This window comes from Ammospiza nelsoni, chromosome 2, assembly GCF_027579445.1.
Source record: "Ammospiza nelsoni isolate bAmmNel1 chromosome 2, bAmmNel1.pri, whole genome shotgun sequence".
Classification (NCBI taxonomy): domain Eukaryota; kingdom Metazoa; phylum Chordata; class Aves; order Passeriformes; family Passerellidae; genus Ammospiza; species Ammospiza nelsoni.
Window position 1 is genome coordinate 119,479,503 of NC_080634.1, and position 71,149 is coordinate 119,550,651.

At 48.6% G+C, this 71,149-nt stretch overlaps 2 protein-coding genes across 3 annotated transcripts; both read right to left on the minus strand.

Annotated features, from left to right (window-relative positions):
- Window positions 1-7,964: 7,964 nt before the first annotated feature.
- Window positions 7,965-50,937, minus strand: MRPS6 (mitochondrial ribosomal protein S6). The gene is made up of 3 exons (XM_059466609.1): window positions 50,707-50,937; window positions 20,356-20,495; window positions 7,965-8,598 (listed from the first exon to the last, which is right to left on the minus strand). The coding sequence occupies exons 1-3, from the start codon at window positions 50,749-50,751 to the stop codon at window positions 8,415-8,417; spliced, it is 369 nt and encodes a 122-aa protein (XP_059322592.1). The 5' UTR covers window positions 50,752-50,937; the 3' UTR covers window positions 7,965-8,414.
- Window positions 29,462-50,905, minus strand: SLC5A3 (solute carrier family 5 member 3). 2 transcript variants are annotated; one of them, XM_059466607.1, is made up of 2 exons: window positions 50,707-50,905; window positions 29,462-37,762 (listed from the first exon to the last, which is right to left on the minus strand). In XM_059466607.1, exon 2 carries the CDS (start codon window positions 37,466-37,468, stop codon window positions 35,321-35,323), a length of 2,148 nt encoding a protein of 715 aa, XP_059322590.1. In that variant the 5' UTR covers window positions 37,469-37,762; window positions 50,707-50,905; the 3' UTR covers window positions 29,462-35,320. The 2 variants fall into 2 exon arrangements, with proteins under 2 accessions (XP_059322590.1, XP_059322591.1); XM_059466608.1 differs by lacking the exon at window positions 50,707-50,905 and adding an exon at window positions 43,940-44,068.
- Window positions 50,938-71,149: the final 20,212 nt, after the last annotated feature.

Here is a 71,149-nt window from a genome sequence, read left to right on the forward strand (position 1 = left end):
GAGCTGGATGGAATCAAGTGAGGTGTGCAGTTGGAGTGAAATCAGCTCAGGGAAAATCAGGGAAAGAGAGGCACCTTGGTGAACCCCTGGGCTGGGTTTCATCCTCCCAAAAGTCCCTCAGCAAATATTTCTGGTCACCCCCCCCTGGCACAGGACTCCAGCTGCGGTTTGGCCACAGCTCTCCCTGAAGGAACCCAGCACATTTCTGCGGATTCTCACATGAGGAACAGCACTATTGTCCTTCCCCACATGCCAGCATTATTGACTGTGCAATTCCCACCAGAATAACCCTGGGAGGGGGCTCGTGCTCCTCACAGTGCAATTAAGGAGGGGTTTTGGACCACAGCTGTTTTTAGAGCTCCCTGAGGTTGGCAGGAATGTCCTGGGCAGTGGGATTGGGATGCTGGGATTTGCTCAGAGTCAGCAGAGGCTGAGGAGCAGAAAATCCTACACAGGGAGAAACACTGGAATTCTCAGCACTGATTCACCCTCCAGCACAGGGAGATCAGGGAAATCAGCACCTGCAGGGGCTCCAGCAGAGCTGCAGAGGGACTGGGGACAAGGCCTGCAGGGACAGCACCCAGGGAATGGCTGCCAGTGCCAGAGGGCAGGGCTGGGTGGGATCCTGGCAATGAGGAATTGTTCCCTGGCAGGGTGGGCAGGGCTGGCATGGAATTCCATCCCTGCATCCCTGGCAGTGCCCAAGGCCAGGCTGGACACTGGGGACATTGGAGCAGCCTGGGACAGTGGGAGGTGTCAGGGATGAGATGATCCCCAAAATCCCTCCCAACCCAAACCGATCTGGGGTTCTGGGATTCTGGGATCCCTCCCAGCACCCAGAGATCAGGGCAGAGCTCTGCGTTGTTCCCACCACCAGGAATTTTCTCAGCTCACAGTCCCGTGTTCCACAGCCCAGAGAAGGGAGAACCTGCCCCAGCCCTCAGAGGGGACAAACTGGGGACAGCCACAGCCAGGGAGGTGTCACCTGCACCTGGAGCAGGTCTGCAACACCACAGCTCTGAGAGCAAATGAATCAAACAAACAACAACCAATAAACACCACAGCTCTGAGCAAATAAATCACCGTTGTGGCCACAGACTACAAAACTGATGCAAAAAATGCTCTTAATAAATCTGTTTTAACACATTCCAGTCAGAATTTTGTTGTCTTTCCAGTGGTGCCAGTGACAGGGCAAGGAGCAGTGGCCATGAAAAACACAACAAATTCCACCCCAAACAGAGGAGGAACCTCTTTCCATGGAGCCCTGGAAGAGCTGCCCAGGGAGGTGATGGATTCTCCCTCTCTGGAGCCATCCCAAACCCACCTGGATGTGTCCCTGTGTCCCTGCTCATGGTGGGTGATCTCCAGAGGGCCCTTCCAAACCTGATCATTCTGGGATTCTGGGATCTCAACCCCTGGAGCACCAAAAAGGACCTGGTGCTTTAACCCGGCAGCCAAAGCCCAGCCAGGCACAGGGACACCGCCTGGGGATGGGGAGAGAATTGGGAAAAAGGGAAAACTTGTGGGTTGAGATGGGGACAGATGATAGCACACAAAAAGAAGGGAAAGTCATGGAATCATGGAAAGGGTTGGGGTGGGAGGAACCTCACAGCCCACCCAGTGCCACCCCTGCCATGGCAGGGACACCTCCCACTGTCCCCAGTGTCCAACCTGGCCTTGGCACTGCCAGGGATGGGGAGCTGAGCACGACCCAGTGCCCCCAGCCCTGCCCTTGGCCTGCACACAAACAAAGCCTTTGGCTCTGGAGTTTCTTGGAAAACTTCTTGGAAAACCTCTTGGAAAACTCCTTTTCCAGCCCAAGATCCTGCAGTTTGCCTTCCTGATGCTCGTCCTGCTTCCCCTGGCAGCGATCCCAAACCGATCTGAGCAGCACCAGGTGCCCCAGGTCACTTTTGGGTTTGTTTCTCGTGCAGCTCTTCTGGAATTGTTTTCTCTCAGTAGAGGGCAGGGAATTATTTATAGGGGATTCCAGGGATGATCAAAGCAGACTCTCTGCTCTTTCCAGTGGCTGGGACAGCTGGGAATATCCTCCCCTCAGAGTGAGCAGCTTGGAGGATCCTTCACACCCATGCCAGGAGCACTCCTGAAATCCCCTCATCCTTCATATTTAGGGAATGGGCGTATTGCATTCCTGGCATTTCCTGAGCAGAAGAGTGGGAATGCTGCCTGTGCATCTTTATTTATCCTAAATAAAGAGCATCCTGCTCCTGGCTCCCTCCTGTCGCTGTGCCCACAGCTGGAACAGACCCTGTGACATTGTCACCCTGCTTGTCCCCCAAAACCGGGGAACAGCCACGATGCCTCAGGTTTTGGCTTTTCTATTTTTCACACTCTGTGCTGCTTTAGTGTGTGGCTCTGGGTTCACATTCAGGGATGGTGAGCTCTGTGCACAGAGCAGGGAGACAAAACAATTCCTGCTCCAGCTGGGCACCAAGGACAAATGACCCAAATCTCAGCCCAGGAGCACAAACCCCGTGGGCTGGAGAGAGAAAAACAAGCAGGGTGGGACTGCAGGGCTAAAGCTGCAATGGGACAATGAACTGCAAGGTGCAAATGGAGCAGAACTGATCCAAGGGAGAGATATTATTATATTATATTATATTATATTATATTATATTATATTATATTATATTATATTATATTATATTATATTATATTATATTATATTATATTATATTATATTATATTATATTATATTATATTATATTATATTATATTATATTTATTACATTACGTTGTACACTAAAACTATACTAAAAGAAAAGGATATATCAGAAGGCTTAACAAGAATGAATAATAAAAACCTGTGACTCCTCAGAGTCTGACACAGCTGGCTGAGAACTGGTCATTAATTCAACACAAATCACATGGAACCAATGAAAGAATCGCCTATCACACTCCAAAGCAGCAAAACACAAGGAGAAGCAACCAAATAATCATTATTTACATTTTTCTCTGAGGCTTCTCGACTTCCCAGGAGAAGAAATCCTGGCTAAGGGATTTTATCAGAAAATATCACAGTGGCATTCACCAGCAGAATTCCCGACTCTGAATCCCTGCTGAGGGATTCCTCCTGGGATAAAGCATCAGGATCCATGGAGTTATGGAATGGTTTGGGTAGGAGGGAATTTAAATCATCCCATCCCATCCCTGACACCTTGCACCATCCCAGGCTGCTCCAGGCCCCGTCCAGCCCAACCTTGGACACTTCCAGGGAGCATCCCCAGCTTCCCTGAGCATCCCCAGCTTCCCTGAGCATCCCCAGCTCCTCTGTTCCTACAAAGCTCAGCCAGGGCCCCCTTACAGATCCAGTGGAATCTCACCATCCCACCAAACTCCCCTCAGGATTTTCCTGAGCCAGCAGCCCCCTCCACACACAGCCAGCTTGGCAGCCCCAGCACAGCCCAGCCCCAGCAGGACCAAAGCCCTCCCATGACAACACCCTCCAGCCTGGGATGCTGCAGGAGTGGGGTCTGGCAGAGCCAAGCTCCCCCTCTTCCAGCGCTGCTGCCTCCTTACCAAGCATCTCCTTTGCTGCAGTTTGTGTTTTTCCAAGGGCTCCTCAGTGGGATGTTCCAGGAAAATCCTGCCAGCACCCAAGCTGGAGAGAAGTGAATCACAAAATCTCACATTAAAACCTCTCATCTTTTAAACAATGCTGATGAGTTTTAGGCTTGTGCTTCCAGGTTGGAAGTTGAAAATAGCTGGGGGGGTTTGCTTAAAATTGCAGCTTCCCAGAGCCTGGAAGGAGCCTGGAAGGAGCCTGGAAAGTGGGATGGATTCAAAGTGACAGGGAGGAGATTTAGATGGGATATTGGGAATGAGGAATTCTTTATCCTGAGGGTGCCCCTGGATCCCTGGCAGTGCCCAAGGCCAGGCTGGACACTGGCGCTGGAGCACCTGGGACAGTGGGAGGTGTCAGGGATGGGATGATCCCTAAAATCCCTCCCAAAGCAAACCAGTTTGTGATTCCATGAGAGAATGGAGATCCTGGACCCATCCTGGGTGCCTCTTTGGGCAGAAATAACCTGGGCACGCCCTAGGAGAAATTCCTGACTCCAACAGGCCTGGTTTATATCCCAAAGTCCCTGCCTCTCCATTTCCCTTCCCTTCCTTTCCCTTCCCTTCCCTTCCCTTCCCTTCCCTTCCCTTCCCTTCCCTTCCCTTCCCTTCCCTTCCCTTCCCTTCCCTTCCCTTCCCTTCCCTTCCCTTCCCTTCCCTTCCCTTCCCTTCCCTTCCCTTCCCTTCCCTTCCCTTCCCTTCCCTTCCCTTCCCTTCCCTTTTTTCCAGCATTTTTCAGGGATCAGACCCCATCTCCATGATCCAGGCTGATTTTTGCCATCCCACTCCTTCCCTGCATGATTTCCCACCCCTGGCTGCTGATTCCCAGCTCCTCCTGCAGCTCCCAGGCTGGAGAGGATTCCCAGAGGGACCCTGAAACACAAGATCCTGGAATTCCTTCTGCTCACACTCCCAACAAAGGGGATTTTGGTGCACTCTGGATTCAGGGAGAAAATCCCAATGTGCTCAAACTTCCTGGGATCAGGGCAGTGAATTCTTTGATGGTGCAGGGCCCTCAGTGTGTTGGAGAAACCTCCAGGGTTCGACATTCCTCCATGGGAGAGAAAAGATCAGGAAAAGGGAGGGATGGAGACATCCCCAGGGTCTCCCCCATTTGCTGGCTTGTCAGCAAACCTTTCCAAGCCAGAGCTGCCAGCTGTTATTTGAATCCCTTTCCCAAGGCTGTCCATCCCCAAAATCCACAAACAAGACACCCAGAGCAGAAATTTGGGGAGGGTTTGGGAGCAGGATTTCCTCATTTCCTCCCCTCAGCAAACCCGAGGAAGGGCTGAGGAGCTTCACTGTGGGGTTCTTTGGGAAACAAAATCCAAGTCCTGGCATTCCAACTGCTCTGGGCCTGGCTATGGCCATGGAATGGGACATTTCAGGCCATGCTGTGGCTGCACAGCTCCTCTGGCTCTCCACTGTCCCAAAATTTTACTCTTGGACATCCAGAACCTCTCAGAGCCCATGGGACACATTGGGCTAAGGACAACCAAAAAGGCTGGAACACATCCCAAGGTTTCCCTTCCTCCACAGGGATTTATGGTCCCTCAGGGCACAAATATCCCTTTTTTTTCCTCTGGCACAACTGTTTGCTCCGTCCCAGCACTGCTCCAGTTCGATCCCCTCACCTCCATTCTGGTGTTTGCTGTCATTCAGTTCCCAAAATATCCAACTCCTGGTCTGGGAGCTGACTGGGCTCAACAAAATGCAACCCCCACTCCACCTCCTATGAAAACAACAACAAAAAATTTAGAAGTCTCTATTAGAAACTATCAGTTATGAGGAAAATTGTACCTGCAGTTGAGAGGTTTATAAATAAATCTGGGTGCTGCTGGGACAACCCCACTGCAGTCCCACTCCTGCCACCCCAAAAAATGGGACAACAATTTTTGTCCCAAAAATGGGACAAAAATCCTGGAGAGAGTAATTTATAGAAAATGTATGTAATATGATCAGTAATGTCAGGACTCTTGTCTACAAATTGAGCATTACATGTGTGAAGTCTGGCTGGCTGCTGTGCATATTTCAATTTTAAGAGCATGCAGATACACACCATTGAATTGAGGAGTCTGAACCACCAATGCTCCCATACAGAGAAATCATTTCAGACAGGCAGATCACCATAAAATATCATTGGAATGTAGCAACTTTTAAGCCTTATCACATTGAAGGGTACTGTGGACTTGGTGAGACTTTTACTTGCATAATCATTGAGAATCTTGTTGCATTTCAGAGTTGAATTTTAAAAAAAATATTCAAAATGTGCAGTCCTCCACTGAAAACTAGCCCCATGTTAATGTAGAATGTGACAGAATCTTTTCTTGGGAGGAAATTGAGTACTTATTAATTCTGCCTTGGTGTCCAAGAGCTCAAACAAGAAGTTATTGGGGTAAATTTAAAAAGAAAAACCCAGACAATGTGGCAGAAGAGTTCCTGCTGTGGAAACTCAGGGCACCAGGAATATTTCTGTGTCTGCTCGGGGGTGCCCTGACCCCCAGGGCAGCACTGACTCTCACCCTCATCCATGGAGAAAGTTTCCCAGACTTCAACATAAACTGGAATCCACAAAAGTGTGCAATAGATTATAGAGAGCAGTGTAGGTGCATCACTTGGTGAGAAATTGAGGGTTTGGGGTTTTTAGTCTGTTGTGGATGGCAGCAAGATGGGGGGCACAGGGTGTTGTCCTGGGTTTGTTCTTCATGCTTCTTCTTCCTCCTTCTCCACAGGTTTGGGTGGCATTTTGTAATTGGGCAGAAAAGTCCCCATTGCAACACTTTGGGATCAGTTATTGCATTAAAAGGGAAAATAATTCAGGTGTCAGTTCTTCATTGGATAGTTCAGTCCTAAAAGACCTTGGAACAAGAGATTGTTTGGCCATTTTGTGCCTTCTAATGAAAAGCTGCAGAACTCACAGCAGTGAGACTGTTTTACTGATAACAGATAATAAACACCTGAGTGTGAACGTGAATTACTGTCCCAAGTGCCTTCAATCCAGAAACGGAGAAACCAACAACTGGCACTGCCACACCAGGCCTTGGCAGGGGCTGCCCAGGGAGCTTTGCAGTGCCCATCCCTGCAGGTGTGCCCTGGAGGTGGCACTGAGTGCTCTGGGCTGGGCACAAGGTGCCCATGGGGCACAGCTGGCACTGCATGGGCTGGCAGGGCTGTGCCAGCCCCAGGGATTGGGGATCAACCTTGAAATTGGGACAAATTACTTGGAAAATTTAAAACTACAGCAAAGAAAGGACAAATGAGCAGCATTTTGACGTTTGCAGCCTCTGCTGAGTTTCATGGAGTGGAGTTGAGATCTTAAATTATTCCCCTTCCTGCTCAATCCAAATCCAGGGCCCAAATTCCAGGTCTGAGGCAAAATCCCTTTAAATCCCAAACTTTCTGTCCACTTTGTGATTAAGAAAACCTTTGAGAAACCCCTGGGTAAGCCACAGTCTTGCAGCTGGCACTTTCTACCCCCAAAATGTGAATTTTTAGAGGGAGGGCAGCCCAGGGAGCCAAACCTGGGGCTCAGATTCCCAAATCCAGGGCTCCTCCTGGCTGAGCTCATCCCTGGCTGGGAGCCAGGCCTGTCCCACAAGGAAAAATCCTGGAAAAGGAAAGCTCTGCCTGGAGCAGGCAGCAATTAAAGCACCTCTCACACAGATTCAGCTTCAGGCAGTGTGCAGTGTATTCCCTCTGTTCTTCCAATGATTTTTCCAGAAAAAAAAAAAATAAAAGAAAGAAAAAAAAATCAAAAATGAAAAAAAAAAAAAGAGAATTAAAAGAAAAAAGAAAATAAAATTTAAATTAAAAAAAAAAAAAAAAAGAAAATACCCCCAAACAAAACCCACAAATCCAGACATTCATAACTCTTAAAGGAAGATGTAGGGAAAAAGAAAATGTTATTCTTTTTCTGATGCATTTTTAAAAAAATTAAGATATTCAGAAGAACTGGTTTCTTTTCCTTTCCAAAATTCCATATCTAAGGAAAAAAAAAGAGCACAAAAGCCCCCTAGAAATGATCCAACCACTGGATTTACATCAGAGAGCACGAGGTCTTTATATATATAAAAATAATAACACAGATTTTCCTCCTGTTTTCAACAAAAGAAAGGCAGAAAAGACACATGAACACTTTATTCTGATGTTTTTTCCCAGTTTGAAATGTGCACTTGATGGCAAAATGAAGCATCTTTGATTCTCCTGCTCCTACAAAAGCTTGGGGAGTCTCTAATTCCCACCTGGAATTTTCTGGCCTTACCTAAAAAGGAATTTTTACCCGTGCTCTGAACATTGTTTACCTTGAGGACCATGAGGTGGCTTTTGGCAGTGAAAGTTTTGGGATTTTTTTTATATTTATTTAAAAAAAAAAAAAAGTCAGGTTTTACTTTTAACCACACTTTTATTGCCTTTTATTTCCTCCGAAATAAACCCCCACCAAATCACATCCTAGATTTCTATATTTCCACTGCAGACTTCTTAATCTCTCATGTAAATCTCCATATTCTGGAGTAATCTCTGGAAAAAATGCTATTTATAGCATCCTGCTGCTGCAGAAATCTCCATTATCAATGTAATGCTCCGAGAGAAAAGCAAATCAATTTGCAGAGTTGTCAAACAGCAAGATAAGCACCCAGATTAAAACTATTCCAATTATTCTAAACAAAAAGAAACCTCAATTGTTACAGCAATGAAGATCCTGTGACAGACCACACACATCCCATGGCCAAAAGTGATTGTTTTTTTTTTTTTTTGTGATGGAGTTATCACAAATCTTTTCCACAGCAGCAATAAAAAATGGGTTTAAAAAAGGTTTCAAACAGCTGGGATTTTCAGTTTTTCTTGGCAGAGAGGAGTTTGTGCTCAGGGCTGACTGGGAGGACGCCACTGCACTCCTCTGCCTTGGCCAGGGGGCGTTTGATGAAAGCTCTTCTGATGACATCGATGTCCCGCCCCAGGTGATCCATCATGGGGGACACCAGGGAAGGGGGAGCCTCCAGGTCGATCAGGAAATACCTGCAAGGAGAAGCACAGCAAATCAGTCAGCCAAAATACCGGGATGGGACAAAATTAACCAAAATACCGGGATGGGACAAACCCCACCAACATACCTGGGCTGGGCCAAATCCACCAAAATACCTGGGCTGGAACAAAATCAGCCAAAATACCTGGGCTGGGACAAACCCACCAAAATTCCTGGGCTGGGACAAAATCAGCCAAAATACCTGGGCTGGGATAAACCCCACCAAAATCCCTGGGCCAAATCCACTAAAATACCTGGGCTGGGACAAATCCACCAAAATTCCTGGGCTGGAACAAAATCTACCAAAATACCTGGGCTGGGACAAACCCACCAAAATACCTGGGCTGGGACAAAATTAACCAAAATTCCTGGGCTGGGACAAACCCACCAAAATTCCTGGGCTGGGACAAAATCTACCAAAATCCCTGGGCCAAATCCACTAAAATACCTGGGCTGGGACAAAATTAACCAAAATACCTGGGCTGGAATAAAATTAACCAAAATACCTGGGCCAAATCCACCTAAATACTGTGCTGGAATAAAATTAACCAAAATACCTGGGCCAAATCCACCAAAACACCTGAGCTAGAACCAAATCAACCAAAATACCTGGGCTAGGACAAAATCCACCAAAATACCTGTGTCAAATCCACCAAAATTCCTGGGCTGGACAAAATCTACCAAATTACCTGGGCTGGAACAAAATCAGCCAAAATACCTGGGCCAAATCCAACAAAATACTGCGCTGGAATAAAATCTACCAAAATCCCTGGGCCAAATCCACCAAAATACCTGGGCTGGACAAAATTAACCAAAATACCTGGACTGGGACCAAATTAACCAAAATACCTGGGCTGGGACAAAATCCAGCAAAATACCTGGGCTGCAATTCAAGGAATTCTTCTGGGGGGTTTCTTAAATGAGAATTCCTAATTTTTTCCTGCTCCTGTGGAGTTTTTTGGTGTTTAGGTTTTTTTTTTTTTTTTTTTTTTTTTTTTTTTTTTTTTTTTTTTTTTTCTGTTCCTGTGGGGTTTTTTTAAATGGGATTTCCCAAGTTTTTTCTCACATTTTGGTACCTGGGGTGCTTGAAATAAAAGCTCAGGGCTAGCTTGATTTCAATGATGAGAAGTTCAATTGAACTCTGGTGGAATCATGTAATATCCTGAGCTGGAAGATGTCCCACAGGATCATCCAGACCCCCCAAATTCCCAGTTGTTCCCTGGGAATGTTGTCCCAACACTCCTGGAGCTCTGTCCAGCCCTGCTGACCCAAGGAGATTTATGGGGATTTTTGAAGGACTTTTGAATAAGTTAGAGACAGAACATGGATGGGTTTTGAGGTCCATTCCAACCCAAACCATTCCATGGATGGGATTTGAGGTCCATTTCAACCCAAACCATTCCATGGATGGGTTTTGAGGTCCATTCCAACCCAAACCATTCCATGGATGGGTTTTGAGGCCCCTTCCAACCCAAACCATTCCATGGGTGGGTTTTGAGGTCCATTCCAACCCAAACCATTCCAGAATCCCCCAATTCTCCCAGCCCACGCCCCCATGAAGCACCTCACAACCCAAAAGTGACACCTCTAAATGAAGACACGTTGTCCAAGCAGGACCAGACACCCCAATTTCATCCCAAAACTGCCCCTGACACAGAGGACTTTGCTCTGCAGGAATTTTGGGTTTTTCCTAAGTCAGCTCCAGCAGGAGCATCCCATGTTCCCAAAGGTGATCCTGGAGGGGAAATCCCCAGGACCAGAAGGAAATTGGGAATCTGAAGGAGGTGGGGCTGTGAACAAGCCCTGCTCGTGCCCTTCAGGCTGCACTGGGGTCAGTTTTTTGCATCACATCCCAAATATTGCACCCCAAGAGCCCCATGGGGCCAGGAGTGGCTCAGGATTGCAGAATCCACCCCTGGAAAACATGGGGAGAACACTTTCCCTCAGCCACCACCCTGATCTCACAGAGCAGCCACGTCACAGCCCCAGCTCATCCCCAAACCCTGCCCAGAAAGTCCAGAATTCTCCGTGGGAGGAGTAGGATGGTGAAAACCCACTGAAACCCCAAATCCTGAGGTGGGAGAGGAGCCCAGCACTGGCTGGGTGTCCCTGGAGCCAGGGCAGCAGTGCCAGCCCACCCAGCCCAGCATTGCAGGCGCCTGAGCTGCAGGAATTGCCCCAGGATGGTCACAGGGATTTGGGGGAATTCTGCTGGGCTCCCTCCTCCTCCTCCTCCTCACAAAGCCCCACAGCAACAACATTTGGCTTTTGGGAGCTCGGCTGCCCACTGCTCTGGGGGCTCCAGAGGGCAGAGATGGAGTTCAGGGACAGGAACCATTTCCCAGCCTGGCCAATGGTGTGGACGTGCAGCCCAGCAGGACCCGAGGATGCACCCCCTGAAATCTGGGAATGTGGGACTGATCCTCTGGTAAAACCACCGGTGAATCCAGCAGATGCCACCTGAGCTCTGCAGCCTCCCAGATCCTCTCACCTCCAGAATTCCAGCTGGAGATTCCTGCCCCTCTCCCTGATCCCACTGCCATCCCCGCCCTGCTTCCTGAATTCATTCCATTTCTGCCCAGCTCTCATCTGCTGCTTTTCATTGTGCTCCTAAAACGGCGAGAGGGTTGTTTTTTGGTTTGTTTTGTTGGGTTTTTTGGTTTTTTTTTTCCCCTTCCAAAGGCTGCTTTGCAACTTTGTGCTTTCTCTGCCATTAGCAAAGGGTGGAAATTTCCACTGACGCACTGTTGATAAGCCAAGGAAAGCAGGGGGGGAAGGGAGGATGAGCTGTTCCAGCAGATCTTTCTGACTCCTCTCAGGAAAAGGTATTTTATCAGAATTGCAGGCGCTGGGAAAAACGTGGGGTTTCAAAAACAACCACCTCTCTCCAACGTGAGCAAGATTGCCTCCCTGTGCCACGACAAAACAAAGGGAGAGAGAGGCAAGGGAGAGAGAAGCAGTGTAAAAAAAAAAAAATTAAAAAAAAAAATTGGATTTCTTCAGGAAAGAAAGAAGGGCTGGAAAAACAATGAGCAGCACAATGGACAATGACATCCCTGAGGAGATCTGAGCCCCTTCCCCTCAGACCTGCACACTGAAATCAGCTGCCAGGAGGCCAGGGGGGTTTGAAAGCCTCAAAGCTTCGTTGCAGGCAGTGATCTGTGACCCCACACTCTGCTGTTTGTGCAGTAAACAACCCCAAATCCCAGCGAGACAAAGCCAGGGAAAAATACAGGAATGCAGCAGGGAAAGCACCTCGTTCTTGCAAGGAGAAATGCAAAAAGCATTTGTGCTCTCCAGGAGTCACCAGGGGAGAAATGCAGGAAAATTCCACTGATTCACCATGAGCCCACAGTTATTTTCGTCCTCCTGCTTGACTGCAAACACAAGGATGATTTAAATGCAGGGGAGCAGACTGGAACACATTAAAACAATGCATTAACTCCAAAAAAAATTAAAATGTAAGATGGTCTCGAATAAAGGAGGATGTGCCTTTGCATATGAGGGAAATAAAAAAAAAAGAGGACCAAAAAAAGAGCCGGGTTTCATTTCTCAAATTTACCAAATTCAAGCCAGAAATTGTTTGAACCTTGAGTCCTAAGGATGCTCAAATCTGTTGCTTTCAGGTGGCCAGGGTAGGACTTCAAGGATCCTGGAAGAAAATTCCCTTTGAAATCCTCCTGGAATGCAACTCTGGGCCAAGGGGAGCAGTGCAGATGTGGTGGCCTTGGAAGAGGCTGTGGGGTCCCAAGGTTTTGGCCCCAAAATGTCTCCCTTGTGAGATGGTGGAAGATCCAAAGGAAAAAAAATGTTCTGAGGAAGAGCAGAGGTGAAAGGAGCAAAAAACACCTGGAGGAAACCACAGCAGGAGCAGGAGGAGCTCCACGTTGTCCTCATTAAGGTAATTCCGCAAAAAATTTTTTTTTTTTTAATTTTTGCTACCTGAATGTTCATTTTTAGGACCATGGAAATGGGGGAATTTGCTTTGTCCCTCCTCAGCAGGGCAAGCTCACGGATTGTCAGCAGGACCAGGACAAGTGCTGCCTTTAGCTTTTACAAATATGGCAGTGGAAATTCCTTGAAAATCTGGCAAGGACCAGATCCAACCCAAAAGCTGGACTTTAGTGACCAAAACTGAGCCACAGCAATGATGGGAATGATCCAGAGGGAGCTTGGGGGAGATACACCCACAGCCCCAGGAAAGGCACTTCCCAAATTCCATCCACAGGCACCTGGTGCTCAGCTGATTGACTCATGGGAAGATGTTTCATTAATTCAAAGATCATTAAGAACAAAATAAATTAAAATGAAAGTCAACCCCCTCAGATGGTGGCTGGTTGCCACCCCACCAAGCCCAGTGGCCACCACACTCAATAAAGAGCTTCCACAAGGGTGCCACAGGATTTGGGGGATTCTGGTGCCCTCACATCACCAGCTCTGCTCAGGGCCTCTAAAAAGCACCAAAATTCCAAAGGGCACTTCCACAGCTCAGGTGGAAAGGAGAAAACATCCCAAACATTGCAGGGCTTTGATCCCATATTTACATGGGCAAAAGTAATGGTTCAACTCATCAATGAAGAAAGCCCCATCTAGTGGAAGAAGACAATCAGCTGAGCAGAAAATACTCCAAATGTGCCTAAACCCACAAACATTGCAGCTGCCTTTGTTCTCATCCAAGTGCACTGCACAGCCAGGACACTTTTTTTGCCCAAACAGCTCAAGATGTTCTAAAATCCAAACAGCAACAAAAAGTTGGGTTGGGCATTTAAATTTATTTTGAGGGGGGTTAAGTAAGGAAAAAAGTTCCTTTTTAAGATTAATTAAGCTCCTTTCATGTGTTTTTGTTTTGCCCTCTTTGGTCTTCAAGAGCCATGAAAGGCATCAAGAGGCTCGACTTGAGCGAGGCCAAACACGTTTGGGGAATAAAGAAAAAACATGAACTCTGCATAATTTGGGTTCAACAAAGGGTGGGGAGAGGGCTGTTCAAACCTGTGAACGCTCCAGAGAACATTTCTGACAGGTAACCATTATTTACCATTATTTCACTCTCACAAATCAAGGCAATCACATTGCGCCCAGGTGGTGGGGATGATCAGAGGGCACTTCAACCTCTCCATCAGCGTGGAAAATTTCATCCTGCCACAAGCGGGAGGTTTAGAAAGGAATTGTGCAACTTCCAAAGCTCAGCTGCTCTGTGGGGAGAGGTAAAGCCTGAACATGTAAGAAAATTTATATGGAAATGTTTCCACAGAAGTCAAAAAAAAATTCCTGATCAACTCCCCAAAATGCAACTCCTGGGTGAGGATTCCTGATCAACTCCCAAAATGTAATTCCTGGGTGATAATTCCTGTTAAACTTCCCAGATTGGATCACAATTCCTGATCAACTCCCCAAAATGTAATTCCTGCATGATAATTCCTGATGAACTCCACAAATGCAATTCCTGGGTAGTAATTCTTGATAAACTCTCCCAAAATGTAATTCCTGGGTGATAATTCCTGTTAAACTTCCCAGATTGGATCACAATTCCTGATCAACTCCCCAAAATGTAATTCCTGCATGGTAATTCCTGATGAACTCCACAAATGCAATTCCTGGGTAGTAATTCTTGATAAACTCTCCCAAAATATAACTCCTGGGTGATAATTCCTGATAAACTCCCCAAATGCAATTTTTGGGTGATAATTCCTGATGAACACCCCAAACTGGATGAGAATTTCTGATCAACTGCCCAAAATGCAATTCCAGGATGAGAATTCCCGATCAGCTCCACAAAATGCAATTTTTGGATGATAATTCCTGATCAACTCCCCAAATGCAATTTCTGATAAACTCTCCAGAATGCAATTCCTGGCTGAGAATTCCTGATCAACTCAGAAATTCCTGGATGATGATTCCTAATAAACTCCCCAAAATGTAATTCCTGGATGATAATTCCTGATCAGCTCCCCAAAATGCAATTCCTGGATGATAATTCCTGCTCAATTCCCAAAATGCAATTCCTGCTCAGTTCCCAAAATGCAGCTCAGCAAGAACAAAGGCAAGCCCTGGGTTTGCTATTTCAGAGAGCACGGGGGCTGAGGAGACAACTGTGAGTGAAGAGCAAAACAAAAAGATGAAGAGGCAAAGCAAGCAAATAACAAAAGAAAATTGCCATCTTTTCAAACTGAAATTTGAAAGCAAGGAAAAAAAGAAACAACAAGGCAATGAAAAACTGGCAAATAGAACATGGGAATTGTTATGAATAATCAGAGTTTTGCTGGAGAAGTCATAAGTCATGGGATGGTTGGGTTGGAAGGGAATTGAAACCCATGCAGTGCCACCCCTGCCATGGCAGGGACACCTTGCACTGTGCCAGGCTGCTCCAACCTGGCCTTGGGCACTGCCACAGAAATAAATGTGCAACTCAATAAAATAAAGTGAATGAAATGATGAACATGTGGTGAGAAAGGTGTGAAACATTCCTGTGTCCCAGGCAGATGGAACACAGGGAATCCCACACATCCCAAAACCAAGGAGAAGGGAAGGCCCTGGTGCTCCATCAGGCCCCAAACCCTGAGCAGGCTGAGCTGCATCACTTTGCTCCAGAGCTAAGAATGGAAACACTGAAGTGGGGCTAGAAACCACCAAAAACTCTGAAATTCCAAGCCCAGTATTCCAAATTCCACCTCAGGCCCCCACACACACCTGCAGATCCTTGGAGCCACCACCTGCCCAGAGGAACGTGTGGATCTGTTTTGGTTTTTCCTGCTTGTTCTGGAGCTGCCTTTGGATCCTGTCCAAAGTCAAACCCCCCCCAGCCCAAGGGTGACCCCAAACACCCCCTGAGCCATGGAGAGGCACCAGGGTGGGGTTGGGGCAGGGCCAGAGCAAACACAGAACCACAAAGTGCCACCCCCAGTGCGCTACTATCGCTTTACAACCTGTTGGAATCTGCTCTGCTGTGCTCAGAGGGATTCAGAGCTCCTGGAGCATCTCAAACAGCAAACAGAGCCTGCCTTCAGCATTCCTTCCATTCAAAACCTGCCACTCACCTCATTTAAATCAGTTGGGTTTTGTTTGTGCCAGCCAGAAACACCTCTGGGACAAATAAAACCACCAAGCACCTTAAAAGCAATTAAAATGCAGCTCGTTAATAACAAGGAGTGATGAGTAAAAGAAATGTTTGGCACAAATCTGTGGGCCAGCAGGAGAGAAAGGTTGGGAATCTTTATTGAAATACATTCTTGCCCTGGTTTTTCACATTCTGGGCAAGGCAGGCTCAAAGTCTCACCTAAATTTCCATACCTAGAACCTGGTCCTTGGCACATTTTATCCAGCCACCAGCTGAATTGTTACAATATCAAACCATCCTCTGAAATACTTAAAAACCAAAATATTCATGTTCCACCATGAATACAATGAATGTGAATGAGTGGCTAATTCAGTTTAAAGATCAGTAAATCAGGGACTGAAAAGTTTGACTCTTTAATGAATCCACACAATTCCCAAAACTCATTTCATAATTTCAAAATGACCAAATTTTCATAATGAGCTACAGGCAAAAACTGCCAATATTAGATCTTCCAAAAAATAAATAAAATGAAAGGAGGAGGATGTCCAAAGAGATGCATTTCAGAGAAAAACCTAAATTTTAACACCTCATCCTCAATGAGCAGGATCTCCTGAGAGGGAATAACCCCATTGTTTGTAGGATGATCCCACTGTTTGTAGGATAATCCCGTTGTTTGTAGGATCTGGGGGCTTCAGGAGAGTCACTGCTCCTGCCAGTGACAGCTCAGGGCCACAGTCCCCCTGGGCAGGCTTGGAGAAATCTGCTTTACACAGCAATTGCCAGAAAATTCCTTTTCTCTGGGAAGTCTCCTGGATATTGTTCAGTTTGTAACAAGCCTGTATTCACTTTATATCCCCAAAATCCCAGAAGGTGCTGGAGCACTCCAGAGTTCAGGGAAAAAAACCCCTTTTTTTAAGGACCAACCATCCCTCCTGCTGATTTATCAATTTGTATTTTCTACTTCAACTCTTTCCCTATCTCTTAAATCCCCACCAAAACCTGCACAAGATTTGCAGGGAAAAAATCAGGGAATGGTTTGGGTTGGAGGGAATTAAAGATCATTCCACGGGCAGGGAAGCTTCCAGCAACCCAGCTGAGCCCAAGCCCCATTCCATTCATTTTTATATCATTATATTAAATTCATTTGCATATAATTAACCAGCCAGGAGGTCCAAGGAAATAATGGATTGAGTGTCCATCCCAAATCTCAAACATACTATAGGAAAATAAATCTCCAACTAACTACATGCTAGAGAAAAATAAATCAGTTAAATAAATCAGTTAAAATAAATCAGTTAAATAAATCAGTTAAAATAAATCAGTTAAATAGGAGTCAGGAAAATTAAAAAAAAAAAAACAAACTTAAAAATATTAAAAACCTAAAACAAGCAAAAAATTAAAAGCTTTGGAAGATTCAAGATGCTCCCCCAGACACTCATGAGAATTCTCACAGAAGCCTCTTCAGATAATTCAGAATAAACCAAGACTAAGGAAAATTGGAATATTCTGGATTATCCAATGTCCCACTCCACACCAACCTGCTCCAGAAGGGACACAGGAGAATTAGAAATTGGCTGGGGAGGAGAAAAAATTCCAGGATTTTATGGAAAGTCCAGGAGCTTAGGGAGGGAGGTGTCTGGAAAAGTTGTTTATTTTCTTTTTAATTTTGTCCTATTGAAAACAAAATATATATATTTTTACAGCTGCTGTAAAGTAGAACTGGCTGATTTTATAAGGTGGCTCCAAAACTGATTTATCACTTCCTATTGATGGATAATGTTTGATTTCCTGAATGTTTTCTTTTCCAGTATAAAACACTGCATGGTCCAGCAGGAACCCACCCTGCCTGTCCACGGAGCTGCAAAATTCCACAGGAAAATCTCCAGGAATGCAATCCCAAGGAATTCCCAGTGCTGCCAGTGCCAGCTCTGCATGGGAGATCCCAAAGAGAGGCACCCAAACCTTGTCCTGCAGCAAAGCAGAGATCTGGATCCTGCCACAGCCAGGGAGGGCAGGAACAGGGACTGAGAAATATCTGGGGACATCTGACCTGGGAGGAGGAGGAGGAGGCTTTGATCTGAGGTTTCCTGCCTGAAGGTTGCAATGGTTGGTTACTAAAGCCTTGTTTTACTCAGCACATAAAATCCACCTGCTCTGGGGGCTCTGCAGGCAGGAGGGGTTTGCTCAAAGCTCTCTGGGAGGATTTGGGAGGGCTGGGGAGGGGAGAGATGGATCCGCTCCATCCCAGAGCCCCCTGAGGCCAGTGGGGATCAGGAGAGGGATTGGGGTTGGGTGGGGATGGGATTGGGGTTAAATCTGGGGTTGGGATAGGAACTGGAATGGGACTGGGATGGGGTTGGGGCTGGGATTGGGCCCCTCAGGTGATTTCCCAGCTGCAGAGCTGCCCCAGCCAGGGAGGAGCTGGAGCTGCTGCAGAGCCCAGAGGAGGCTCCAGGATGAGCAGAGGGATGGAGCAGCTCTGCTGGCAGGAAAGGCTGGCACAGCTGGCATTGTTCACCTGCACAGGAGAAGCTTTGGGCTGAGCTCAGGGTGGCCTTGCAGGGCCTGGAGGAGCCCCAGGAAAGCTGGAGAGAGACAATTGCCAGGGGATGCAGGGACAGCACACAGGGAATGGCCTCACACTGAAAAATTCCAGGTTTAGATCAGATATTAGGAACAATTTCCTCCCTGTGAGGGTGGGCAGGGCTGGCATGGAATTCCACCCCTGCATCCCTGGCAGTGCCCAAGGCCAGGCTGGACACTGGGACAGTGGGAGGTGTCCCTGCCATGGCAGGGGTGGCACTGGGTGAGATTTGAGGTCCCTCCTATCCCAACCCATCCCTGGCTCCACCTCAGGCACTGCCATTGTGCCCGTGCCTGTTTTGCTCTCCTGCTCCATGTGGGGTTTTTCCAAACCATGCCTTGACCCTGGCAGTTTTGCAATGCAGGATGAAATCCTGTTGCAAGCCCATGGGAGATGAGAAATTCCTGTCTCAGGACAGAATTAGTGATGACCTCATCCTGCTGTCAGAGCAGAAGCATTTTATAAACATGAAAGCCTTTTCCAAGGGCAGAACAAGGAGCTGCTGTCCCTCTCCTTGTGCCAGGGGGGAGCTGAGGCACAGGCATGAAATTCCAGTGATTTTGGGAGAGGTTGGATGACCGTTTATAGCTTGGGTGGCAGCACTTCTGCAGGCCAGGTTTTGGGTTCTTCAACAGAAGACAGGAACATCTCCAGAACTTTGGAGAAGAGATGAAGAGAAGCCATTTCTGCAGGGGAGCGGTGCCAGGGCCTCATCACCTCCACAGGGAGGGATCCTCCCCAGAACCCCATCCAACCCCACCCTCTGGCACTGGGAACCCATTCCCCCTCTCTGTCACTACATGTCCTTGCAGAAAGTCCTCTTTCCTCCTTTTTAAATTGTTCCTGAAGGTTCTGGAAGGGCTCTGAGGCCTCCCCGAAGTCCCTCTTCCCCAGGCTGATGGAACAGGAGTGTGCTGGAGATCCCCCCTTCTCCTCTCACCATTCCCACGTAGCAGGAGCACCACAAGGTGCTCAGAAGAGGGAATGAAACCAGGAGTGACCCCATGAGAGCTGATCCAAGGAGGACTTTGCAGCTCTGGAGTGCCCTGAGCTTCCCCAAGGAAGAGCAGGGCTGGCCAAGCTCCTGTTGGATGCTGCAGGATCGGGAGCAGCTCGTTAATTGTTAATTGTTAATTGTTATTAGGATTAAGCAGCCCCAGCAGTTGCTTAGCAACATCTCCCAGGCCTTGGAGAGGCAGCAGCCATTTCAGAGGTGGCCTCAAGGAGCAAAACCACCCTGGGCACGGCATGGGAGCTGCAGCATCTCCCTCTGCACTGTGGGGTAATTCCCATTTATTGTGTTTCCATAAAACACAGGATTACCCTAAACACCCTTAACTGAGGGGCTGGGGGTGCTCATCTGGAGAGGAGAAGCTGCAGGGAGAGCTCAGAGCCCCTGGCAGGGCCTGCAGGGGCTCCAGCAGAGCTGCAGAGGGACTGGGGACAAGGCCTGCAGGGACAGCACCCAGGGAATGGCTTCCCACTAAAATGGGAGGAATTTAGGTGAGATATGGGGAAGAAATTCTCCCTTTTGAGGGTGGGCAGGCCCTGGCACAGGGTGCCCAGAGCAGCTGGGGCTGCCCCTGCATCCCTGGCAGTGCCCAAGGCCAGGCTGGACACGGGGGACAGTGGGAGGTGTCCCTGCCATGGCAGGGGTGGCACTGGATGACCCCTAAAATCCCTCCCAGCCCAAACCATTCCATGATTCTGGACTTCATCAAACCCCAAAACTGTTTTAGGAACACAACCAAGCCTTACAGGGCACTTTAATGTTAATTATTAACATTGGAGGAAAGGATCCCATCCTGCCAACTAGGAGATTAGGCTGAGCTTTATCAGAAAACAGCCTAAATATAGTCATTTAAAAAATAATAATATTGTTTATGTTGGGGAAAGTTCTGCAGTGCAAACACCACTGAAAACCACCACAAAACGGACAGCACTCAGAATAAAACACACAGAACACACAGACAACACACCCAGCTCCTTGCTGAGAGCCCCCCCAGGTGCCACCTGCAACCCAAACATCCCCAAGGGCTGGTCCTGGTGTCCCTGGTGTCCCTGCTCCAGGAGCAGCAGTGACAGGACGAAGGAGCAGGTGTCACTACGTACCCCCCTCTCTTGTGGCGCTCCTTGTGCTTGGTGATTTTGTAGGGCAGGGACCTCTCCCCCAGGTTCTCCAGGCTCCTCACGATGGCTCCTCTCTCCATCAGAGCCTCCACGGTGCGCTTGAGCACGGCTGCTGTCTCAGGCTGCAAAAGAGAGAGAGAAAAGTCAGGAATTGCTGGAACTCTGCGTGGTTTGTGTGCTGGGAAGGACAGCTGCACTTGCACAGCTCAGCACTTGGAGAGGAGGGGCTGCAACCCAAGAGGACAAAGTGGAAGCATTGAAGGACAGAATTTTCAGGAGCAGGCCGTGGTGGTGTTTGAGGCTCTCCAGGAGCAGGGAAGAAGCATTTTCTATTATATGTTTGGGGGTCTCCAGGGAAGAGATGAGAATCTTGACTGTGTTTCAGAAGGCTGATTTATTTTTTATGATATTGTATTATATATAATTATATTATTATATAATAATATAATTATATATAAAATATAAACTATATTATATATAGTATATATTAATATTATATATAATATACAATAAATATTATATATATTATTGCAATAAATATTATATATATTATACATTATATATCATATATTATGTACTATATATAATACATAATATATATTAATATATACAAATATTGACAATAATACATTAATATTACCATCAATATATTAATATTAATATAAATATATTAATAACATAATATAATATAATATAATATAATATAATATAATATAATATAATATAATATAATATAATATAATGTATTCTATACAATATATATTCTATATTCTATATATGGTATATATTAATATTTATATATTATATATTAATATAGTGTATTTATACAATATATACACTATTATATATTATATAATAATATGCTATGCTATGCTATGCTATGATATTATATTATATTGTATTATATTATATTATATTATATTATATTATATTATATTATATTATATTATATTATATTATATTATATTATATTAACATACAAAAGCTATACTAAAGAAAAAGCAAAGAAACATTAAAAAAGCTAGGAAAGAAAAGAATGAATAATAAAAATATTTTGATTAACTAAAGTCTTGACACAGCTACACCTGTGATTATTCATTAAGTAAAAACAATTCTCATACTAAGTAAACAATTCTTTAAATCACATTCTAAAGTAACAAAATATAGAGAAGCCAAAGCTTCCCAGCTTCTCAAGAAAAATAAATCTTAGCAAAAGTATTTTTCAAAAAATATATTAGTGACAGCAGGCAATTCCCCAGGAACGTTTCCTGCCATTTCCAAGTCAGGCCCCAGCAAAAAGAAGATGAGTTCATGGATTTGACTCACCTGGAATCACTTGCTCTGAGCCTTGCACAAATCAATATTCCTAGCAAAGGAAAATGATGGATTGGGAACAGATTTGGGGTCCTTGCACTGTTGTTGTTCATTAATATTTCAAGTGATCAGTGTGGGGAAAACAAGTCCATGGCTTGGTATGGAGACAGCAATCAGCACCATTATATAAAAATTATATATATAATATACATCCTTATATGGGATATCCTGGGCTGGAAGGGACCCACAGAGATCCCTGATCCAGCTCCTGGCCCTGCACACACCCCAACAACCCCATTCTGTCCCTGCAGGGGTGTCCAAGGGCTCCTGCAGCTCTGGCAGCCCTTCCACAACCTCATTTCAGGGAGCTGTGGAGAGCAATGACAAACCCTTCTAACCTTCATGCAGATTTCAATGAAATCCAATAAAATATTGTTGGGAAAGCTCCCTGCCCTCCATCCCTCACCCCTCAGTGGCACAGAGGTTTTTTGTCTCTTTTCCACATGCCCAGGGATCAGCACATTCCCTGAGTGCTGCAAGGCCAACGTGAGGTGCAGTTTCTGAACACAACCAAGCCAAAGATTTGAGCCCCATGTATTTAAAAACAAAACCAGAGAGAAAGAACAAGAAAAGAAAGCCACAGATTTCTACATTCAGGATTGTAAAATTTGCAGCCTTCCCCACTTGTGGCCATACTCTGAAAACATCAACTAATTGTTGGGTTGGAAAGCTTGTCACTATAATCCCTCTCATTCTCCCTCTCCCAAAATTGCCATGGTTTACCCTGGCTTGCCTAAAGCCATCACCCAAACTAAAAATAAGCTGAACTCTGCTAACCAAGAGATCCACAGACACAGGTTCCTTGGTTTGCCTCAGAGCCAGCCCTCTTGGGGACAGAGGAAATGGGGCCTGCCTGACTCCCAGCTCAGGAGCCACAACATTTTTTCCTGAACAGCCCAGTTCTAATTCCAGTCCCAGTGCCCAGCTCTAATTCCAGTCCCAGTGCCCAGCACCAATTCCAGTCCCAGAGCCCTGGGGAGGGCAGAGGAGCCAATGGAGCTGCTGCTGCAGAGGGGATGAGGAAGAGCTCTCAAGAGCAGGACAGCCTGGTTTGGAATTGCAGCTCTGGACACCCCTCCTGCCCCCAGGGCAAAGCAGAGCCATTCCCAACTACTCTCACCCCTGGGCAGCCTTGGCAGGGACCTGGGGCCACACCAGTGGCTCACAAGTTGTCACCTTGCTCTGGGAAGGTGCAGTCCCAAGCTGCACCAGGGGAAATACAGGCTGGAGAGCAGGGAAAAGGTTTTTGCAGCAAGGGTGAGAAAGTTCTGGAATGGCTGCCTGGGGAAGTGGTGGAGTCCCCATGCCTGGGTGTGTTTAACAAAGCCTGGATGTGGCACTGGGGGCCAGGGTTTGGTTGGGGTGTTGGGGCTGGGCTGGACTCAATGGTCTTGAAAATCTCTTCCAATTCTGTGAATTCTGTGATTCTGCGAAGAATCCTGGGAGGGTCAGGCTGGAAGGGCCCACAGTGCTCACCTGGAGCCACCTCTGGGTCACCCAGAGCAGAGGGCACAGGGAGGGCCCAGGTGGCTCTGGAATGTGCCAGGAGGAGACTCCAGCCCCTCTCTGGGCTCTGCTCCAGCTCGGGCCCTGCCCAGGGCAGAAGTTGTGCCTCCTGTGAGGGGAATTGCTGGGCTCAGGCCCTGCCCGTGGCTCTGGGGCCATTGCTGGGCCTGGAGCAGAGCCTGGGCCTGCTCTGAGCTCTGCACACAGGGACAGACACAGGGACAGACAGGGACAGCCAGGGACAGACACAGGGACACACAGGGACAGCCACAGGGACAGCCACAGGGACAGACACGGGGCCAGGCAGGGCTGAGAGCTCCTGGAAGAAGGAACCAAAGGATTTTTGTCTACAGATCCAAATTCCTCACTCCTCTTCCCCCACATGCTTCAGAGCTGCCCAGAAGAAACCTGTTAACTCCACAGATCCCATCAAGGCAAACGTAGCCCCAGGTGTCACACCAGCCACAGGTGAGGGGACAGCCTGAGCACTTTGACCTTAGTTGGCCCCACCTCAAAACCTGTGTCCAATTCTGCTCCTGCAGGAGAGCCCTGGAGGGGCTGGAGTGTGTCCAGGGCAGGGAACGGAGCTGGAAGGGGCTGCAGAATCCCTGAGGAGCTGGAAGGGGCTGCAGAATCCCTGAGGAGCTGGAAGGGGCTGCAGAATCCCTGAGGAGCTGGAAGGGGCTGGGGCTGGAGCAAAGGAGGCTCAGGGGCCCTCGTGGCTCTGCACAAGTCCCTGCCAGGAGGGCACAGCCGGGGGGGTCGGGCTCTGCTCCAGGGAACAGGGACAGGAGCAGAGGGAGCGGCCTCAGGCTGGGCCAGGGCAGGCTCAGCTGGGACAGCAGCAGCAATTTGCCCATGGAAAGGGAGCTCAGGCATTGGCAGGGGCTGCCCAAGGGGATTTGGAGTGTCCATCCCTGCAGGTGTCCCAGGAATGTGGGGTTGTGGCCCCTGAGGATTTGGTTTAAAGGTGAGCACACCACTGGTGCTGCTCCATGGTTGGACTGCATCTTCTTAAAGGTCTTCTCCAACCTCAGCAATTCAGTGATTCTGGCCTCTCTCCTCAAGGCCTGTCAGCTCAGCACAATCCCACCCAAGAACAGGAGCTGTTCCATGCACACCTGGGGGTGCCCCATCCCTTCCCCCCAGGATTAAAGCAACAAATGCCCCAAAAGAACCAAAGCAGCACCAAACTTCTCGTCCTGAGGGGACATTGTGCATAAGAGGGAACAAAAATGCTCCCATGGGTTCTGTCAGTCCCACAGGACTCACCTGGCAAGCAGGAAAGATATATATGAAAGGGAACTGGGGGAAAGAAAGGGAATTCTCTGGTGGCAAAGTGGCTTCAGGCATGACCATCAGCCATGAAGCTCAGAGAGCAGCCTGGAGACAAACCAAACGTGGAAATGAAGCCTTTGGAATGCTGATGCCTCCTAAAATACGAGGAGCCACCTGCCTGGAAGCAGAGCTGTGTAAAAGGACTTAGCTCCACTGCTCCTTTTTCCATCTCATTTCCCCCAGAACAGTCCAAGGGATAGAAAATCCAGCACTGGCTACAAAAAAGTTTTGTCAACCACCAAAACCTCCTCCAAGGAGAGTCTTTGGAGGGAGAAATGGAAGCAAACACCAAATCCTCAGCAGCTTTAGGGCTAGGACAGTTCTCAAGTTCTTCTGGCCAACAGGAAGCATTTAAAGTCAGTGGGCACATCCCAAGTTATAAACAGGAATAACTCCATCCTAATTACTTGATTATCCCTTCAATGTAGTAACAGCAGGATAAAATTATGTCTTTTTTTGGTTGCTCAGCAGTTACAAAAGGTTGGTCAGGGATTATTTACTGAGGTGGAAATCAAAGAAGGCAAAATTCATGTTTAGAAGGAAGCTGCAATTCCAAGCAGTAAAACTAAGGGGGAAAACCATTTATTTGGTGTCATTTACTACTTAATAAAACATTAGAAAATATTAGTGAAAATGATTAAATACTCTCCAAATACTGTAAAGGCATCAACAACCCAGAGCAGCAACCCCAGGTTGGGAACAACCACTCAGGGCAGCCAGGAAAGGTGAAAATCCAGATAAATGCTGCATTCCAAAGAAACAGCAGATGTGGGAGCCGGGCTGAACCCCTGGGGAAATGGGCTGGGCTGGAGCTGGAAATGGAGCAGTGGGAATGGGGAAAACCTCCAAACCTGCCTGGAAGTTCAGGGGTGGGGAGGGATCCCAGATTGGATTGGGATGGAGGGACCCCAAATCCCACCCAGTGCCACCCCTGCCATGGCAGGGACACCTCCCACTGTCCCCAGTGCCCAGCCTGGCCTTGGGCACTGCCAGGGCTCCAGGGGCAGCCCCAGCTGCTCTGGGCACCCTGTGCCAGGGCCTGCCCACCCTGCCAGGGAACAATTCCTCATGGCCAAGATCCCACCCAGCCCTGCCCTCTGGCACTGGCAGCCATTCCCTGGGTGCTGTCCCTGCAGGCCTTGTCCCCAGTCCCTCTGCAGCTCTGCTGGAGCCCCTGCAGGCCCTGCCAGGGGCTCTGAGCTCTCCCTGCAGCTTCTCCTCTCCAGGTGAGCACCCCCAGCTCTCCCAGCCTGGCTCCAGCCCCTCTGGACTCATCCCAACATTCCCACACCTTTTGTGGAGCCCCTGGATGATTTTAGGGCCAGCAGGATGCAGAGACAGAGGTTCCTGTATCTACAACAGAACCATTTCCCCAAGACAGAAAAAGGACAAATGGGAAAGCCCAGGTGCTCCTGACCATGCCAGCACTGCCATGTTCCCAGCCCACACTGAGTGACCACAGGAGAAGGAGAGACCATTCCAGAAATGGCACACAGGAAGTTACAGCAGGCACATCACCAAAAATAACTTGGGGGAAGTGATCAAAATTACTTCTGAATTAAAATGAGCACCCCATCCTCAAACCAGATTTGAATTAGCATTGGGTGGTGGGTAAGGCAAAGAACCAGATATGAACACAAAGCCCACGGGCCTGGATGCAGAGGAAGCAGCAACTTTTAAACTCAAAGTGATGCCTGAACTCTTCTGTTCCCAAATCCACCTTTCTTCTTCAAAGAATTGAAATTATATGAGGGATTTTTTTAAATTTTTAACAAATCTTTTAAGATCAAAGGAGATTATAGAAGAAATTAAACTAAAATCTAAGGAATACAAGTATTCTATAAATACCAACCCATAGTTAAATTAAAACATCAATCCCAACACTGAATTTAATTCATTTTAGAGAGCCGAAAGCCTTGAGAATTTCTAAGATGAAGCCTAAAATGCGCCTTTAAAATCTGAAATAAACAGCAAGCAAATCCTCCATGATTTAGGGTGATTTCAATGATTTATTACTGGAAACAGTTAAAGTAAGAATTGGCCACAATGTCACAAAAGGGTTGGAAGGGATTTAGGGATCATCTAGTGCCATGGCAGGGACACCTTCCACTGTCCCAGGCTGCTCCAAGCCCTGTCCAACCTGGCCTTGGGCACTGCCAGGGATGGAGAGTCCTCAACTTTCCAGGCAGAATCAGTTAAACCTCAGAATTAATTAAACACCTTCCCTGAAACTCCAGAAAATTCAACTCTTCTTCCAACCTCAACACATTCTAATAAGGGCTTCAAGGTAACACTGCAAAATTGTCCTTATCAGGAAGTTGCTGAGAAAAAGCTCCCCAGGAGCTCCAAGCTGTGTTTCTGCCATGACTTTCTGATGTGAATATATTTCACCAATTTACTTTGTACGTGAAAAATAATGAAATGCAAAGGAAAAAAGACATGGAGGGAATATGCCCCCTTCTTCCTCATTGTTCCCCAGTTTTACAGACTGGGCACAGCAGCACAGGGGCTGGGATGTCCCCATGGTCAGCTGGGGTCCCTGTCCCAGCTCTGGAAGGAAATTAGCCAATTTCCCAGAATTAGAGAATCCCCAGACCCCTGGGTTTGGAAAAGATTTCCAAGCCCATGGAGTGCCAGCTGTGCCCCGTGGGCACCTTGTGCCCAGCCCAGAGCACTCAGTGCCACCTCCAGGGCACACCTGCAGGGATGGGCACTGCAAAGCTCCCTGGGCAGCCCCTGCCAAGGCCTGAGCTCCCTTTCCATGGGCAAATTGCTGCTGCTGTCCCAGCTGAGCCTGCCCTGGCCCGGCCTGAGGCCGCTCCCTCTGCTCCTGTCCCTGTTCCCTGGAGCAGAGCCCGACCCCCCCGGCTGTGCCCTCCTGGCAGGGACTTGTGCAGAGCCACGAGGGCCCCTGAGCCTCCTTTGCTCCAGCCCCAGCCCCTTCCAGCTCCTCAGGGATTCTGCAGCCCCTTCCAGCTCCTCAGGGATTCTGCAGCCCCTTCCAGCTCCTCAGGGATTCTGCAGCCCCTTCCCAGCTCCATTCCCTGCCCTGGACACGCTCCAGCCCCTCCAGGGCTCTCCTGCAGGAGCAGAACTGGGCCCAGCCCTCGGGGTCTCCCAGCACAGAGGGACAATCCCTGCCCTGCTCCTGCTGCACACACAATTCCCCATCCAGCCCAGCTGCCAGGGGCCTGTTGTCCCACCCAGACTGGTCTAAGCCATCTGTCCCTTCCAGGAGAGGCATTTTCAGGGATCAGAGCTGGCTCTGGACATGCAGCTCTTCCACCCACCCTGCACATCCTCACTGCTGCCCCAGGACGAAGACAAAGCTGAAGATGGTGAGTAAAAACCCTCCACCAGCACTTTTTGAGGACCACAGCTGTAATTTTGAAATTCTCCTGCTTTTGCAGAACACAAGGATCCTTGGCTCTGGAGCAGAAGAAGGTTTAAGGTGGAAGTCACAATGTTTTCACCAAGTGAAGAGGGAATCTTGCCAATCCCTTGCTCAAATCCGGAATTTATCCCGGATAAATCCTAGGATACACAAAACCATCTCACAACAGGAGTCAGGTAAATATTAAAAATCACTGCTGACAAAGGGTTGGAGACATCATAAACTCAATTATCTTCTATCACTCCACCAACACCTCAAAAATAAAGCCCAAAACACCCAAAGAGCAAATCCCTGAGTCCAACCTGATTAAAGTGAGAAGGGCCAGAGGTGAAACCTCCTGGCTCCTTCCCTTTCCCAGCACCAGAACATGCACAGGGAAACTGAGGCAGCCCCATCCCAGCAAGGGAATTCCCTGCAGGAAAAGTCCTCATTGCCACCACCTGTGTGGGATTTTCCACACAAATCCTGCCCAGAACCCCAAAGGGGAACCCAAAACCCCAAAGAAGGAGCAGCAAACCGGGGAGTGAGGCTTGGCCAACACAAACAGAAGCAGCTGCTGCCAAAGAGGCTGCTTGAACCTCTTTGAGAATCGCTGACCTGGAAAGCTGCTCACTGGGTAAACACCTAATAAACTAATTATGGAACTGGTTAATTAATAGTTAACTCATTAAAACGCTCCCTCCTGGAAAACACAAATCCAAACCAAGTTTGTAAAGCAGGAAAATGCTTATTTTTCATCCCAAATCCAAAGTTGCCTCTCAAAAAATGTTTCTTATCCACCCCGTGAAACAAACAACAGCAAAATGTCCATTTTTCTTTTACATCACAGCGGCAAAAGAAGAGAATAAATGAAAATTTTGGGTTAATTTGTTTTGTCTGCAGATGAAATTCTGGGTTTAGCAGCCTTGCCACAGTTTTTGCCAAGCTCCCATCTGCAAAGGAAGGTGAATCCCTAATTTAACACCAGGCCTGCCCTTCCCCTTGCTGAACCACCAACACCGGCCAAGGAATTCGTGATTCCCAAGTTCACCATGTCCTTATGGGGGGACAGGGATGAGCAGAAGGAAGTGGAACATTCAGGGCTCTGCTCACAGCATGTGCTGATGTTTTAACCCCACAATCAGTAAGAAGGTGCTGGTCCCACCCAAGAACTGCTGAAGCAGCAACTGAACAGGATATTTAAAGATAAAACAACGAAAATAAAGGAATTTTGCACAGTAGCCAAGCAGATTCCTCTGCCAAAGGGGGGTTCACTCCTGCTTTGTGCCCTGAGCCCAGCCCAGCCCCACCTCCCAAAACCAGAGCCCAAATTCAGGATTTGGGATCCTGGAGATCTCCTTGAACTCTCAAAGAACCCAGTTTGGCTTTGCCTTTGGAATGAGCAGGAACAGAAGCAGGAATCCTCTTTAGCTGCAGGGTTTACTGAGAGTAAAATACTCCAAAACTCTCTGTTCTGGTGGGTTGGTCCGTTTGGGGTTTTTTTGGGTTTTTTTTTTCTCTATTTTTATTGAAACTTTGTACAGAAGTTTGAAACATTTCCATACAATACTTTGAGACAGGACAAAATGCCATGGTAAAGGAATGTAAACTGCAAGAAACACAGTCTGAAAGTATCCAAATACTCTCTAATAAGAGTTTTAGTTTGAAGACTAATGCAGGAGGCAAAATAAAATGCATACAGTATACAAAGAACAGTATACACAGGGCCAGCAATGCTAACTATGAAAATTTTGCATCAGATTTACTTCAAAGATTGATAGCAATATGATAATTCTATACACTAGACCAAAATTAATTTATCATACATCGTTTCTGTGACAAAAAGCTTGTCATTAAGGACAGTAGCAACTTACAATATAATTAAGCTGTATTAATCTCATTAACACTTCTAAATCTATATTCCTACTACAGTAAAGGGTTTTTTTTCATTATATTGTCTTATAAGATCTTAACAGACCTTTAAATAACACTTTACCAAAAGAGACCTGGATCCATTATAGTGATCTTATCTACATGCCCATTTGGCTTATTTCCAAAAAAACAACCAAGGGACAAGGAAAAAGGCAGGTTTCAAATGCTATATGATATCATTTGGTTTTGGTCTGAAATGTATTTTAGAGAGTTAAAAAAAACCAACAGAAAAAAGGCAGTTCATTAACTGGTATTTTATATAAAATCTGCAGAAAAATACAACAGCAACAAAACCCAAAAATACTTCACAGATATCTAAAAAAACATTTTTTCTCAGAGATACAAGGTAAAGCAGCATCACTTTGACACTGTGCTTTAAAAAAGAAGATGATGAATGAAGAGACTGCTTGAGTGAGATTAGAAAATTTTGCTTTCTTCTTGAAGAAGACTACTAACATTTTGCACAGCAACTATTTTTATAACCACCTCATTTGAAAAGCGTGAATCCCTAGACACAGAATTGTCATTTCACCGCCAGTTTTGCTCAAAGTGTCTGACTTTACACAGTGGAACTGAGAATGCCAAGTGTCACCAGATGTCACTATACCATGAGTTCAAGATTGGAACAGAAGTGAAGCAAATGCCTTGAAACCAACACCAGGAAAGAAATCAAAGAGAAAGTGTTTTGTAAACAAAACAAAACCACTTTGCAAGAAAGAAAACAAAACAAAACCAAAAAACCAAGAGTTCAGAGATCTCACAGTGAAATCAGAAATTCTAATTATATATGTTTTACATTCTAGGACTACTCTTTACCTTAGGCCAATTAAAGCACATTAAACCATTTAATTATATACAAACATTTTCTTTAAAAAAACAAAAAAAAAATTAAAACATTGCACAGAAGTCTGCTTTTAACATCACATAACAAGGTTAGTTTTATTTTCAAAACAATTACATTTAAGGGCACAGAACATACAGAATACCAAATTAACAGATGAGTAATTTTGCTTCTCTGTACATGCTAAATCCAAAGATTTCCTTGAGAAAGCTGGAGCTTGGCAACTCCAGCTCCTTCCATGTCTCTGTTCTCTGAAAGGGAGCAATTCCCAACACCTCCTCTATCTCAGGATTTAAAAAAATAGATATATAAAAAAAATAAAGCTGTTTTAAAGTTGTAAGCATCTTTTAAGTGCTGGCAGAGCTCCCTGGTGGCTCTGCCCCTTCCACTGTAACCTCATGGAAATAAATCTTTTTCTCTCCTGGGTTACAGGGCTCATGACTCTCATCAGAAGTCTCATCCTGGCCCTTCTGGGATCAGGGAACACACAAGTGGAGAAGTAAAAAATACACAATATAAGGAATATACTGAAGGCCATTTTTATTTCTTACAATCTCGCACGGTTTGCTTTCCCTAAAAGCTAAACAGGAAAAATTATTTAAAAAAAAATTAAACAACAAAAAAAAAAGCCTCTAAACTTTGGCAGAGAAGAGCATCAAATCAGCCATTTAAAAAAAACTTAAATAAAAACAGTCTCCCAAAGTGTACTATTAAACTCTCAAGAAGCCTCTTCTTTTTTATTTTTTTTAATTATTTTTCTAAATAAAAGGCTTCTACCATTTCCAGGAGCAAAATTCAAATACCTTACCAGAAAAAATAAGTTAAGGGAAATAACAAGAAGAAAAAAAAGCTGTCATTCCAAACTCAGTTTTCCAAGACTTGTCATCCTAAACTCAAGGCAATAATAAATAAACCCATTGCTGCAAGACAGAAGCACAACCAGCCCCACCCAGGGGGAGGGGCCAGGCAACAAAATTCCATCTTGGGAAACACTATGGTTCTGCTGAACCAAAAAATGGGTGTTTGACCCCAAATTTACCAACTTCTCCCTTCAGCAAAGGCTTGTTTACGCTATGAAAAATCCCTTCTTCTACACAAGGTCCTTCTTGCCATCAGGCAGCCTGCTTGGAACCTCAGGAATATCTTTATTTATTAATAAAGGCCTTTTATTAAGTGGTTTTATGCAGCAAAGAGCATCAGCAACTTGCAGGATCTCTACGACACAATGAGGCTGAAGAGGAGCACACAAAACACCCGAAGAGAAAAAAGCACTGGAGAAAGAATTTGCTTAAAAGCTTCACAATACCAAGTCTGAGGATGGGGTGGGGAGGCAGATTAATAATCCATGATGATCCTGCCCGCCAATTAGCAGTGTGATTAATGTGGCAGCTCATTAGCGTAGCTAAAGGGAGAATAAAGGAAGTGGGAGATGGAGCACCTCAGTTCGGTCCTGAAGGACTCAGCTCCCTCCCACGGCCAAGGAGAGCTCCCCACGGATGTGAGCAAGCAGGACACTGGAATTGTGCCTGTTGGCTCTCCCAGGTGTCCTCCTGGAGGAGCAAATGGCAGGGGAGGGAGGGAGGGAGGGAGGGATGGAAGCAGCAGGGAGAAGCGCTGGAAGGAGCCGCGCCTTGGGCCGCCCGCCCGTGTAAGGCACCCTGGGGACAGCACAGGGCGATGGAGCCGAGCCAAAGGGTCCCTGAGCTAACCTGGCTTCCCAGGCGGTGGCAGAGCGCTGCACATCGAGGAGCAGCCTGGAAAATCCCAGTGCCAGCAGCTGCTCCAAAATCGTGCTCCAAAATGGTTCAGAGCGATCAAAGCTCCGAACGGACACGAGTCTCCTTGCCTGGGCCAAAGCGGGTGTTGGAGCCACATCCCAGCCTTGTCAGGAGGATATTGTTGGACTGAGAATTAGCTTTACCTTCTACAATTTATTTTTCATCCCACTATGATCAAATGTTGCCCTAAATGATTTTATCCTGTATGGAAACAATTCCCTACGTCTTTACATCAAACCGTCCTTCACAGCTCAGCCCACTAATGAAGCAACTTGAGATGCCATTAATTCCACACACCAGGATTTCACCCTTAAATAGGATTTAAAATGTTTTCCCAAACCAAGCTGTGGACACACAAACCATAAGAAAATGTGTCTTGTCCCATTGGAAGCAACATCAGCACCATGTATGGTGGCTCCTCTCTACAAATACTGCGACAACACTCCAAGTTTTCCACTTTGGAGTAGTTCTACTTCCCAGCAGCAACAACTAAACCAAGTGGCGAAAAGTGGGGCATCTCAGCCTCTGGTCAAAGTTTTGGAATGAATGAGATTCAAATGATACTAAAACACCATCAAAACAAACAAAACCACCCCAAAAATAGAAGTGAATCATCTTATCTGAAAAGATGTATTGGGATTTATCTGCTAGAAGCTGTGTGGATGGCACCACTGGAAAAGCAAACTTGCTCCAGCAGGCAAAGGCAGGACTGACCCAAATCTCATCTCTACAAAAAGGTTTCCCCCACAGGAATTGGTTCTTGTTTGTATGCCAAGGAAATGGTGCTGGACCCCTCAAGTGGTTTTGGTGAATGTTCACAATGGTCCCTCAGCCTGATTTTGGCCCAGCCAGTTCATGCTCTCCTGAACGAGCTCAGGAGCAAAGACAACTGGAGGAATTATTTCCATGGAAAGCCTGGATATGGCCACTCTGCCCTGGAGAGAGGAGTTTTAACACTGGTGGGCTCTGCTCCCAAAACCAGGAGCCAGCTTGGCTTGGGGAAGGATGAGAGCACCAACCTGCTGCACACACATCCTCCACACACCTGGGACTGCTCATCCCTGCCTGGGCATCCATCCATCCATCCATCCATCCATCAGAAACATCCTCTGGATCTGGAGCCCTACCAATAGCTGTGACTGCCAGGGAGGAATTCAGGTTTTTGGAAAAATCCTGAGGACATGACAGACCTCAATTGGCGGCACAGATTTGTGGCTGCACGCGCTCCCCGTCTCCTGACACCAAATCCCTCAGGATCCTCCTGAGGAGGGAGGGAAGGAGGGAATTTCTTCCCACAAAGGTCACTGATGGGAAGGGGCTGCCCAGGGAGCTGGTGGAGTGCCCAGCCCTGCAGGTGCCCAAGGAATGTGGCACTCTGGGCTGGGTGACGAGGTGGGGATTGGGCACAGCTGGAACTCAATGACCAGGGAGGGCTTTTCCAAGCTCAGGGATTCTGGGATTCCTCAAAATACAAAGAGGAAGTTTGACAGGATGGAAGGGGAAGTGGGAGAAGACACGGGGCAAAAGGGCTCTGGAAAACAAGGAGCACTTTCACCTCTCCCTCCCATTTCCCCTTCCTCGCCTTCCCAGTTGTTCTCCCCTTGCAGCATCGGAGCTTCCTCCTCTTCCTCCTCAGGGATTCCTCCCAGACACAGCAGAGGAAAACCCTTCTGCAGGGTGCAAAACAGTTTTTCAAGACATGTAAAGCTTCATGGTTTTCTTCTTCCCATATGGCAGAACCTGCAAACAGATTTTTCCCTAAAAAGAAGCTAATCCTCACAATGTCCAGGATTCAATCCTTACAATGTCCAAGGTTCAGAGAGTGGAGAGGCTGAATGAATCTTTTGGCCATTTACCAAAACTCAAGAAATTCCACCCAAACCTGAGGAAAAATTTCTTTCCATGGAGGTGGCAGAGCCCTGGAACAGCTGCCCAGGGACATCCCAAACCCACCCCAAGAATTCTGTGATTCTTCAATTTCAATATACTACAAAACCCCACAGAAAGAATATTTCTTTTTCGTCCTCCTCCATTGACAGTTTGTCATCTCCAGGCTTATTTTTGTTTTAGTTTTTTCTCTTTTTTTTCTTTTTTTTTTAATACAGAAACTTTTCAGTAATGGAATTTACAGTGGATAAAAATCAAAAGACAAAAATTTCCTTAAAAAGAGTAAAAAAAAAAGGCAGAAAGCTGCTAAGAGCCATCATGTTTTAAGTGCTATAAAATGAGACAAAACAGCTTCCTGTTGTTGCCAGAAGAAAAATGAGAAACTGAAAAAAGAAAAAAAGCAGTGAGTGCAATTAAAAAGTGCTAAGTTGGCCAAGGTAATACAGTTATTTTATAAATGTGCATCACAGCTCTGCGTTTAAAAATCTTTTGACACAGCTTTAATCATTCAGATTTTACACGCTGGTAACTGATTACCTGTTATCTTCACTTAATGCTGACTGAGCTGTAACTGCCTGACTTCAAACACAGCCACCTGCCTGCCTTTGGTATATTTATACACAGAAAAACAAAAGGTTAGTGCTGCAAATGGAAAACAAAAAAAATAAAACCAACACAAAAGGGAAAAAAGAAAAAGCCACCACAGGACAGGTTCTGCTTTCAGCAGAGGGAGGACAACACATCTCAAATGGTCTCGAAATAGGCTAAAGCTGAGTTGACCTTACAATTATAGCGTAAACAATGCCTGGGTTGTGGTTATGTTGTTTGAAAAGAAAAGAAAGGAAAAACCAAAAATCTCCAGAGACCTGTATCAACTTCTGTATGTTTAAGCCATACCCTTAAAAGTTCACTATTCACTCACAAAGAGAAGTAGACAAACATGAAGATTCCAAGGGAACAGACACAGACCAGTCCAGTATTTAGTAATAGTTTAACTTTTGGAGTCTCTTCCAGCATTTGTAAACAAACAGTCTCCTCCTCGACCTCCCGAACCACTCTCTTGTTTACGTTTTTACTTTTAAAGCCACAGAACCAATCTATGAATTTCAAATGTCTCGCCCTGTTGTCAGTCCCCTCCTCCTCCTCGTGCTTTTTCTCCCCCATCAGGGCAGCCTGTCCGTTGGAGTAACAATCCACGGGCGTCTCCACCTCGGAGTGGCTCACCGAGATCACCGGGTTGCTGTCATCCCTGCACGTCACCAGGAGGTTGATGTCCTCCGGCTTCACGTTCTTAATGTTCTCCTCCGACTTCCCGTTGGGAATGATGTGGTTGGCGTTCTCGTTGCACTTGAGGATGCTCTTCTCCTGGCCCTGGTACAGCTCCCCCTTGCCGGCGCTGTCTGGCGCGCCGCGCTTCCACAGGGCCCAGAACGTGGTGGTCCGCACCTGCTCCTTGGTGGGCGGCGGCGTCAGCAGGCTCACCACGACCGTCACGATCCCGGTGATCCAGAACAGCGCCGTGGCCACGTACATGTAGTGGATGTGCTTGATGAAGCCGGGCCTGGTGTCCGGCTGGTCGCACTCGGGAGCGCGGTAGAAGAAGGCCAGGATGAGGCGGATGGCGCCCAGGACGAACCCGGCCATGCCGCCGTAGAAAGCCCCCTGCTCGTTGCAGCGCTTCCAGAAGATGGCCATGAGGAACAGGGCGGCCACCGGCGGGGTCAGGTAATCCGCCACCTCCTGGATGTACAGGTACATCTGCCCGCCCTGCATCTCCACGATGATGGGCACCCAGGCGATGCTGATCACCACCATGAAGGCCACGAACACCCTGCCCACGATCATGAGCTCCCGGGAGGTCGCGCTCTTCCGGATGAGCTTGTAGACGTCGAGCGTGAAGATGGTGCTGGCGCTGTTGAAGATGGAGTCCAGGTCGCTCATCAGGGCGGCGATCATCACGGCCATCATGAGCCCGCGCAGCCCCACGGGCACCAGGTTCATCACCAGGCGCGGGTAGGCGATGTTGGAGCAGCCGGCCCTGCTCCCGCACACCTGGAAGCAGTGCTCGGGGTTGATGCAGGCGATGTCATCCACAAACAGGATGCGGGAGATCATGCCCGGCACCACGATGATGAACATGGGCAGCAGCTTCAAGAAGCCGGCCATGAGGGTGGAGCCTTTGGCGTGAGCGATGTTTTTGGCGGCCAGAACTCTCTGCACTATGACTTGGTCGGCACACCAGTACCACACCGAGGCCGGGGTCTGTCCCAACAGAAACCCGGGCCAGGGAATGTCTTCGTCCGTCGGCTCGCGCAGCATTTTGAGAGAGTCGGGCTTCGGGCTGACGTTGCAGGAGTTGGTGTTGGAGATGTTGTAGGTGAGGAGGATGGAGGTGATGTTCGGTGACGCCAACATGTACCTCCTTTTCACTTCTTCAAACCCACCGACCTCCATGAGGCTTATGATCATGAGTGTGAGGGCCCCGATGATCATAAGCAGCGCCTGGAGGGTGTCCGTGTAGATGACGGCCACCAGCCCTCCGGTCACGGTCAGCAGCGCCGTCATTCCGATCAGCAGGATCACCGACAGGTACAGGTTCCACCCTAGGGACTCTTGGATAAAAAGCGCCCCCGAATACAAGTCAACCGAGAGTTTGGTGAAGATATAAAGAAGCAGAGACAACGCTGCAAAATAGATTTGAATCCTATGCCCTCCGAACCGCTTGGACAAGTATTCGGGCATGGTGTACACTCCCGAGCGGATGTAGACTGGCACGAAGACCCATCCCAAAAGCTGCAAAAGCATTAAGGCGTTGAACTCCCACGCGCCTACGGCGAATCCGCTCGCCGCTCCAGATCCTGCGAGCCCAATGAAATGTTCACTTCCAATATTGCTCACAAACAACGAGGCCCCGATAGCTACCCAGGTCATAGAACGCCCTGCCAAAAAGTAGCCACTCACGGTGCTCCGATTGTTTTTCCACATGGCAAAGAAACCTATGCACATTACAAGCACGAAGTACAGGGCCACAATGGCAATGTCTGCTGGCTCCAAAGAAGCCCTCATTTTGTAACCAAAAAGCCTTCGCTGACGTCCACTTCTCGCCCCCCAGCCAACGTCTCTTAAGCACCACGTGAACCAGTTTTAACCAAAATCAACACAGCGGGTCAAATTCTTTGTCCCTTGGTTTGCTGTCCTGATGCTGGTGGCAGTGGTACATTTACTTTTCTCCGCTTCTCAAATTTGGGAACTTAGCACGCACTTTTAATCCACATTCCACAAGAGCATCAGCCTTAACTCAGTTGATGTAGGAGAAATTCTTAGTTGCAGCTAAGTTTAGTGAGGCCTACTGTACCAACCCTGCAAGGCAGCAAAGACAAAAGACAAAGATTGAATTAGAGAGGAATTTCATGAAGTAATGAGAAAAAATTTGAAGTGTAGTAAAACAAATCACTGAACACCACAGATTTTTCCCCCTTTATACTTCCTGCAATCCATAACAGACATCATTCAATATTTGAAGGGCTAAGTGGTAAAAGCCTTTCACAAGTCAACTTCAGTGGTTACAGGTACCTTCAGAGACGCAGCAATTCGGGAGGATTGAGTGACCCAAATTCCCCAGAACACAGGAAGCAACAAAAATACATTTTCTTTTTCATTACTCTGGTGTCTCACAAGTCTCCTTCTCAAGCCACTAACCAGATCTTCCTCTTCCAAGCAATCTTAGGAAAATAAAATTTTAAAAGCCCAACAAATAACAATGGCTACGGAGCCCAAACCTGGCTCAGCATTTCCTGCACTGCACCTCCCAAATCCTGGGAGATCCTGGCACCACAGGACAGCACCTGAGACACCAGCTGGCTGCTAGAAAAATCAAAGTGAGGTCACAGCACTCTCAAATATCAACATCCATTTCAAATCAGCTGGAGAATCAAGGTTATTGTGCAGGTTTTGAGGTGAGTTTGCTCCTGTCAGAGGTACAGATAATCACAGGGTTATTTTTCACTTGGAAAGCTCTCCATACACATCCACATGATCCAAGGGGAGAAAACATCCCATTCCTGCAAGTGGCAGAAGCAAAACTCCACCTGACATCTCACTTTAGGGCCAGTCCCTTTGGACAGCACACCTGGGGTTTGTGGGAGCACCAGAGGCACAGGAGGGAACACTGGGTGGGTTCTGGCAGCAGTCACAGCTACAAGGATGCCAGGAAATGTCCTTCCAGCATCCATTCCCATCCCAGCATGGAGAGGATGGGAGGTAGGGAGGCAAAGCTTTCCCTGCCACACCCTTCCCAAACTCCCAATCCCACCTGACAGCTCCCAAACTCGGCAGGAAACAAAACCTGTTGGAAGTGGAGGAAAGGGACAACGAAGACTTGGTGGCAGAGGAAGGGGCCCCGAGGAGCTGCATGGTGGCTCCCTCATGGATTTGGGATGTGCTCCCATCTCCTGTTTATGCCTTGGGAGGTACCACAGAATCACTGAATGGTTTGGGATGGAGGGACCTCAGAGCCCACCCATGGCAGGGACACCTCCCACTGTGCCAGGCTGCTCCAACCTGGCCTTGGCAGTGCCAGGGACGCAGGGGCAGCCCCAGCTGCTCTGGGCACCCTCTACCAACCCAGAGGCTTCTAATGGGTTTGGAGAGAGCTGGACACGGGATTCTTCCATCTCCTACACCCAATGGCCATGGGAAGGGAAGACCAAAGCAAAGAACAGGTTTAGTCTAAAGATCAGAACACAAACCTTCGGCAGCAATAATGAGATTATTACAAGTGAAGAACAGGGTCTGACTCCACTCCTCTTTCCCACCCACTGGTAAAAGCACAAGAAAACCTACACTGGGTCTTTTTTCTGCCCATAAAATCTCACAAGTCCTACAAGCACCAGCTCCAGGCATCCCCTTCCAGTTCTTTCCCTGGCACAAGGCTGGAGCTGCCATTTCCCCATTAATTAATCATTAATACAAACAGCCTGATAGCATATTCTAATATTTGGTTGGTTTCTTGTTTAGCATCCCTGCCATATATTTGGTTTGTTTAAAGGGTCAATAAAACCATTTGAAATTCCAAGAGAGTTAAGGCTGAAAATACACCCATTGTGTTAAAGGCAGCAGTGGTACTGAGGTAAAAACGTGCAACTCCTCATAGATTTTAAAAATAGCTCCCAGCAAGCCACAACTTTAACCTTAAGGAGAAATCCACCACTCTGTCATTTGCATGGTCCAGCTGTTTTTCAGGAGAAAAATATAAAAAATAAAAATAATAAGGGTTCCCCCCAGCACCACAAATCCACTTGAGAATAGAGATATTCCTTCTGCTGGAATTACAGCCAATAATGAGAGACTAAGGAGAATGGCACAAAACGGACTGATTACAGCACTGGGCTAAATTTATCATTCCTCAGAAGCCTCAAACCACAGATGTATTTTCAATTCTTCCACAGAAGAATTCACATTTCTCCCCACCCGCAAATACAGGAGTAGTTAAATGGTCTAATAGCTTAATCCAACCCAAAATTATAAACACATCAGATGACGCAATCAGAGCCAAGTTTAATGGACTATTCTTGGTTTTAAGCACTTTGGAGCAACACTTTAATAGTGTTGTGTCTTTTGCTATATTCAGCTAATTTTCCAACTACATTATGTTTATACCAAAACTATAAATATTTGAAGAGAAAGAGAAGAAGAGATTTTAGTGAGATATGACAAAAAGAAAATCTGCTATACAGAAAACCAGGAGAACAGCCAGATAAGGAAATGCTAATAGTTAGTATTTTTAATGTTCTGTTGTCCTTCTCATTACTAAAAAATATTTGATTTTAACTTGAGTTCACCTCCCACCATCTTCCTTGTAGGTTCATCAGTGACCTGTCACAAATATCCTATAGAACAGTATGGAAAAATCACAAAAATCTCCATTAACATCAATTCAATTTGATATTAGAGGTATCCAGAGAGTTTCTACAAACAGATACTAACAGGGGGAAGCTGTGGCTGCCCCGGATGCCTGGGTATGTCCAAGGACAGGCTGGATGGGATAATGGAAGGTGGGGTGCCCTGGGGGTGGGACTGGATGGGCTCTGAGGTCCCTGGGAATCCAAACCTCCTGCAATTCCAGGATCAGACTCTCTCACAAGTGTGTCACTATTAGATGCAGCTGCCCTCAAATAAATTGTGACATTCCTCAGTTAAGTCACTTCAGCTTCAGGGGGCTCATTCCAACCAAAATAAACAACAAGTGAAGTTCCTGCAGCATCTTCCATAGGAAGATACAGCCAGTCCATGCACCTAAAATAACCACATTTCAGAGAGCTGAACCCTGCCTTCTGTCACCAACACCTGAGGGTTTTTTTGCAAGGCTCAGTTTGCCTGAGCTGGAAGGTGGAAAGTTTTCAGCAGCCATCAGGAATTTGCTGCACTGTCACTAAATTACAGCACTGAAGTAGCTTCTTGTACCAGTTTCTTAGACCTAATTCCAAAATAACCCTGGAACTTTTCTTCATTAGGAAAATGAGACTCGTCCCTCTGAACTTTCAGCAAGTTCTGACCTCAAGTCTTACAAAGGACTTTTGAGATGCCCCATGTGAGTTTAGTCCTGAGTTATTAGAACAGTGAACATTGTGGCACTGACAGAGAGAGGGGGAAAAAAAAAAGGCAGAAAGACAGTGCTGCTGCCAAGGACTGGGAATTTTCTTCCCTGAGGCTGTTTTCTGGCTGGATCATATCAAAGACACAAAACAATGTGCTTCCCTCTTGTCTGCAAATAGAGGCTGCAGCTCTGGTGAAACAATGCATATGTCTCTCCAACACCCAGCCTGTTCCTTAAGGGGAGAAAAAATCCCAAGCAAGTCCCTGAAGAGAGAGTTCATAATGTGAAGCAGACCCAGGGTGGGATTTTGAGGAGAAATTTGCAGGATTGTTCTAAAGGAAAACTTTCTCCACAGTGCTTTTCTAATAAAATGGGTGTTTAAACCGTGCCAGAGTGCAACTGCTCCAGCTCTGAAGCCACCATTTGTTCTCAGCTCCGTCGGCTTTTTGGCAGATGGGAATGTCTGAGCTGACTTTCCTTTTCTCCTCACCAATCCTGATGTTTTCAGGGTTAATTTGGGGATGTAGATGCCCACCTATCCCACAGCAGTGTCCACTGTTAGCAAATTAAGTGCTCTGCTCACAGTTTACAGATTATTTCTTGGGAACAACATTTTCCCTCTCCAGAGTCAAGCAGGAGTATTGGAAATCAGATCTGCAGCACTTCACCTACTGAACAGCTCTGTTGTGTGGAAGAAAACTGTCCAGATTGCCAGCATCATGGAAAATATTAACTCTGCCACAGAACAGTGAATAAATACCACAAGTCCTGTGCCTTGAGTGGGGTGTGTGCCATGTGCCACCCCCTGAGTGTGTTTTCCAGACCCCTCACACTCCTGGCCATGGACACACCAGGGAGCTCCTACCTGTCCACTGCTCCACAGTAAACACAAGGAAAAAAACCTCTTAGAGGAAAAAAAAAAGAGGAAAAACTTTGTTCCATTTACTGCAGCACTCCAGAACATAAAAAAGGAGCACTGAAGCTCTTCATGGAGTAAGTGATACATAAATTATGTAGCACATGCCCTTGAGGAAGCAGGGGCTATCCTTGGCAGCTGCTCAACAGAGCCCTGAGCATCCAGGGCAGCAGTTCCAGGCTTTTCCCTAAAAACCAGGAGCTGGGGCAGAGGAGTGTGCCAGGAACCCCCCTGGGGCACACGGGGAAGGTAGAAAATGACCTGGAGCAGCCAATAAATAACTGGAGCTGCTGGGGATGCCAGGCCAGCCCTGGACCCCAGAGGATGCACAGGAAAGGGCCACATGTCCAGGTGACCTGAGCCCACCTGGCTGAACCTGCTGGTCACACTCTGCACCATCACCACACCGAGCTCCTGCTGCTCTGGGGGACTCAGGAGCCAGCTCTGTAAACCAGCACTACCAAAAAAATCCAATTTGAGGGGCAAGGAACGAGCCACTCACTCAAAGGAGTTGTTATGAACACGTAAGGAACTTTTGTTTTGGTCAGGAATCACTCCAGCTCTGGTCTTCATTTTACTGCAGCAGCACAAAAAAGCAGCTTGGTCCAGCATAAATTCTTCTGGATTCTTTTCTACACAACTGCTGAGGGAGACATGAGAGAAATAAGTAACCCCAAAGCAAGAGACACAGAACTCCCTGCCAGTCATAAATGGGATGGGCAGTGGACAATTACAGAGCAGGAGCTGGAGTGATGTGAGGCCAACTGGAGCTCAAGGGCACTGGCACTGTTAGAGCAGGACCTCGTTTAGTTGTCATTTTTTGGGTTTTTTAACCATTTTCCCCCTCATGCCAAGCAAATACACCTATTCCAGTGTCCCAGCAAGTCACAAATGAAGGGCAGAAGGCACAGGAAGGACGCTCCAGCAGTCAGTGGACACAAGAGAAGCTCCAGCCTTGCAAAGCAAGAAGAGATGGATTTTTTCAGGATCTGCATCACCCTGCCCGAGCACTTCATGCCACTGCCTGTGACATTCACACTTGGCTGGTTCCCTTTGCCAAGAGCCAGTCCCCAGCACTCCAGCAGGAATAAGGAACTGATTTGCTTCCACTGTTCTTCCCAAAACTCCAAATACCTCCAGGGCAAGGAGTAAGCTGGGGACAGAGGGAAGGAGACAGAAATTCTCTTTTCATCTGTTAAATACAGAGAGATACCAGAAAGAAATTCTGTCTTCTCCAGGCCTACCTAGACAGGATACCCATCATACCCAGGAGATAAATCCATCAATTATCAAATTAAAAAAAAATAAGGAGTTAATACCTTCCTTTTCCCCTTGTCAGCTCAAAGAATTGGCTTATGTTTCCATGGGTGACAAATGTTATCTGGAGGAATTTCTCCACAGGAAGGACCTGGAAGGGGCTGCCCAGGGAGGTCTGGAGTCCCCAAGGAAGGCCTGGAGGTGGCACTGAGTGCTCTGGGCTGGGGACAAGGTGCCCATGGGGCACAGCTGGCACTCCATGGGCTGGCAGGGCTTTTCCAAGCTCTGTAATTCTGTGAAGGGAGCAGAAGCTGCCAAGGAATTGGGCCTTGCAGAAGCTCTCAGCACCTTTCCTGCCTCGGCTGCAGCCCCAGCAAGGCCCTCCTGAGCTCAGTTTGTCACCACAAAGCCCAGCCCAGCAAGGAAACCACAGAGAGGTGCCATTCCCCCCTCCACAGGACACAGTTCTTTTCCACAGGAACTGAAAGAAAAAGGGGCAGAGACAACCCAGAAGCCACGTGCTCAACAGCCACACCAAGGGCACCAGAGGGCAAAAAGCCAGACTGGAAGGTTCTGCCACCTCACAGCACCAGGCAAGACCTCACACTGCCCTGGAAGGTGCAGCAAGACACCGAGGCAGCGCCAGGGCTCAAATCCCCTCTTGTGGAACCCAAAACGCAGCAGCACCAACACTGCACTGCCACGGCAGGGATGGAGGAGATGAACACTTGGTCACCAGAGCAGCAGCAGGAGAAGGAGTCAAACAAACCTCAGCAGCCAAGAATTGGATTTCTGGTGGATTTCTCAGTCCTCTGGACAAGGTTATCACCTTTTTAGAAGCACATATCAGAAATGCTGCAAAATCTCTGCCACTGCTGAGGATGCCCTTTCCTTCAGCTGGAGGCTCAGTGCTGTGATGCAGCTGGTGGTGATCAGCACCCAGCAGGAACTGGATAATCCCAGCCTAAAAAATGTGCTGCTTCGTCCCATTTGAGGAGGCTTTTGGCTGTGAGAGTGCAGAAATTACTTGGGAAATGAGAAAAGAGAAGTGTCAGTCCCCATGAAACTGGGCAAGATACCAGGAGGAAATTCTTCTTCAAATTTCTAGGAAGAACAAAAAAAAAAAGAAAAAAAAAAAACAACCAGACTCATTAAGTTTCTTTAGGACTTCCCCAAATTCCCATCACATTTCTGGCTGCCCACAGTCTTTGGAAGAATATAAAGCACCCCCAGGATTATTGATGGGTGGGACAAAAGTTCAGGATCATACAGAATCCAAGAATTTGAGGCTCTTCAAGCTTCCCAGCCAGCTGGGTGCTGTTTCAAGACTTGTGATTCTTCTTGGAGATTTCAAGACACCAAAACCAGAGTTCAATAAAATTCTGTTGGTTCTAAAACAATTAATGCTAATTACAAAGCTTGATACAGAACATCTCTAGTAAAAGCTACTGAACACTGATTTCTTTTTCTAAAACACCAACTCCACTGAACACATTCCCTCCTCTGCATGGACCTGGCTTTTTATTCTTCCTTAGATGTTTGCAGGATTGAACACAGGGACTGGCTTGCAAGTGGACAAACCAGGATTAAAAAATAGCAGAACAACAGTTCTGCAGTTCCTCCATGCTGTTTCTTGGGTTCATAAACCTCACTTTACACCATCCACTTCCTTCCTGCCCTTCTCCTCCCCAGGGGTGATGAATTTGCTCTAGAATCTCATTTTTAGCACTAATGTTTACACCAGTGCTCCCCAGGACAGGTCTTCACATCTTGTTTTACTTTCCATATATTTGATTCCAATTTTTCCCGTTCCACTTCTCCATAATTAGTTATGTTTTGCATCTCTTTCTGTGGTTTTATTTTTCCCTGCTTTCAGCTTTTTATCAGCTCCTCAATGCACACTGGGGATATCCCTGCTGCTCCACAGGGCAGGAATTTTTCCAGGGAAACACCTGGTGCCCTCAGGTAAGGGACACAGAGGGTGGGACACAAAGCTCTACCAAGCAATTGCTTCCACATAAACAGCTCTTCCCTCACCCCAGATCAGCAGCCAGGGAGGTGAGGGTGCCTGTGGCTCCAGGAATTATCAGCCTGCCATGGATGGAGCCTGACAAATCAAAAAATCCTGGAATGGTTTGGGTTGGAAAGAATTTAGAGCCCATCCAGTGCCACCTGTGCCATGGCAGGGACACCTTGCACGGTCCCAGGCTGCTCCAAGCTGGCCTTGGACACCTCCAGGGATCCAGGGGCAGCCACAGCTGCTCTGGGCAAAACAAAAGAGAAGATAAAATACTTAACAACAACTTAATTGCCAAAGCAACTTTTGTGTGGCAATGATGGTTCTGGGACAAGGGAACTGGAAAAATCAGCTCCTGAAAGAACACATGGAGGAAAGCAGAGCTTCCATCATTCCAAAGTATGGAACTGATAAAGATTAGGAGACAGAAACCACACACACATATGAGCTGAAGGAGAAGCTTCTCCTCATTGTTACAGTGGAGAACTTTTACAGGAATCAGTCACATTTCAGGGCTCTCCAACCATCAGAGATTATTGCTCAGCACAAAGGGCTCTCCCAAGAGTTCAGGGACAGAATCTGCTCCATGCTGAAGTTACCAACACCTCCCTGTCCACAGCCAGAAGACAGCAGGAACAACACCCAGGCAGGAGCAGAGAGCTCATTGCTGGGGAGGAACCAGGGCAGCCCAGAGAAGCCTGAACTCAAAGGTTTAACCCCACTGCTGTCCCCTGAAGAGGGGCTGCCCAAACCCCACTGAAATCCCACCAGGGCCTGCAAGGAACTGAAATTAGGCTTAAACTGTTCTGCAGCAGAGAATAATCCTCTGTGTTCTCTCAGAGCCAGGCACGTATGCCACACTTGGCAGAAATTCCAGCTCTTCCAAGACTGGAAATGTCAAATATCAGGCAAGAGGGTATCATTCCCAAATGCTGTCTGCACCACACTCCCCAAAATGCAGCTCTCCTTATGGAATGCTCAGGGCAGAAAACAAAAAGGTGACTCCTCCAGCAGAGCCAGGGCTGGATCTTGCTGTTTTCTGATCCTGCCTTTGGTCTCCATCCCAGCACCACCCCCAGCTCCAGGAGCCCTCCCTGCCAGGCTCAGAGCCTGTTCCAGCCTACTGAAAATGCCAGTGGGAACAGAGGAGAAAACTTTTGTGTAATTTTAACCTGCTCAGCTGGGAAGAGGGGTGGGGAAGATGCACAATTCCATTGGAAGAGCAGGTGGTTCACCGGAAAGGAAATAAAATAAAATAAACCCAATATCTTCCTGCTTCGTTCTCTCCCCCTCCTTCCTGGCAACTGAGACATCAAAAGCCCAGTTGCTGCAGCTGCCTACACAGCAATTAAGTGAAATAGTCAAGATGTCAAGCAACACTACTGCCCATTTTCTTTGGCTTTCCCAAAATAGCCAACAATCCCCACACGGCAGGTAGGGAATTTTGGAAACACAGCAAGCCACTCCAAAAGCAACAAACAGCTGCTGAAGACAAGTTGTGTTGTGAGAACATGGCTGGGGAAATGAGAGCACACATTCACTGCAGGATTATTATTATTATAATAATTTGGAAGTGTCCAAGGCCAGCTTGGACAGGGCTTGCAGCAAGCTGGGATAGTGGGAGGTGCCCCTGCCATGTGGAACAAGGTGATTTTTGAGACCCCTTCCAACCCAAACCACTTTGGGATTCCAGAAGTGGGTGGGTGGCTCTCCTAGTCCAGGTATTTTTGCTGGAAAAAAAGGTGGTTAGGTTTTAGATTCTGACACTGTGTGTTTGAACTTTGTCACAGGTGAAGATGGGCACGCTGTTTATAAAATATTGATGAATTTCCTCCTTTGTAGTGAAATACTCCGAGTTATTCACCAAGTGCCCATCAGTTGCTGGTGGGACAGGTGTCCCTGTGCTCTGCTCTGGGTGACAGGGTGGGGATCAGTCAGAGGCTAGACTCCATCCTGGAGCTCTTCTCCAAGGTCAGGGACTGTGGGATTCCCATCTGTGTCCCAATCCCCTCGGAGATGTGGCATTGCCACCCCACAGTCGCTGTGAGAAACAGCCTCAGAGCAGGAAACCATTGCCAGCCCTTCCTTCCTTCCTTCCAGGGACTTCCAGAGCTCCCTGCTCTCCCAGGCAGTGACAATTCCTGCAGATTCCCTCCTGGGGATTCACTGCCCTTCCCTGCTGAAGGTGCTGCTCCACCACAGTCCCCACACGCACAGACAAACATGGGACAAAAGCAGGAATTCTTGGAAGCTCAGCTTTTGTTATGAGCAGGGAATTCAGGCCATGGGCAGCTGTGGGCAGGTAAGGTTTGGTTTGCAAACACCTGGACACTGCTGATAACAAATGTGCCCCCAAGCTCCCCCCAGCATTTGTTCTTTCCATGCTGCAGTGTGGAAAGCAACACAATGGGCAAAATGAATCATTTCACCTCCATGCTCACACCTTGCTCTGCCCAAAGCACCTCCTCCATAAACTCACACTCAGCTACACAAACCTCTCACCCTCCAAACACACCACAGAGTACTGGGGGGTTATTAATTTTGGGGCTATTTTTATTATTGTTTTCCCAAGAGTCACTAACTGGAGGCTCTGCTGATGAAAAACTCTCTCTATATACAGAGTATAAAAAATATTCTGTGTTTTAGTATATAAAAATACAGTGTTTTTAGTCCAAGTCCATTACCTCTCACAAATCAGGACAGAGAAGAGCTGCTCAGCTTTTACTCCAGAATAAAATCCTGACTTTTTATGGGAAGTACATGCAGACAGCCAGAGACAAAGGCTGATAAGTGGCACCAGTGCAAAGTGAAAGTTTTCCCATTCCCAAAGCTCTTGGGTGTTGCATTTTTAAGGCACAAAAGGAGAGCTGAGGAGGCTCTGGAGCCTGCCAAGCCTGAGGAGAGCATCAGGCAGGATGGATGGGGTGTGCTGGACCCTCCCAACAGAAAACACATGCAGGGAAAGAACAGGAAAGGATCCCTGACTTGGACACGAGCAGGGCTGGGCAGCAACAGGGCTTAAAGCAACAAAAATGAACTGGAGGGACTCAATTCTGCCTGGATCCCTGAGAATGCCAAGGGAACTATTAAAAGAAAGTTGTGGGTGGGGAAAACCCCACAGAAGCACCAAGTTTGCCTCTGAAGAGAGGCAGCAAAGTCTCCAGGCTGAGGTCGGCACCAAGCTGCCAGAGAGCTCCGAGAAGTTCAGGACAAGCCCTGGAACACAGCACAGCCAAGTGACAGGGGGACAGGGGAGCTGCCACAGCGGAGGAAGGACATCACAGACACCAAAAGAAGAACCAGCACTTGCTCAGACAGCACCAGGACACACAGACACCACAGAGGCACTGACAGGGAGCAGCTGCCCAGGTGCCGTCACCTATGTGGAAAAGCAATGTCGTTTATTCTTCTCCAGGAAGGAGTTCTGGAATCAGTCCCCCATTTCAGACTGGTTTATTATGCCCATATTTTGCATCATTTAATTCAGTATTACAGCCAGGGTTAAGCACAGCTTACAGGGGTCATTAGAGCAACCCCCCCAGCCAAGATCCAGCAGCACCACGGAGCACAAAACCACTCAAGAAAATATTTCCAAGTGTTCTCATGGCACAAGAGAGGCAGGAGCAGCAAAATATTGGGAAACAAAAAAAGCACCCAGATGTGGTGTGCTGAAAACAGCACGAAAATAGCAGCACCTACAGACAGACTCTTAATTTTAGACTTACAGCAAGGGTGGGTTAAAAACACCAGCACAAACTGAAATGTTTGGACATAATCACAGAGCTAAAAAAACCCCTTTAAGGTACATCCATGTGGAAAGAACATGATGGAGAGTCCAATTTCAAAGAGGCAAAGGTTACAGATGTTAAATCCTGAGAGCACTGATGTTCATTAGAAGCATCTTACAGCTAAAAGCTTATCCCTGCATCTCCGTGGTCAGATCCTAGAAACCAGAGAGCCTTTCCAGCAGAGAGCACTCCATGGCATCCTTTCAGAGAAGTCAGTTTATTCCTGCCTCAGTATTATGGCAGATTTGCTACGCTTGCTGTCCTGCCCTGCATGCCGAGTACCCATCTCCCACATCAACAGCACGGCTGCAAAAACCATCTCTGCCTCATCCACGCAAGGGGAGAGGTGTGGAAAGGAACAAAAAAAAAATCGGACAAAAATTCTATGTTGACAAGCAAGTGGAAAAGGAGCGTATTTTAGCCCGGGTGAGCTGGTGCAGCAATGTCACCCGGCTTTCTCCCTGCTGCTGCGTTTCTCCACTAGAGGACCCAGGTGAGATGTCTCTACTACAGCTTCTGCAGCTAAACCACGGGGAAAAATACATTAGAGAAAAAAAAAAAAAAAAAAAAAAAAGAAGCCAGCCCCGACATGTGGATGGTCCATGTAAAATGAATGGAAATGTACTAGTGCATGCGGCACACCAGACGTGCTCCCGTAATTCCCAAAAAGCCACGGCCACGCTGCTGAGCTGCTGCTGCTCGCTGGGAAAAGGTGCTGGTGGGAATGAAGGGTAAATCCCAGCGTATCCACGCCGGGCTGGATCGGAGGGCTCCAGCCCAGCGCAAGTGCCGCTACATTCCACCACCAGCACCGCATATTAAGCTGGAAAGTAGCAGATAAACAAAGGCTATAGAAGGTGCTAGAGAAGGGCCGGTATCAGCTGTTATTTACCAAATAAACCTCCCATCCACACGGAGATGGCCTTATTTTATTATTATTTTTACGCACACACATCCCCCATTGCCACCCCCCTCCCTTCCTCCACGTATTGACTCAGCTCCTGCCGAATGGGAAGAGCATCATTTAACCGAGCTCTGTTATCACCGCGCTGCCAAAAAACAGCGGCAACGGCTGCTGCCACCCCCAGCGCCCCTTCCCGGGGGCGATAGGGCCCGGCCTATCGGCCCCGCTCAACCGCTGCGGGCAAAACCCCATCCCTGGCATGCCCTGGCACACGGGGGGGAAGGTGGCACCCCGCGTTGGGAGCTGGCCGGAGCGAATCCTCCGCTGCCGCCCCTTTTCCCTCGCCCCGAGGCTTGCCGGAGCGCAGGGCAGCCGAGGAGGGGCCCGGCACAGGTGCGGGAGGGGGATGGAAAGCGCTGGTGCTGCAGAGGGAGAGGGGGATGCGCCGGCAGGGGCAGGGGAAGGGCCGGCTTCACCTGCTCCAGGCACGGAGGGAGGGGATGGGCAGGGAAAACCGCATATCGCTCGCAGAGCGTGGGATCTGCTTACCTGCGTGCCGGAGGGGAGGGGGAGAGGGGACTGCGGCTCGGGGGCAGCGGGCAGGGAAGGGGCGATGGGAAAGCGGCCGGAGCGCGGGGGAAGCGCCGCGGAGCCCGGGACACGCTGCGACACTGCGGGCGACAGGGCCGGCCGGGCCACGCGGTGCGGCGGGGACAGCGGGCACCGAGGGGACACCGCGGCGACACCACGGGGCAAGGATGGAGGGGGTCTGCCAGTCCCACCTGCCTCCCTCCCTCCCTTCCTCCCGCCTCCTCTCCCTCACTCACCCTCTGCATGGCTTTCAGGATCAAAGCCAGTTCATAGCGGGGCATCTTAGAGCTGCTGGCAGTGGCGGGAGGAGCGGGGCACGGGGTGGGGAGGAGGGGGCTGCGGCGAGGCCGGAGAGGAGGAGCAGGGGGGACAGGAGGAGGAGGTGGTGGAGGAAGGCGCGTCCCGGCGCTGTGGCGGCTCCTTCCCGCGCGGCTCCCGCGGCTCAGACACCCGTACGGGCAGGGGCGGCGCGGCTTAAAGGGCGCAGCAGCTGCGCACGCTCGACCGGGCCGGCCCTGCCCGCGCCAAGCGCCGCCCCCGCCGGGCCGGGGCTGCCCCGCACCGCGGCCTGAGGGCCGGGACCCCCGCGCGAGCACGGCCGGGCCCTCCCCGCGCTGCCCCCGCGGCCGGCGCCGCCCCCGGCCCCGCCGAGCCGCCCGAGCCGCCGCCGCCGCCGCTGCTGCAGGGAGTGGAAATTTCCACTGCGCCGCCCCCTCCGCTCCCCCCGCCGGGCCGCGCTCACTCCCGGCCGGGGCCGCGCACGGAGCGCCGCGGGGGGGCCGGGGCTCGCGGCCGCGCCGCGTGGGGACCGCGTGTGGCGGGGGCGGCTCGGGCCGGGCCGCGCGTGTGGGACAGCCCGGTGGGACACCGGGACACCCTGCACATGTGGGACACCGGGACACCCTGCTCGTGTGGGACAGCCCGGTGGGACACCGGGACACCCTGCTCGTGTGGGACAGCCCGGTGGGACACCGGGACACCCTGCACATGTGGGACACCGGGACACCCTGCTCGTGTGGGACAGCCCGGTGGGACAGCGGGACACCCTGCACATGTGGGACATCGGGACACCCTGCTCGTGTGGGACACCGGGACACCCGGACACCCCATTCGAGTGGGACAGCCCGGTGGGACACCGGGACACCCTGCTCGTGTGGGACACCAGGACACCCTGCTCGTGTGGGACAGCCCGGTGGGACAGCGGGACACCCTGCTCGTGTGGGACACCGGGACACCCGGACACCCTGGACATGTGGGACACTCTGGGTGGGACACCGGGACACCCCGCTCATGTGGGACACCCCGGTGTGTTACCGAGACACTCCGGGCATGTGGGACACCGGGACACTCTGCTCTTGTGGGACACCCGGTGTGACACCGGGACACCCTGCTTGTGTGGGACATCCTGCTCGCGTGGGACATCCCGGTGTGTTACTGAGACACCCTGCTCATGTGGGACACCCCGGACGTGTGGGAGAGCCCGGGCGGGACACCAGGACACCTTGCTCCTATGGGACACTGAGACACCCTGCTCATGTAGGACACCCCCAAGCGTGTGGGATACCCCGCCCATGTCACCAGCACTCAAAAAGGCTCGAGTGGGATGGGACATGCAGAATTGTCCTGCTCCACCCCCTGCCATGGCCACAGACACCTTCCACCGGGCCAGTTTGCTTTGAGCCACGGTCAACCTGGTATTTTCCAGAACCTTCCTCATCCTCAGGGCACCTCTGCACCCCCAGGACATGGCCATTGTCAGAACTCCTTAGTGCACAGCCAAGACCTTGTCCATCTGCAGAGTCCTTCAGGGCACGTCCAGAACTTCTCCATCCTCAGAGCACCCCCATGCAGGCCCGGCACCTTCCCCATCCTCAGGGCACCCTCAGGTCCTTCCCCATGCTCAGTCCCAGCCGTGGTGTGAGCAGCTCTCGTGGCCGTGCGGGGTGTGGAGGCCTGAGCAGCAGCAGGATGGAGGTGAAGCTGTGTGTGTGGTGGCCTTGGTGGCCGGGTCCTCCCCGTGAGGGAGGCTCTGGCCACGCATTTCCCAGCCTGGCACGCGCCCCTGGCCGCTGCTCACGTGCAGCCACCAAGGTCAGTGACACAGATCCCTGCAGCTGCATCTGACACCAGCGGCCAGCTGGGCTGGGCTGGAAGCTCAACACTTGCTCCCACTAGAGAAGGTGTTGGAGGGGCCTGGGGGTTTGTTTGAATGCTCTTTGTCTTGCCCACAGCAGAGATTTTCCCTCATACCCTCATGCCCAAAATGCTGGCTTTGCAGAGCCATTAACAGTCAGAAACAATCGAGTTTCTGCCCAAGCTGTTCAAGCCCTCACTGCTCGATCCTGCAGCCCCATTGCAGATCGAGCAGCCCCACCGTGCCCAAGGAGAAGCAGAGAAAGTGACAGATCTCGAGATTAAACGACTTTAATGAAATATCACTGGAATCCCAGCCCCAGCCCAGCCAGAGAGGCCTCAACACCTCCCCTGGGTGCCCCAGCCGTGCCCTTTCCAAAACCAGGGACATTTTCTTCTGCTCTGCCTGCACAGGGAGGCTGCCACGGTCACTGCCATGGATCCTGAGGGCAGGCATGGAAGTGGAAAACTCCTCCCAGTGCTTTTCAGCAGGACTTGCAGCTCAGCCAGCCCCGGGTGCTGCTGTGGGCCTTCCCCATCTCAGGCAGGTGTGAGCTCCCCGTGCTTCCCAAGGCATCCTGTGCCCTCCAGGCACGAGGGCTGTGCGAGTCCTGGGAGCTGTTTTGGGTACTGCTACAAGACAAATTGCCTGTGCAGAAGTGTTTACAGGTATTCCCAAGCTCCCACCGCTCCGTGCTCAGGCAGTAATTGCCAGGCAGCTGACAGGGAGAATTTACTGCCTGTTGGTGTTCACAATGCAAACTCTCTCTGGGTTTGCTTCCCTTTGCTTTGCTTCCCTGTTTGTTTTCTAATACAGTGTTGTCTGGCCTGACCTTTTTTATTCTGGACATGTGCCTGGCAAGCTCAGGAGGAAATCCAGGTGAGGTGGGAATGTCCAGGTATCCCTGCCATTCCCACATCAGCCATTCCGACGCTCCAGGTGCTCCTTGTGCAGCCACAGGTGACCCATGATGTTCTCTTTGTCACATTTGGAGCTGTCACATTTTGGCCAGAGGCAGGAAGGAGTGGGGAGAGCTCTAATTCCCAGTTCTTCCAGTGCTCTACCTCCTCAAACGTTCCTCTGGCAGAAGAAAAGGAAACTTTCAATCCCTGTCCCTGTTGCCCTCCCAGTGCTGCTTTCAAATGCCAGTATCAGATTCCCAGCAGGATATAAATTTACAGTCTCTGTTCAGTCTCACTTCTGACTCCATTCCACATGGAATCTCCCTAAGCACACATCTACCTGTGGCCACCTCCCCCACCTCCCCTTTTTGGGAATCCCCCCAGCTGTATTTAAAGCTGTCCCAGGACTCCCCAGACATCAGCCCGAGCCTGAGTCCATTTTTGTCTGTGATGGCATTTGCTCCCAGCAGAAACATTTGATACTGAGGCCCATAAATCCATTCCCAGGTGGATGTTTGATATCCCTGGGATGAGATCTGGGTGCCTGAGGGTCTCTCATGCACATCAGCAACACAGGTAGTGACTACACCTGTCTGTCACACGTGTGTGGGCATCTCATGGGGCATCCCAGAAGCCCAGAGTCAGCAGGGATGAGCCCTTCAGGACCATCCAGCCCCACCAGCACCACCCCAATCCCTGTCCCCAGGGCCACATCCAGACTGCTCTGGGACAATTCAGTGACTCCAAACCTCCCTGGGCAGCTCAGCCCAAGGCCTGACCACTCTGCCAGGGAAATTTTCTGTGCCAATCTCCAACCTGAGCCTGCCCTGGTGCCATCTGAGGCCATTTCCTCTCCTCCTTTCCCTGCCCCTCCTGGCAGAAGCTGTGCAGAGCACGAGGTCCCCCTGAGCCTCCTTTCTCGAGGCTGAGCCCCCCCAGCTCCCTCAGGAGTTTTCCAGCCCCTTCCCTGGACACGTTCCAGCTGTGCCAGCCCTGCCCTGTCCATCCCTTTATGGAAGCTCAGGATGATCCCCAGATCTTTCACCACCCATCTAAGGTGTGCAACATTTCCAAACTGCCTTGAATCTCACAAGTTTGGTTTTTCCTCCAAAAGCATCCAAAGACTGTAGGAAATGTAATGTTGAATATTTAAAAGCACAGGGTTAGAGAGGATGGTCTGAACAGCGAGTGGTGACCATGCCGTGAATAATCAGTAAGGAAATAAAAACTCCCCTAACAGAGATTTTATTTACTTTATTTAAGTAATAAGTGCCATGCAAAATGTCCTGACTTTTTCATGCTGCAATTTGGGCAAAGCACCCTCTCTGCATGCTGGTGTCCATCCCATCCATCCCTATCCCAAAGAGCAGCACACAGGGCATGGATGAATCGTTCCACCCTCAAGACATCACCTTTTGGAATAAAGCACAGATAAAAATATATCCTCCTGCCTTCCATATACGTATGCCAAGGTTTTCTTTGGGAAAGATGTTGGGAATGTTTGAAGCTTGTAGCAAAGTGGGGCTCTGCTCCCAGGGAACAGGGACAGGACAAGGGGAGATGTCCTCAGGCTGTGCCAGGGGAGGCTCAGCTTGGACACCAGGAGCAATTTCCCCATGGAAAGGGTGCTCTGGCCTTGGAAAGCTTGGATTCCATCATCTGTGAGGGCTTTTCCAACCTCAGTAATTCTGGGATTCCATGAAAAAATGTCCTGCAATATCTCAGAGGCTCCTGACAAAGGAGCTGGCCCAGCATGGCAGCTAAGGGTGAAAATGAAAAACAAAAATTGGCACTTCTAGGAGCTCAAAATCACCACTCAGAACTTCTTCAACCACAGCTATTTTTGGTTTCAGCAGTCTCCTGACTAGGCTGCACTAAACCTCCCTTTGCACCACGTCCTCTGTGCACCACAGAAAGCCAATTCTCTGAATAAAAACTTAAATTTCCACCTGTGGCACGTCACTCAATATCACAATAAAATCAGAATTTATCACAGGTTTAGGACCGGGATGTTGATTCCCTCCAGCCCCAGGAGAGGTTTGGAGGTGCTGTAGGAACCAGGAATTGCCTGTGCAAAGAGGAATTGCCCTGCTGGGTGAGTTTTGTTTGCCTGGCTGTGGGCAGGGGTGTAGGGCAGGTGCAGGCCTGTTCTCCTGCTGTTTCCTCACTTCTCCAGGAGGTTTGTCCACAAACACCACACATTTCAGGGTTTGGGTTTTAGGACTAGGGTCTGATGAGAGGATGTAAAAGAGAGGGGGAAAGGAAAGGGAGGAGAATAGATGGGGAAAGGCTGGGATGAAGAAGGGCTAGATTTGAGGAAGATGAGGACAGGGAAAGATGAGAAGATGAATGAGCTAAAGAAGAACAGAAGAATCATGGATTTGTGTGTCCAGAGGAGGCTCCAGGATGGGCAGAGGGATGGAGCAGCTCTGCTGGCAGGAAAGGCTGGCACAGCTGGCATTGCTCACCTGCACAGGAGAAGCTTTGGGCTGAGCTCAGGGTGGCCTTGCAGGGCCTGGAGGAGCCCCAGGAAAGCTGGAGAGAGACAATTGCCAGGGGATGCAGGGACAGCACCCAGGGAATGGCTGCCAGTGCCAGAGGGCAGGGCTGGGTGGGATCTGGCAATGAGGAATTGTTCCCTGGCAGGGTGGGCAGGGCTGGGATGGAGTTCCATCCCTGGATCCCTGGCAGTGCCCAAGGCCAGGCTGGACATTGGGGACGGTGGAGCAGCCTGGGACAGTGGGAGGTGTCCCTGCCATGGCAGGGGTGGCACTGGGTGGGCTCTGAGCTCCCTCCAACCCAGCCATTCCCTGGATCTGGGATCTCTCCTGTCACCTCCCTCTGGTCACCCCAAAGCTTCTCCTCTCCAGGTGAACAATCCCAGCTCTCCCAGCCTTCCCTCCACCCCTCTGCTTGTCCTGGTGCCTCCTCTGGAACTGCTCCAGCAGCTCTGTGTCCATCTGCCACAATGTGATGCTTGCACACCATGGAAGGAGTTCAGATTCTTTTTGCTGTTTACTTTTAAAAAGCTGCATAATTGCACACATCCAATCTGCTTTAAATGAGGACTAGGTTGCAAAATCAATACCACATAATGAGGAGCGTTATTTCTCCTTCCTCTCCTTTGCATCTGCATATGCAAAGTAGATAATTGCCCACTTTTCTTTTCCATGGGCTCTGTGCCACATTTATTTTTCAGGGTGGAGCCACTCTGGAGCTGTGTCAGGATGACATAGTGGAGGAGGCTGCTGTCTCCAGAAGTTTTTCCACATTTGTTTCAGCAAACAGAAGATGAGCAGGGAATTTTCGGGGGATTATGTGGAAAAGGATGAGCTCTTGGGTTTAAACCAGCTGGGATGTGCCTTAGGAGGGGATTGAATCCCTCCTTCCTTGCTTGGGTGGGGCTGCACGAGTCAGTTAAACCACATGTCTTGCAGGTGGCCATGAATTTCACCCTCCCAGTTTCTGAGTGTCTGAATTGACATTTTGTGGTCTCATTTTGCAGAAGTGCTGAATGATCCCAGATGGAATAAATTCAATTGGTGCTACACATGTGAAGTGCTCTGAATGAGGAACGCAGCTATTCTTGAAATATTCACTTGAACTCTTCACTGTCTCAAACTCAGGAACCAGAATCTAAAGAACCTTCAACTGCAGGTAATTCCAGCCCATCCCAAACCCATCACACCCAGGAGGAAACAAAACCTCTTTATGGCTGATGGTTCTTTTCCCATGGAAAGGGGAGGAAGGGGCACCTTCGTGCTGTTTATCCTGATATCCCAGAAGTGTCCTGCCCAAAAAACCTAAACCAGGATGGCTGGGAAAGTTGTTGTGACTCCCCTGCCCCTCTCACCCTTCTCCTGAGTGTTAATGGCTCTGCCAGGTGGGACCAGGAGTCTCCAAAATTCCTGCCAGGAGGACACAGACAGTGGGGCTGGGCTCTGCTGCCAGGGAACAGGGACAGGAGCAGAGGGAGCGGCCTCAGGCTGGGCCAGGGCAGGCTCAGCTGGGACAGCAGCAGCAATTTGCCCATGGAAAGGGAGCTCAGGCCCTGGCAGGGGCTGCCCAGGGAGCTTTGCAGTGCCCGTCCCTGCAGGTGTGCCCTGGAGGTGGCACTGAGTGCTCTGGGCTGGGCACAAGGTGCCCACGGGGCACAGCTGGCACTCCATGGGCTTGGAAATCTTTTCCAACCCCAGGGATTTGGGGATTCTGAGAAAAACAGCTGGGGGGTGCTGGCAATGACTGTGTAGGGATTTGGGGCTGCAATAGGGCTCAGTCCTTCCAGAGAATTCTGGCACCAGGGGATTTAGGGGTGGTTTGGGAGGTGCAGCCGCCAGCAGGGCTCAGCTGGGTTATCCCAAATGCTGAGTGCCAGGAGAGCCTGGGGAAAAATGGGGGAGAAATGGCTCAACTGAGAAAAGCTTTAAACTGGGAGAGGGGCAAGCCAGTGAGGGAGTGCAAAAGTAACTGTGGCAAAGTGTAGCTTGTGTGGAATACAATATAAGGTTAGAGAGATACAAAATGAGATTAGATGGGATTTTGGGCAGGAATTGTTCCCTGGCAGGGTGGGCAGGCCCTGGCACAGGGTGCCCAGAGCAGCTGGGGCTGCCCCTGCATCCCTGGCAGTGCCCAAGGCCAGGCTGGGTGTGGAAGGTTCCCTGTCCATGACCTGGATGAGCCTGGGGATCCCTCCAGCCCAAACCATTCCATTGTTCCCTGATGGGGGAACAGCTCTGGATGCACCAGCAGGCACAGGGAGAGTGGCAGGAGCTGCAGAGCCAGCACAGGCACACCTTTGGTTCCTGTGTCCCATCTTCAGGCCACAACTCAATTAAATCCCAATCAGTGGCTCATTAACCCTCCAGTGTGAGCAGGCACTCCGGCAAACTGGGGACAGCAATGAAAACAGAAGCCCGTAAGAGTGAAAATTAATCAAATCAATGTAATTAGCAAAGGGAAGAGAAAATTCCAGGTAGGTGTGGCTGTTCTTTAGGAGTTAGAGCAAGAAAACTGTGAAAAACAGATGTGCTCTTCCTCCAGGATGGCAGGGTGGGAAGAGGTGACACAGGCAATGCCAAAATGATTGATGGCTTTTTCTCCTCACTCCTCAGCAAGGAGAATGAACAATGGTCCATTGAGTAACCACGAAGAACAGAGAGAGCAGAGCAGAACATTTCAGCAAGTTGGGCTTTTTCCAGCCAGCCAGACCTGGCAGAATGCAGCTGAGGGGACGTGGAGGACTGGCTGAATCCTAGAGGAACCCACAAGGAATCACTTCCCACACCTGCAAAAAGGAAGAGCAAGGACAGGTGCTGCAGTCACCTGGATAAATAACCCAGCTTGGGGAATGTCAGAGGAGAAAACAGCCCAGCTTGAATTCCTGGAAATTTCTGGAAACAAATAATGAAACAAAGTTTTCTTTTGTGCATGGGAAATAATGAAATGATAAGTGGAGGCCAAGAATGATTTGCCAGGAACAAATCCTGCCCAGCCAGGCTCATTTCCTCCCCTGACAAGTAGCAGCTCTTATGGACAATAGATATTGCATATCTTGACTGGAGCGAGGCTTTCAGCACTGCCTCCGCTCAGGGAACTAAAATGAAACCATTGTAAGGTGGACTCAGCTGTTTGAAACATCAAAAACCCTCCAAGAGGGATTGTTGGTGGTGTGGAAAAATTATGGAAAGTGTTTTTGCAGGTGCCCTGCCTGGGGTTTGTGCCATTCCCTGTTTTCCTTGTGTTTTGGAGGATGAAGGATTGAGTGGGAAAGTTCTTCTAGGATTAACATCCTGATCCTAGAAGAAATGGTGTAAAAACAGCAGGATTCAGTGCAAGTGTAAACTCAGTTTTACATAAGAATAAACCCCCCCCCCCAGTGGAAGGAGCCAACAAGGCAAAAAACCTGGACAAAAACCTGTGGGGATTTTGGAAGAGCTTGAACTCCCTTGAGAATTAACAAATGTGTGGGAAAGCAAGGACTGGCCTGAAATGTCTAAGCAGGCTGGTTGGGATGTGTGGAATAATTCCTGCACTCCCACTCAGCCCTGGGGAGGCCTGAAAGTGAAAAATGAATGATTCCCTTTGGTCACTGAACTGGAGAAACCCCAGCCTGGTCTCCAACTTCCTCACGAGGCCAATTAGGGAAAGTCCTCAGAGCACAAAAAGGTGCTGAAGGTCTGTAAAAAAAGCTGACCCTGAAGGGAAACCTCAGAGATCTGGGTTTGTTGGTTTTAATCTAGAGAAAATAGGACAGAGAAGAAACATGATAAGAGTCTTCAAATATGTAACAGGTAGAAGGCAGCAGGAAACTCTCAATGCTTGGAGGGGAGCAGGGAGCTTAAACAATATCCAGAATTACAGTTTTTACTGGATTTAAGGGGAAACTTCCCAGTTAGGGAGTTAAGGGAGCCGTGGAGAGCATTGAGGGCATTAAATGCAGCTGGAAAAAGCAACACAGATTATTGGGGTGTTGGGGAAGCCCCAGGGGAAGAAGCTTTGAGGTAAATGTACCTAAAAAGCTGCAGAAATGGATTTGAAGGGCTCAGGTGACATCTGGAGCTGGAGACATCCTGAGGGTGCTGTCCATGGGTGAAGCATCTCTCAGCTCTCAGGAAGTCCTTTCCAGCAACTTCAAAGCAGGAAAAAAAAAGAGAAAAATCAGCTCTAAGATGTAAACATTGAAAGGTTTTTGACTCCCAGATAATTTCTTGAGGTGTCTTTGTGCCTCCAATCACTGCACACAGACACAGACGGTGCCAGAATGGCTGCATTTCTGCTTCAGTGGTTTCCTGCTGCAGGTGAGAAAAGGGATGTTAGGCTGTGCTGGTGTCTTGTGCAAAAATAAATAAATAAAGATAGAGAAAGAAAGGAATAAATCAAGGCAGGCTGCATCCCGTGCATTTCTGGCAAGAGCAGCCTGCAATCCCATCACCTGGGAGACAACCAGGGACTGGCACTGCTGCTGTGCCAGGGAACGAGAGGCTTTGTCAGGAACCTGAGGGGTGGCTGTGCTTGGATCCCTCTGCATTGAGGAGCCAACAGAGCCCAGGCAAGGAAATGAGGAGCAGCAGAGCTACAGAGAGCTGGGAAGGGGCTGAGGGAGCTGGGAAGGGGCTGAGGGAGCTGGAAGGGGCTGCAGAATCCCTGAGGAGCTGGAAGGGGCTGCAGAATCCCTGAGGAGCTGGAAGGGGCTGCAGAATCCCTGAGGAGCTGGAAGGGGCTGCAGAATCCCTGAGGAGCTGGAAGGGGCTGGGGCTGGAGCAAAGGAGGCTCAGGGGCCCTTGTGACTCTGCACAAGTCCCTGTGGAAAGTGATAATTGAGACTTAAGGAACAGAAAAAGAGAGGCAAAAATTCATGGGGACGGGGATGAGGGAACAGGAATTGTGAGGAGGATGGGAAGAATCCAGGTTCAGTGGAAGAACCATGGGCAGGGAATTGGTTTGGGTGGAAGGATTTGGGCTCCTCTGGGATCTCAGCCCATGGAAAGGGAGCTCAGGCCCTGGCAGGGGCTGCCCAGGGAGCTTTGCAGTGCCCATCCCTGCAGGTGTGCCCTGGAGGTGGCACTGAGTGCTCTGGGCTGGGCACAAGGTGGGCACAGCCGGCACTGCATGGGCTGGCAGGGCTGTGCCAGCCCCAGGGATTCTCTAATTCTCTCTTCCAGAAGGTTCCGAGGTCGTGCTGAGCGATCCTCCCCGTGCTGGGGATGTGATAATGGAATTCTGTGCAATTAAAATGACGCCTCCCCCAGAAGCCTCTCTCTGCTTTTCCAGCTGTTTGTCCTCTTCTCTGGGCAGCAATTTGCTGCTAATAAATTGTGCTGTGCAAATAGAATATCATGAATCAACTGATCCAATTTAATCAAGTTTAAACCCACATTTTCACTGAGGAATCCCTAACCCTGATTAATTGAGAGAAGTGAGGAGGCTTGATCCCTTCACCCTTAGAAATCACAAATGCAAAATGTTGCTGTTCATAGTGCTGATATCCAGCAGAAATGCTCAGAATCTGGGAAATACATGAGAAAAGCAAAAAAAAAAAAAAAAAAATCAAGAAAAATTATTTCTCCCTCTTTCCAGTGGAGGCCACCTGTCTTCTGCTTCCCTGATCATGGTGGCTCTTCCCAAATTCCAGTTTATTGAAGTGGTGAATGTTCAGCCAGGCTCTGTCTATCCTAATTTGTGCACCAGGTTTTCCTGGAAATTCTTTTTTTTTCCATTAAAAAATTCTTTTCACATTCAAAAAGTGTGTGAGGGCAGAAAATGCAGATTTCAGTCATTTCTTCAGCATTTCCAGATGTCAGAAAATCCATCTGGAGTTGTGACTTTGCTCCAGCTCTCCTGGAGCTGCTGCCCACCTGCAGGTCCCTCTGTGCTCCAGGCAGAGTGAGCCTGGAGCTTCCAGGAGTTCTCTCCCTGTGCAGGACTTGGGATGGAACAGGAAATGTTTGGATTTCCATTTGAAGAACAATTCCATTTAAAGATTCCATGATCCAGAACACGCTCAAGGGCTTTTGTCCAAGAAATCTCCAGGAGAAAAAAAAAAAAAAAAAAACAAAAAAAACAAAAAAAAAAACCAAAAAACAAAAAAAACCTCCGTAGGTCAGTGTAGGGATGTTGGAAATAATAAATGAGAAACACAAAGTTGGAAGGGACCTTCAGGATCATCCAGTCCACCCAGCACCACCCACCTGGAGGAGAGCTGCAGATCCCACATCACTGATTCCAGAAGATTCAGGAATTCTCTCTTGGGATGACACAAAGTGGATTCATCAAGCACCTCCTTTGTTGCTGCCAGGCAGAGAAAAATCATCCTGGGGGCAACAAAAGGCCTTGCTGTTACTCTTGGTTTCTTTATTGCATGGTGACAATTCAAAATTTAAAATTTCCAGTGGCAAACATGGTCCCATGGTTTTCCCCAAGGCAGTGGACAGAGCTCACTGGAGTCACACTCCAAAAGAATTTAATCCTTCCAATAAAGTGTTAAGGAGACTGTTTGGTGCAACGCGAATAATTTCAAATCTTATGGATAATCCCCTTATTCCTGCATGTTCAGCCTGCAGCAGACACCACAGAAATCAGCAGAAGCCTCAAATTTGGTTTGTGCTGGTGATTAATGCAGGTGTTAATTCCTCCAATTAGCATTTGTGCGAAGTTACTCTGCTTTACAAAGATCAGGAGCTCACAGGTGTTGGATGTCACTGATATAATCGACCTGGGCATTAAATCACCTGGGAATTCGGGAGGCTTGAAGAATTTAATCACAGTTTTTCTCAAACCACTCCAAAATTCCTGGTGATTTGTGTTCCTGCCTGGATGGGAATTCAGTAGTAAAATATCTTTTTGGGAGTGCTTTAACCCCCTCACCCAGCCAGGCTTCCAAACTGAAAGTAAAAGCCAGGAGATTTTGTTGAACCCCCCCCAGATGTGAAAGATTTGGGGGTTTTGGGGTTCAGGACTGAGGTCAGAGCTCACCGGGGGCTGCAGCTCCTCCAGAGGGCCCTTACCAGCCTCAGTGCCCTGATGGCACCTGAGCTTTTCCAGGGATGTGCAGGAATTTTCCTCAGGGCACTGCAGGAAACAGCTCTGGCTCGTGGAGCACGGAGAAAGCTCCAGCCCAGTGTGGAGATTTTATTCACTGGGAAGCAACAAAGGAAAGGCCTTGGAGGAAAACTCTGCAGGCAGGAAAATCTGAGTGGATAAAAATCAGCATCAGGGAATCACAGAACAGTTTGGGTTGGGAGGATCTTAAATCCCACCCAGTGCCACCCCTGCCATGGCAGGGACACCTCCCACTGTCCCCAGTGCCCAGCCTGGCCTTGGGCACTGCCAGGGATGCAGGGGCAGCCCCAGCTGCTCTGGGCACCCTGTGCCAGGGTAGAGGCTCAGCTCTTCCTGCCACACTTCAAATAAAAACTCAGAAACTTCTCTCAGGATCTCAATCTCAAAAAAACCAACCCCAAAATTATACAGCAAACATGGGAGAGCTAGAGCTCAGAGCCCCTGGCAGAGCCTGAAGGGCTCCAGCAGAGCTGCAGAGGGACTGGGGACAAGGCCTGCAGGGACAGCACCCAGGGAATGGCTTCAAAGTAGGATTTAATGGGATCTTGGGAATAGGGAATTGTTCCTTGGCAGGGTGGGCAGGGGCTGGGATGGAATTCCCAGAGCAGCTGGGGCTGCCCCTGCATCCCTGGCAGTGCCCAAGGCCAGGCTGGGCACTGGGGACAGTGGGAGGTGTCCCTGCCATGGCAGGGGTGGCACTGGATGGGATTTAAGGTCCTTCCAACCCAACCCATTCCATGACAGTAAAATTCCCACAGACAAAATCAATTGCCAACACCATTTTTTGTTGACACCAACCCATGTCCAGAACCTCTCACTTCTTAACTTCCAGGAAAATCAGGATTCCCTTTCCATTTGCAGCCCTGCTGGCCCTGCTGTGCCGTTTCACACCCAATTTCCCAGCCCAGCAGGAGCAGGGGGTGCTGAGCCTGCCTTAGCAAGGGAAGCGAGGCAGGGCAGGCCCAGCTCTGCCAGGCGTGTCCTTGTGCGTCCCTGTGTCCCACAGGGGACAATGGCAGGGCTGTCCCTCAGCAGGCACAGCCTGGGAGCTTTGGGGTGTCTGTGCAGGGCAGGATGATCCTTAGGGTCCCTTGCAGGATATTCTTGCTGCTATAATTCCCTTTATGAGGTGCCACAATGATCCTGTTAAAATACAGATCATCCTGTTAAAATACAGATTTTCAGTAGTGCGATGCATCCTGTTAAAATACAGATTTTTTTTTTTTTTCCTGACTTGTTTCAGTGGCTACAATGTCTGGAAAACATCCAATCAATTTTTTTTAGTGGAAGCTGATCCACCTGACACTGGCACTTGCAATGAGTGCAGGGCAGTTCTGGTCTCCATGCTACCAGAAGTGAGGTGAAGCAGAACAGAACTCTGTGTGTTCCAAATGTGGGGATTTATCTCCCAAAGTTTACATTAGGTAAAGCACAGAACCATTCCTGCAGCAAATACATCTGGAAAACAACCTGTGGAAAATACAACACAGTTGCATTTTCAGCAATAGTTACAGGGAAGCAGGAAGTCAGAGATCCCCTTGCAGAGATGGTGTGAGCGCTGACACACCAAAAAAAAAAGAATATTTTAGTAAGTCCCACGTCAGAATGAGATACAAAAAGTGAAACAATGACCTGTGCTGATGCTTTATGGGATGTGGAGCCCTCTGTGTTGTGTAATGAGAGGTTCCAAGGCTGCCAGGCAGAACAACTCGTGCTTTTCTCAGCAGAGCAACTCAGGGAGTAGCAGCAACTCCTTCTCTGCATTTGGGGAGTGGAATCTGCCCAGTTCCCTCCCTGTCCCCGAATGGAGGATCCCACACAATCAGCAATTCCCAGCACCACCTCTTAGGCTGGTGCCTCCCTAATGTGCCCCGTTCCCAAGCTCTCATGGCAATCCCAGAGAAAACACAAGGTCCCCAAGGCCTCCCTCCCCCTCCTGGGTGTGAAAAATGCATATTTTATTATTGGCTTTTGGCAAATACAAAAATGAATGTTATTTGTGTTATGTTAGAAAGTTATGCTGTAATAATTTTTTTGGTAGTGTGTTAAATATAGTTTTAGGTTATAACATAAGGTTAAAATAGAAACTATGCTAAAGAAAAGGACTCACACCAGACAGCAGCCACAGGACACCTGAATCTTTCAGAGAAAGAGAATTTATTGCTCCATTATCAGAAGAAATGAACTCCTTCCTTCCTGAAAACGCCGTCAGGATCCAGAGGAAGGAGCTGACACTGCCCAGGCAGAATCCTGTGTTTGAATGGAATTTATGCATCATGGATGAGCTGTATGAATATGCAACAGGTTATTGTTTTTAAGGGTTAATCCTCTGTTAACGTGGGACCTTTTTTGGGCTTATTTTGTCCAGAAAAGGTACCCTGACTGTCCGTAACTCTTTGTATTTATTGTCTCATATCATCCTAATTAAAATTGTCCAAATTATAATTACTCTAATTACATTACTATTTTTATAACCATTTTATTACTATTACCCATTTACAATTTTCAAAACAAGTGATTGGCATTTTTCACATGGGGCAGCAAGGCCCAGCATTAACTCTGACATTGCTGCAGCGCTGGCACCTTTCCCTTGGCACCACCACCCCCTGTACAATGGGCACAGGGAACCCTCTCCTTGTCTCCTCACCCGTTTTTAGCTGCACCAAACCCCCCAGGCAGGAATCTTGGAAGGAAGTTTGACTTCCATTTAAAAATAAATTCCTTCTGTAGTCATCAGGGGCCAAGAGAAGAGAAGAATTCAGGTTGTAAAGGTGTCTGTTTTGATATATATATTATATATATATATAAATAATATGTATAATATATATAAATAATATATAATATATATTTTATATATATTAATAGAAATGATATAATTTCTATTAATTTTGAAATACATATATATATATATATGACACTGAAAATTAAGAGAACAAAGGTAATATTGAAAGCAGGATTCATCCCACTTCTTCTCCTCAGAATTCCCCCATGAACACACACACACAAAGATCAAGAATGTACTGAAAACAAAGTGCAGGTTGAAGAAAAAAACCCAAACAAAGCAATTTTCCCATTTGTCACTAGGTATCCTATAGATTACTTAACAGATTTACTGATCAATCTTTTTATTCCTTGAATGCCTTTTAATCTTTTTTTCCTCCCCAGAACAGCTCATCCATCATTACCTTTCACTGCTATGGGGCTTTCAGGCAATCCCCTCTCAGGATTTGCCATCTTTGCTGCCCCAAGCCCTGCCCAGGTTCCTGTGCCCACACCTGGGGTGGTGACATCCCCACATCCCTGGCTCCTGGTGAGAGGAATGGCAGATTTGTCTTTACAAACAAGCTGTGAGTCTGCTAAATATACTTTATGTATTTATATATAGAAATATATATGTGTATACACACATACATAGATATATCTGTGTGTATATATACATTTATATATACATACACATGTATTTATATGAGAGGAATATCAGATTTGTCTTTCCAAACAAGCTGTGGGGCTGCTGGTAGACAAAACCAGCTCTGGGAGATAAAAGAAACAATGGGAAGGAGTCAAGTGATTGATGAATGGAAAAAGAGTTTTTCTTTTACTAATGAACTTTAGGTTTGCTGATAAATGAAATTAGACATTGAGAGATGAAAGAAACAATGGGGGAAAACCCCTAAATTTTGTAAGAATTAAAAATGAAAAGGGAGGGTTATACATTAGAGGGAAATCTTTGGGAAATCTTCAGTATCAGGTGTACTGGGGAGTCTGAACCTCTCAAGTACCTCAGAAATGGGGAAAAACCCCTAAATTCCATAACAATTAAAAGTTAAAAGAGAGGGTTACACATTAGAGGAGAATCTCTGGTATCAGGTGTATTGAGAAGTCTGAACCTCTCAAGTACCTCAGCCAATGGGGAAAACCACCTAAATTCCATAAGAATTGAAAATGAAAAGGGAGGGTTATACATTAGAGGGGAATCTTTGGGAAATCTTTGGTATCAGGTGTTTTGGGAAGTCTGAACCTCTCAAATACCTCAGAAATGGGGAAAGAGAGAAGGGAAATGCAGCCAGGAAATTGGGATAAAAAGGAGGCTCTGTCCTCCAAAAATCTGAGAGACCCCAGGGGAATGCCCCATGGCCTCTGCCTTTATTGGAATAAAGTCAAAGGACTCCTCTGTCTCCTTTTTGGACATAAACCCCTGGTGTTTGTGGGCGAATTTTCCTGTCTCTGGCACAGGGATGCAGGAGCTGTCAGGGGCTGTGAGTGCCAGCGATTTCCATGGCAATGGTGCCTTTGTCTGCAGCTCCAGCGGCTCAGGAATGACACAAAGCCCAGACCCTTTGTGCATGGTGACCTGGGCCTGCAGCCCCCGGGGGCACCTGTGCCCTCATCCCCAGGCAGGTGTGGGCACACGAGTGTGTGACACACGGGGGAGAGGCCACAGAGTTGGGGAAGGGTCTGGAGGAGCCAAACAAGAGCAGCTGAGGGACCTTGGAGTGCCCAGAGGGGGCTGAGAGAGACCCACCAGGGGCTGCAGCTCCTCCTGAGGGCCAGCACCCAGCTCTGCTCCCTGGGCCTGCAGGGATTTCAGTTGGGTTTTAGGGACAGGTTCTTGCCCAGAGGGTGCTGGCACTGCCCAGGCTGCCCAGGGAATGGGCACGGCCCCGAGGCTGCCACAGCTCCAGGAGCCTTTGGCCGGCGCTGCCAGGGATGCCCAGGCTGGGCTTGGTGGGCTCTGGGCTGGCATTGATGATCCTGCAGGTCCCTTGCAGGAGGGACCATTTTATAGATTTAAATGTGTTAAACAGAACCCACTGGGAGCTGATCTCTCTCCCTGTCATGGTTTGAGGCTGGCACAATGCCAGTGCCCCCATGGAAATACCTTCTCCCTGGTGTCTGCTGTGAGATGGGACCAGGAATAGGGCAAAGCAGGCTCTGGCTTAGGAATAAAAGGAAAAAAAAAAAAAAACAACTTTATTAACTTACAATATATAAAAGAAACACACAGAACTCAGGATGAAAACCTTCCAAACATTCCTCCTCCCCCCACCAAATTCCCAATACATCACAGTAAGGCAAAACCTTGGACTCTCAATTTAATTACCATTCCTCAGATCACCAACTCTCAGTCCATCACCACCCTTCAGATAATCAATTCTCAGTTCATCAGGAGGAGAGGAGTCCCTCTGGTGCCACAGGCTTCCCCTGGAAACACAGCTGAGACCTCGTGTGTTTGCCTGTCACTCGTGGCACTGCCTGGAGATCATTGCCATCGTGACATCTTCACATCCTTATTTCCTCAAGATATTCCCTGATCCTGTGCTCCTGGAGGAGCCTCATTTAATTTTCAGGAGCAATGCAAGCACAGATGGGTGGGATGAGCAGAGGGTGAAGGAGCAGCACAGACCAGGAGCCACCACAGCTTTGGTGGCAGCATCGCCTGCAGCACCGCTGGGATTTTGGTGTTTTGGTGGCTGGAACTGGGGTGGAGCCGTGTTCCACCTGCTGCAAGGTGTGGGCAGGATGCTGCAGGTGAGTGTGGGCTGGGGATGAGCACACCATGCAACAGCAACGAGGAAAACAAACCAGAATTTCATTTCCTGCAAGAAGCAGCAGCTCTGGCCTGTTTGGGGATGGGTTCTGACGGTCATGCTGGAAAATTGCCCTCAGAAACCCACAGGAAGCAACAAATGCCCTTTAGCAGAGGGGGAAGATAAAATTTGCCTTTTTCAACTTCCATTCCTGGGCTTGTCACAGGAAATCTGAACACTGACCAGCGTGAAAATGCCAAAGAAACTGGAATGCTTGGTTTGCTTTTTATCCTGTCTTCCTAAAAAAAAAAAATAAATTAAAAAAAGAAAAAAGGCTTTTACCACTTTGTAGTCCTACCAAAATAAATAATTAACAATAATGAAATTGTTCCATATCACATAAACAAGGGCCCCGGGCCTCACTTTTTGGTGGATGATTTATATCTATCGTTTCCTTTGGCAGGGAGAGAAACAGCTCTGGCTCTATCTTGAGATAAAATTATAAACACAAATATCACACAGCAAAGGGCATTCCAAGTTTTAAAGTCCTGCAAGGCTCAATCCCAGTTTTTAGGGATTTTTTTTTCCGTAATGTCACCTCACCCAGGGGAAACTGTTCCAGTTTCAGCAGATTCCCTTTGATTTCTCAAATTTAGTGGGCAACACACAAGGGCTGAAGCCTGGGACAATCCAAATTGGACAATTTTATGTTGTGTCACATCCAAAGATCCTTTCACAGATGATCCTGGAACGACTCACCTCTCCAGAAAATTCTGTTTTCTCCAGAAAATTCTGTTTTCTCTTTGTCCCCAGCCCAGCTCCGGCTGTTTCCCCCCCTGGAGAATGATCCATGAGTTTCTTGCTCTCCAGCTGCCCTTCCACACCCCAAATCCCTTTTGTGCAGGACCAAGGAATGGGAGAAGGAGGGCCAATACCTGCAGTTATGTAACCTGGCACCACCTGCCCTGAGAGTGGTGTTTGGGAACGAGGAGAAAGCGAAAATCCCTTTGTCCAGTGGAATTTTCCTCCATGTATTTGTTGGATCTGCAGGGGCCAAGTTCTTGGAGGTGAGCTGGAAAAGAGACAATAAAACCTGACAGCCCTGGAGGGCTGGAGCAGGGACAGGGAGGGGATTTTGTCCTGCTCAGGTGATTTCCCAGCTGCAGAGCTGCCCCAGCCAGGGAGGAGCTGGAGCTGCTGCAGAGCCCAGAGGAGGCTCCAGGATGGGCAGAGGGATGGAGCAGCTCTGCTGGCAGGAAAGGCTGGCACAGCTGGCATTGTTCACCTGCACAGGAGAAGCTTTGGGCTGAGCTCAGGGTGGCCTTGCAGGGCCTGGAGGAGCCCCAGGAAAGCTGGAGAGAGACAATTGCCAGGGGATGCAGGGACAGCACACAGGGAATGGCTCCACACTGAAAAATTCCAGGTTTAGATCAGAGATTAGGAACAATTTCCTGCCTGGCAGGGTGGGCAGGGGCTGGGATGGAACTCCCAGAGCAGCTGGGGCTGCCCCTGCATCCCTGGCAGTGCCCAAGGCCAGGCTGGACACTGGGGACAGTGGGAGGTGTCCCTGCCATGGCAGGGCTGGCACTGGGTGGAATTTTAAGGTCCCTTCCCACCCAAAGCATTCCATGATTCTGTGCTGTGCCACCTGGGAGAGGGCAGAGAACTGCAGCCCAGGGATGGCCAAGCAGGTGGACAGGCAGGGTTAAAGAATGGAGCTTCCTCCTCCTCCCTGTCTGCTGAACTTACTGTGGTCCTGAAAGGAGGAACCTTTCTCTGGCAGAACCCTCAGGGGCCATTTCCATCCCAAACTTCTAAAGTTTAATGGCATTTTCATGGAATCATGGAATCCCAGACCTGTTTGGGTTGGAAGGTGTGGGATCTCAGCACCTCAGGATGGAGGTGCAGAGTGGCCGAGATCACCCTTGAGGGGCTCGGGAGTCCTGGAATGTTGCCAGAAGTGTCTGGTGGCTGCACTTTGATCCTGCACAGGAGATGAGACCTGTATGAGGACTGGGAGGATTCCACTGGGTGAATGGTGAAGGGATGAGTTAATTAGAGTGTAAAACACAGGGTTTAGGATTTTGGTACAGGGGGGTCTAAAGAAGTAAGATGGAGGAATTGGGGCGTGTCCTGTCCTTCTTCTTCTTCTTCTTGGCCTCCATCTTCTGTGGTGGTGGTGGCACTTTGGGATTGGTCATTACTAAAAGTGCACCGGTTAATAAGGGTAGAAGGTATTGGGGAAAAATGATAAATATTGTACACGTAACTTCGGGTATAAAGATAAGTGACCGCCCCGGGGGCTTCGGGAGTGTGCCCATGGCTGACTTGCTGTGCAGACCTCTGTCGGGCTGAAAGAAAATCTTTTAGATAAACAATTAATAAACACCAAGACCGAGACAAGATCAGAAGTCTCTTCTCGTCCTTTGAAGCGTCGGCTCTCCAAGGCCATCCCTGGGCCTTTCCAGAACACCAGAACAGCAACACAGAAAACCTTACAGGAAGGGACCTAAAAGTTCATCCCATCCCAGCCCTGCCACGGCAGGGACGCCTCCCA

Bases quoted from the DNA above. Each gene is read 5' to 3' on its own strand.
- SLC5A3 (XM_059466607.1), bottom strand. From the start codon at position 37,468: ATGAGGGCTTCTTTGGAGCCAGCAGACATTGCCATTGTGGCCCTGTAC.
- MRPS6 (XM_059466609.1), bottom strand. From the start codon at position 50,751: ATGCCCCGCTATGAACTGGCTTTGATCCTGAAAGCCATGCAGAGG. The intron at 20,496-50,706 runs GTGAGTGAGGGA...TCTCTTTTGCAG, and splicing joins TCCTGAAAGCCATGCAGAGG to CCTGAGACAGCAGCCGTGCT. The intron at 8,599-20,355 runs GTACGTAGTGAC...TTCTCCTTGCAG, and splicing joins GAGCGCCACAAGAGAGGGGG to GTATTTCCTGATCGACCTGG.